Below are 72089 nucleotides of genomic sequence, written 5' to 3'. Positions count from 1 at the left end.
CATACCGGTGCCTACTTTCCAATCCTCCAATAGTCAATAATACCAATAAATCAAGTATATATCAACTAAATTCCAACATCCAACATTCAATGTTAGCAGTGATAAAATAAGCATTGATAAACAGGGTCACAACAACAACATATACATGCCCAATTTAAGTTGTTCCCTTTAGTCTGATATAAAGACAGAATTAATTAAAACTTCCATTTAACACCTTACAAATGACATACAGATATGTAGGGTATGTATCACAAAATCCTAACCTCCACAGTTGATACTAACTGTGATAATGTAAGCATCAAAACAATATTCACAGTATGTATGTAGACATGCTCAAATTATAGTGTTCCACAAAACCGATCTAGTGTTAAACTCAAATCCTCCTAGTATTTGAGTTCCAACAGTTGCTATTACAAAAGTTAAGATAGCTATCATCTAGACCCATCCTTCCAATAATTTATACTAGCAGTGGTAAGGAAAAACGTGAACCACAGAACCACAATGCATCCACAAACATGCTTAGTCTAGGTTGAACAAGCATACAACACTACTGTAACTACCAGTTTCATAACAAAACAGATATCATTTTAGTTTGGTATCATTTAAGAGTGCAAAGAGTATGAAGCCTAAGGGAAAGAGTAAGGATAGAATCTTGCCTCAGAAACTTTTGTTCAAAGTTTCAACATCGTCTTCTTAAAAAATCCCGGCGAGTTCCAAAACCCGGTTACTGTTCACGGGTACGAAACACTATTCCCGAACTCAAAATCGGATCTTCACCATTCAGATTGTGTGAAACTGAGTCATAAACCTATCCTCCAAATTTCAGCTCGATCGGACCACGGACAAAGCAGGATCGGATGTTTGATGAAATCTGGGCAGAATGGAAAAAACCTGTGCGACCCAGTTACTGTTCATGAGTACGAATCACTGTTTCCGAACTCAAAATCTGATGTCCACCGTTCAGATTGTGCGACACTGAGTCCTGAACCTATCCTCCAAATTTCAGCTCGATCGGACCACGGACGAAGCAGGATCGGATGTTTGATGAAATCTAGGCAGAATGGAAAAAACCTGTGCGACCCAGTTACTGTTCACGAGTACGAATCACTGTTCCTGAGGTCAAACTCTGATCTCCACCGTTCAGATTGTGCGTCACTGAGTCGTGAACCTCTCCTCCAAAATTTAGCTTGATCGGACCACGGACGAAGCTGGATCGGAGCTTTGATCAAACCTTGGCAGAATGTAAAAAACTGCGTTTTTCCTTCTCCACTTCCACAAAACGTGTGCTTTATTTAAAAAAACCCTACACAGACGTCTACCTTATAGTTATAGAGTTTTCCTAAACCCTAGGTTCATTTAAGTCCAACTCACAATCCTAACCGGCCCATCCAATTAACGTAGAAATTTACGACGGCTATAATATAAAACCCTAATTTATACTGTAATTAAAACCCTAGTTAGATGTATTTATCTAATTACCCTATTCACCATTAAGTACTTAACAAATAATCTAATTGAACAAAATAATAATTAGCAAACCCAATTAAACCAAATAAGACACACATAAAATAAGACACACATAGAATAATTAAACCAATTACACTTAAACCATTAATGCCAATTAAATAATTAAAACACTAATAAGTAATTCCAATCAAACAACTAAACCAATTACACTTAAACCATTAATGCCAATTAAATAATTAAAACACTAACAAGTAATTCCAATCAAATAACTAAAAATAAATATCATTTAAATAAATTAAATCACCACAAAAGAAAACAATTAAGCACCTAATAAAAAAAATAATGACACATAATCAAATAAAATGCACTTAAATAATAAATTAAATACCATTAAATATCAGGAATATCCTTTTTAAAATTAGGGGTATTACAATTAGCGTACATAACTGATGGGAATATGCACTTTTATAAAGGTAGAGAGAAGACCAGTTTTCCTTTTAATAATTTTAATTTCACTTTCCATCAAAATAAGGAATAAATAGAAAAACACTTCTCCAATAATTAATTACCAAAAAGGTAATTTATAAGTTGACCAAATAATATAATATTAATCTAATATCTATTTTATTTAACCATCAAATAATATAAGTAAATTACGAGTCCAAATTATGTAGGGCACAAATATAAGAAAATATCTTACACTCTCCCACTTGGCCATATGATAACTTTTGTAGCTGTTTAGTAAAATAGTCATTAGTGTGCACTATAAATCAGAATGACTCATTAAGTTAGTCATCATAAATACCATAGTAAATAAACTACCAATGCGAGTCATGGCAATTATATGTCACTAAATGACACAGTCCCTTCCATATACCATAACATTAGTAACCTATTCAACATAATCTATAAATGAGAAGTATCAATAATGATCTAATAATAATGTCTTTTCCAAGACTATTTGTAATACCCCCCGGATTTCCGAATACGGGTTGGCCAGGCCCACGCCCGAATACCCGAGGATATCAAAATAAATTAATAATAAATGAACACAAAATACAAAAGAATAAAGAAGAATAAATAAAATGTTGACAAGAAACTAAAATGATAATCTAATAATAAACCTCAGAATATATTTCCATTAATTAATAAACTCTTCTGATACAACTGATCCTCCAAAATACAACTCGGGAATCCGTACTGTGTGGACCCCTAGAAAATCCAAACTAAAGAAATGACAGCAATAACTGTCTAAATCAGGAAACTGAATCATAAAAGAACTCCTATGTAGCATCGGAAGAATGAAGTAGACTGATCCTTGCTCAGCACGAACAACCTCGACTCCTGACGAACACTTGAAAAATAATGGTGGGTCAGGCCCACAAACAAGTTCTACTCTACTACAGTCCAAGCAGAGATCCGATACACGTATACATCCTAGTCAATCCAACAGTAACTAGTAGTCCGTATATATATATATACACACACTAAAGGAACCTCACTAGACTATAGGGTTGTCTCAACCTGATTAGTAGGCAACATGCAAAACGCACATATAGTGGGCATGAATACCTAGACCTACCAGGGTACACAACTACACTATATCTAACTACACATCCCTGGCAATATACGCACCCTAACCACTGATCCTGAGACTCAAGCTCATATCATGGCACCATACTTATATATATATAATCTAGTAACCATCCTATCCGGTATAAATTAATCCTCCATAAGTCATTCAACTTGTTCAGCTGACCTGACTTGAATATAAGTAGGACTTAACATTTTAGTTAATCCATTCCCTTATATAATAAATTAATCATCCATAAGTCATTCAACTTGTTCAGCTGACCTGACTTGAATATAAGTAGGACTTAACATTTTAGTTAATCCATTCCCCTATATAAAATAGGTAGGACTTTACTGATAAGTTAATCCGTCCCTAGAATGCCACCGTCCCATACCGGTGCATTAAACCACACAATCCAACAATTAATGTAACGATTAAGGAAATACATCAAACAATCCAGAAATAACTATGATAATATGATATCAAGTTATCACAAAATAGGAATGACTTATTATTTATTTAAGCTTCCTATATCATATGTCCTACATAAACTGAATCTTATACATATGATGATATTTATTATACCGTCAAATAAGCATTCTCCATATCCAATTCATCCTACACATTTAATCTCAATTGCTAAAACATATTAAAAGATTAAATTCATTCATTTGTTTAAAACATTCAAATAGCAAGCATCATTAAGATTGAGTCTATTTAAATTTATTTAAACCCAAACCTAGTTTCTATTTAATGTTCAGGAATCCTAGACATGTTTTTACGTTCCATCGTTCCACAGATATGAAAAATACATAATTTAAACATGTAAAAATTCACACCGAAAATCAAATCAAAATCATGCATTTATCAATTCATAACACAAGAACAGATATGAACCAAATTCATAAAACCTATGTTCCAATCCAATTAAACATGCATAATTATTTAATTTTATGTGTTTAATAAATTCTGGAATTTCCTAGACATGTACAGAAACACGAATCAAAGGGAAAGAGATAGAAGAAGAACTTGCCTTAAACTTTCGAATCGAAAGTTAAACTTCTTCTTCCTTGATCTTCTCTCTACAGGGTTTTCTCCTCCTTCCTTCCTCTTTCTCCTTCTCTCTCTAACTCTTTCTCTATAGAATATATTACGTGATATATTTTCACTCCTTTTTCAACCTATAGTTGTGTATTTATAGGCTAAATAATAACCCTATTCCTTTTCCCAATCCAAGTCAACTTAATAAAGAAAAATAAAAAATGAAAATATTAAAAAGGTAACTTAAAATATGTTACGTATATAATCTATGTATATCCTTATTAATTATATAAAATATATACATTAGATTATTTATTAATACTAAAGTTACCATAATATTAAAAGGTAACTTAAAACATGTTACGTATATAATCTATCTATATCCTCATTAAATAAATAAAATATATACATCAGATTATTTATTTATACTAAAGTTACCATAATATTAAAAAGTAACTTAAAACATGTTACGTATATAATCTATCTGTATCTTCATTAAATAAATAAAATATATACATCAGATTATTTATTTATACTAAAGTTACCATAATATTAAAAAGGTAACTTAAAACATGTTACGTATAACATATATGTATATCCTTATTATATAAATATATAAAATATATACATCAGATTATTTATTAATACTAAAGTTACTATAATATTAATAAATTACTTTCCTTTTTGGATATATGTATATACATATATATCTATATATATACATATACAACTATCCATGGGTAATTATCCATACCCATCCAACCTCCTATCCAAGTAGTTCATGAAACCCAATTAGTTAGCCCATTACCACTAACCATAACCATAAAATAAAATAAAATAAAACATTTAATCATTTAATTTACAATTAATTACAATTAATCAAATACATCATTTAAGCACCCAATCTAATTAAACAAATAATACAAATAACACCTAGACAAAATACAAATAACACATAGATAAGTAACTAATTAATCAAGTAACACTTAATTCAATTAAACACATAAACAATTAGTCAAATAATCAATTAAACAATTAAAAAAATACAATAAAAATAAATAAATAAATATCGAGACTATCATTTTAAAATTAGGGGTATTACACTATTCTTATTACCACTTATTAAAGCAATACGTACATGTACATTAATTAATAAGAAATATCAGAAACACATTTAATAAGCCCAAAATGTCAAATATATATAAGCACTGTTAAGCAATCCACAATAAAAAAAATAATCATCATTGACTACATTCAAGACCCATTCTTTCAACATGTTCCATAAATATCTTAGGTGATAGTCCATTCGTTAATGGATTGCAATCATAAGTTATGTGCTTATATGTTTGATAGATATTCGTTGTTTCTAAACATCTTCGTTGTTTCTAAACATCTTCTTTAATGATAAAGTATTTCAACTTTATAATACCTATCATTTTTAATACAAGAAGATCAACAATTGTAGCATAAATCTTCAGTAATCTGAAAAATGGTACCCATGACTTCATATCCTGAAATAAATTCTGCAACCATAAATTGTATCCTCAAAGCATGCTACAAATTAAAAATTCACAATTAACAAAGTAATAATAAATTACTTTACACTTTTTCATAATATTATTCCTCCAGCCAAAAGGAACAAATAACCAATTAAAAAATGTCTTCCTAAATGAGCATATAATATTTTATTCCCTATCAACTTGTATGTACAAACTCCACAATATATGCATAAGGAATATTTTTCATTTCTTTACCTTTTAGCTAACTCATTCTTTGGGATTGCATTAGGCTGAATTTATCCCCTTTTATGTATGGAGCAATACTGGTTGAACAATGTTTCATACCAAATCTTTCTAGAACTATTTCAATATATGCTTTCTGAGATAATATTAAAAAGTCACGTGGTCTAATCCTATCACGTAAGATACCTCATCCATATATTTCATTTCAAAGTTCTTAGAGATAACTTCTAGTTTCATATAATAAACTAAGATCATTACTACCAAACAAAATATCATCAATATATATAGAATCAGAAATATAAACTTACTTCCACTAAACTTATAGTATATACACTGATCAATAGTGTTTTACTTAAAACCAAAAGAAATAATGATATCATTGAACTTAATATACTATTGTCGGGAAACTTGTTTAAGTTCATATAATGACATCTTAAGTTTACAGACCATAAATTCTTTACTCTCTAATGTAAAGCCTTCAGGTTGTTCCATATAGACTTCCTCTTTTTAAACTCCATTCAGAAAATCAATCAAAATCAAATTCTTGCAGATATACCACGTAGTTATCCGGAATAGCAGATCTCCTTTTTGAGACTGTCTCAATGTTATTCCTTGTGATTCTTTTACAATATATTCATTGATGACAATCTCATCATGGAGTTGTTGATCATTTAATTATTTTTCGTTGTTATACGGTTCAACAACTGAAGGAACAATTATTTCTTTAGAAGTTATAGGTAAACAAATTTGTACCCTAACTTCTGGAATGATCACATTCTTATTTTTATCACTCCCATTGATTTCACCATTCTCAATGAATCTGACATTACATTTTTTAATAATTATTGTTTAGGATAATAAAACTTGTACCCTTTAGATTACTTAACATCCACAACATTATGGGTAACGAGGAATTACTTAACATACTCCTAACCATATCTATAAGAGTACGATTACGCCTTTCAGTTACACGCTTCTGCTATGGCATATCTGGCATAATGTATTGAGCACAAATACTATGCATTTCAAGGAGTTTAGCAAACGGTTAAAGTATTAACCCATTTCATCATACTTTCCATAATATTCACCAACTCTATATGACCTTATGATTTTTCACTTTTCTATCTAATTATTTTTCAACTTCATTTATGTATACTTCAAGAGTACCCACTGCTTGAGATTTTTTATGCAACAAATAGATATATCCATAACGTGAAAAAATCAATTATAAAGGCGATAAAATACTTTTCTCCGCCAAAAGGTGGAACATCAGAAGGTCTACACGTCTGTATGAATAATTTCAAGAAACTCTATACTTTTTGTGGCTCATTTCTTTATGTGTTTGGTTTGTTTACGCTTAATACAATCTACACACACACCAAAATTAGTAAAGTTTAGATACAGAAGAATCACATCCTTTACTAATTTTCCTAACCTTTCACTGAATATTATCCAGTCTTTTATGCCACAAGATAAATGAATTTTCATCAAGTGAGCTACGCTTAATTCTAACATTATGATGCAAGGTCAAAAGGGTTTTAATAAATAAACTATCAAGTTTGAATTTATAGAAATCATCAACAATAATACCATAACTCACAAATTAGAATTTCTTGAATAAACATCATTATCAAATTTAAAGGAAAAATCATTAACATAAAGTTTTGAAATAAAATTAAATTGAGAGAAATTGAAGAAATATAAAGAGTTTAAAACAATTTAAATAAAATACATTGTCTAAGACTAAACAAAATGTCTCAATAGTTTCAACAAACTTTTTCTTAATTCTCATAAATAAGAAATTCTCATTTGAATTTGTGATTTAGGCCATAAGAAATCCTTACATCTATTAGAAACATAAACATTAGTACTTAAGTCAACCTATCATGTATTAGAAGGAATATCAATAAGTGATTCGAAATATATAAAAGTTAAAAGACTTATTTTTCTTTTCGAATCATTCTTTATGTTTCATGTAAAGCTTCTAAAAGTGTTCAATACATAAATAACACTTTTACATTATTACATTCCTTTTTTTTTTTTCTTTTTCTTTTTTTTGTAGATTAACCTAAATCTTTTAATTTGGGGGGTTACTCACTTAATGCCCTTTCAGATTTATTCCCAAATTTCTTTCTAACTTCTTGAGTCATGAGATGAACATAATGATTACGTGCTACTTAAGCCTTATCTCCTCATAAATTAACATAATGGTCAATTTTTTTACTTTCCACTTGTCTTAATAATGTTAATTCGAATTGACCCATACTGAATAGATAAAAAATTGAGAATAAATTGAATAAGAAAATTTTCATCCACAATCATCCATAAGGTTCTCAATTTTGTAGCAATATTAGTCATCTTAAGAACATACCCATACATGGTAAGAGTATCAACAAAAATTCATAGTAGTAATATAAATTAATAATTTTTGTTTTAGATATTTATCTACAATACGAAAACATTCTTATAGTCAAATATTCCTTAGCACTATCACTATGGGAAACAATTATTCGCATAACCATAATGCTTAATCTACTCAATCTCTCCCAAGCTTTATGGAGTATCTTTTCTTCCTCACTGTCTTTATTAGTAACAACAGTAAGCTTCTCAATTTAAAATGCTAAATCAAGATTTACCACACCTAAATTTTAAACTTAACTTACTCATTCTATTATAAGAAATTAGTCATATTGAGAATCAGAACAAACGTAGCATGCGAATTAAAAGATGTAATAAAACAAACATAACAAGATAAAATACTTACAACAATAATGCTTTGCGTTAACAACACGTATGTATAACTTAAAAATATAAATACAATGTATAACTATAATACCCTTTGGATGACAACTAGAAAATACTAATAATGATGCTTACATGTATTTATTTATATACCTTCATTGATGATGCATTATTTAATTAAAAAATAAGTTACCTTTGGATATCTTATATCTATCTAATTAAAAAAATACATACAACCCCTTAATTTTTATTTAATCATTTGAAAATCAATTCCCTTTGGAGAATTATTTCTCATAATAAAATAAACTCAATATTCATGAATATCACAAAAAATCATAAGCATCATAATTCATGAAATATTGCAATTATGTTTACCACTAGAATTAATATTCATCAACCATTATGGTGAGGCCACTTTGGTAGCTACCAAACTTTACATAATATGAATATTAAATTAGCTAGTAACTAATTTATCATTAATTATGTCTACTACAAAATTAATATTCATCAATCATTATGATTGGGCCACTTTGGTAACTACCAACCATCACATAATATGAATATTAAATTAGACAGTGATTAATTCATCATTTAGTTACCCATTTAATATAATACACACATATTCATACTGATCAATCCAAAATAAACAGGTTCGATCTAAGAAACTTAATAGTCCAAAAATTTAATAAAAATATTATTTTACTTTATATACATAATAAAACATATTATTTTTATTTTCAGACTTAAAGATCATAATTGAATCAATTTAAAATTGATTCTCCATCATATATATATGTTTGGGTTCTAAACAATAATTTATTTGCATGTCCAATAAAGTCAAATTTCTAGACTCACACATTATTCTAGAAATTCTAATTTCTAATTATAGAAATCAATCTATAAAACTATTTAATCATGCAAATCACAAACTTAACTTACATAACCATTAACTTGACATATATGATTATTCTATAATTTCATGTCAAGTACTAAATGTGACTCTGTCATTAACTTATATTAGACCATGGACGAAAATCAAGAATTAAACACATATATATAATTCAACTATCAGGCAATTCAACGAGGCTAAGAAATCAATTTATGGAAATCAAAATACAGGCTCAGAAATCGATGCATGTAAACCAAAATAAATTCACCGATCCATCATACTAATCCATCATGCACCCACACTGATCATGAATCAATACCTATATTTATGCATCTGTTTTACATATATGGAAACTATCATGTAAACTATGTATCATTATTCAACTTTCAGTAATTCATTTAAGTTTTGAAATCGAGGCACACAATTTTGATTAATTGGTTGATGCCAACAAATTGATCAAAACATATCATGCACAAATAGTTACATGAGAACACTACTGTATATGTATATATAGATGACAAATCTAATAAATTAAATTATTTAATTTTAATTTAAACTTATGCAATATTAATGAAAAATAATGAGTTCATAAGCTGTAAGCTCTGATACCACATGTAAATTATAATTATTCGTGCAAACCATTAATCACATATACAAATCAATCCTAAGATCTTAGAACTTCATTATTTTCACATAGTCTATAATGCATAAATAAATAGTTAGATATAAATATCTCGATCTGTAATTGCAAATATCGTAGATATCAAGGCAAACGCCGAGATCATTTTTGCAGAACAAACAACGTGATAGACTACAAGTCAATGTGGGGAAACTGATTTCTCTCTCTTGACCTTTTGTACACATAAACATTATACGTGTTATTTCATTAGCGTACATAACTGATGGGAATATGCATTTTTATAAAGGCAGAGAGAGGACCAGTTTTCCTTTTGGTAACTTTAATTGCACTTTCCATCAAAGTAAAGAATAAATAGGAAAACACTTCTCCAATAATTAATTACCAAAAAGGTAATTTATATGTTGACCAAATAATATAATATTAATCTTATATCTATTTTATTTAACCAAGAAGTAAATCACGTGTCCAAATCATGTGGGCCACAAATATAAGAAAATATCTTACAAATAAATCATTTTCACCCTCAAAATAAGGTATGCACATAATGCAAACTAAGTAATTGCACATAATGCAGACTAAGCAATGTTACATGTAAACGTAACTCAATTCAAATATCATTTATGTTATTATTTGAAATTAAAGTATTTTAAAAACACTTTAACCATATTAATTTAAAGAATTTAAACCAAAATTAAAGTTACTTAGATTAACTTTAGACAACAAACAAAACACTTGATGTTTCCAAAAATAATGAAAAGAGTAACAACTTTTTTTTTTCTTCCAAATATTAAAAAAAACATGCGCTAAATTATTTAACATATCTTTGAAAAAAATTTAGCAAAGTTTAATATTAATTGCCACACTCACCACCTTCACTATCAAAAAAAGGTATTTACATAATGCTGAAAAACTAATAGTCACACATAAATCTAACTCAATTCAACATGGTGATGTTATATATACTTGTATATATTCAGTACCTTGAGCTCAAAGCGTTCTTGTATATGTATATATATATATATTTACATATTACTTAAATATTTATATATTACCTAAGTGGTGATGTTCCCTTTTACAAATGATGATGTTACTTTTTAGATTCCTATGATATTACTTATAAATGGCGGTAAAATGTTACTTATAAATGGTAGTGTAATTGCCAAACGCGGACTTAGTGTCTATTTTATGAAGAAATACGTGGCCAAACCAAGGCCACTGGACAATGGACAGCAAAAAACTGCTGGAATAATTACATCAGAGGATTTGCGTCCATGATTTCTGGGCGTGAGGAAGTTGTTGTTTGGAGCGCGAGTCCGAATCCGAATTGTTAGTTGGAATCTATGATTCGGAATTGGAGTCAAAAGAAGTGAAGGTGACAAAATTGATAAAGTGGATATCTTCAAAACTAAATTTGACAAGTCTTATATATGATTATTAATCGATGATGTTCTATTCAAGGAATGCCTTATACAAAAGCTAAAAATATATATATTGAAAAAATAAAAAAAAAATTTAAAAATTTAAAAAAAAATATTGAATTCATACCTTCAATCCAAGAGGGTGCTCAATTTATTTGCATTTTTCCATTACGAGCCATGAGTAGTTGACCAAAAATGCATATATGTGTGTGTGTGTGTGTGTGTGTGTGTGTATATATATATATATAGTTAAGTGCAAAACATCCCTTCATAATAATCAACAGGTCAGTGGCCAGTACCAGACCCCTACTTTCCAAGGGAGATTAGGGGTTCGAGTCTCAGTGAAGACGTGTGTGTGAGAACTAGGAAAAAAAAAAAATCCCTTCATAATATGTAAGATGTGCAATATATAATATAAGGATTACAAATCAATGTCCCAATATTTAAAACAAAATTAGAATGTGGGTATCTAGTTACCTTTTAGGCTTTTACCAAATTCAACCATTGTCCTTCTAATACATTCAAGAATATCTATATATAAATCTATAATTGCTAAAAAAAAAAAAAAAAATTATAGACATACGCCACTAACTACACGTTAATCTCACCTATCAATTATAATTTTTTTTTAACTGCATTTTATCCTACTTATTAATGATTTTTGAGAAAAACGTGCTTGAAAAGTTAAAGGTAAACCGACTTGGAAAAAAAAAAAAAAAAAAAAATGTTAATGATAAAAATAGACATTAATAAAATAAACAATTTTTTTAAATAAATAAAAAAAATATATATATGTTGCTTGAGTTTGTGTTCAGCCAAAAAGTAACTAGATCAAAATTTTAATTTTATAAAAATCTGAAGTTCATCTGATAACAATTTGCATCAAAGCAAATCCATTTATTTAATAATATTATTATTATATATATATGTGTGTGTATAATTAAGGGAGGCTCATTCATTTACAATAAAAGATAGTGCATCTATCATTTGAAGAGGAGATAATATAGGCACAAAAAAAAATAATAAATTAAATAAAATAAAAAAATAAATTAAATTAAGAAAAAAAATAGAAATAGAGATAATATCGGCGGCAAAAAAAATTAAAAATAGAGATAATATCGGCGGCCACAAAAAATATTTTAGAGAGAGAATATATTTTTAAAGAGATAGACTTTTTAAAGAGATAACTATGACAACAGATAGAGAGTTTTCCTTAGACAAGTCTTGAAACACACCCAAATATTTTTAGAGAGAATATATTTTTAGAAAGATAGACTTTGACAACATATAAAGAGTTTTCATTGGACAGGTCTTGAAACACATCCAAACAAAACCATTTAGTGTTCAAATATATACAGAATTAGTAGGGACATTCTTGTCAAACAAAAATGGCACTTTTGAAAAAAAAAATTAAAAAAATAGCATCACTAAACCGCCTTTTTTTCAACGAACCCATTCAAATAAGGGACAAATTGCTCAAAAGACTAATAACACGAGTTATATTCAATTTTTTTTTTTTTTTTTTTTTCTTCTTCTAATAAGGGTGTTTCTTGCATATTTTTTATTTAGTAAGGGAATTTTCTGTACCAAACCCTCTATATATAGCTATCATATCTAAGGAACCGTGTATAACGTGATTGAATTTCTTGCTCATTAGCAAACAAGAAATCATTTTCGATATATATAAGGTATAAAATTAAAATTGTACAGGAAAAGAAAGACATCCAAACATGATAAGATACAAACAAATAATTAGCCTATTATTCATGCTGGATGACACCTAATATGATAATTGTTATGCAAATTTACATTGGGACGTTCCACATTTAAGTTTTATGGAACGAGAATTATTACTTTCAAAATGGATACAGAACTGATGCTAATTGCTAATAATGAAATAAAGACAACCTCGTTGTTTGTGGATACAAGTAATAAAAAATTGGAGAAAACATTCCTAAAGTTCTGGAAACCCAGCCGACTTTTCAAGAAACTTTGACTCTTTCAGGAAACTTTGTCACTGCATTTTTAAAATATTACATACTTGAAAGTGATCATGATTGTCAGGATCCAACTCTTAAAAACGTTTGTACTACTGGCCCAATTCTTGCAATCCTCATCATGGTCAAGAGCGTCACATTCCAATTTTCCAAATAATTAAGAAGGCATTTTGTAGGGCTAAAATCTTTTTTGCAATATGATTTCCAGCACGATACATACCAGTCCACCGACAGCAAATACCATGGTGCCCCTAAAACCTGGAAGAACAAAATTGAATCATCAGTTCCAACACAATTACGTAACTCTCGAGAGCGGAGAAAAAATAGGGAGAAAAGGAATATTAAAGTGATAAAAATGAGCACAAATGGCATAACATTGGTATAAGTTTTAAACTAAATTGGTTAAAAGCATAAAGTGACAAATAAATAACATAAATTGATTTAATTTAAAGTTACATGGTAAGCAAACATGTACAATATCAGATTATATGCATTCCTTGCTAAAAACTGGTTTTGTGACGACACCAGTTGCTTTAATAAGTAGTTAACTTAATAGGAAAATCAAATATAGTGCGGGCACAAACTGGAGTAGAACAATCAGTGAAAGGGCATTGTTATTGTGATCAGCTCATAAGCTACTCGTTGCTAGCATAATGAACCAGATAACAATCTGCAGAAAATATATTCAGCTAACAATTCTTTTCTCCTAGATAACTTTATAACTTACTTGAATAAAGGTAAAGAAAATTGTAGAAGTAAAAATAGGCTTATAGGAGCAGAAATAAGTGTGATTGTCATGATGGAGTCTAGAATATATAGAAAACACGAACTTACTAGGATTACTTTAATAATGATGAAATAGAGAAATTTAAATTTCCCCTTATTATTTATTTTTGTTTCTAATGCCGGGTGAGCAACACAAGATCACAGTAATTACTTTCTCATTTCAGGAATTTAAAATACTATAAGAAAAGTAAAAGTACCTGACTTCAAATTCCTCATTGGACGATTCCTCATCGGATGATTCCTCCTCAGACGATTCTTCAACTTCAATCCTTTCTTTCGGGACGATCTCATATCGTGGAATATTCAATCGATCATACCTGACTTCTGTTTCAAAACCTCTATCGCCTATGGGAAAACTCTGTCCCACGGTCAGATGCGAAGCTATATACGCAACTCTATTAGCTACCGTGTTTCCTTGAGAATATTGAAACAATATATCATGTTTATCAAATTCTAACAAACCAAAAATTTTGCTGCATCACAATAGTTTTATATCAATATAATTGGAAACTTGAATATAAATTTTAAGAATAAACTCGAACTTTATACAAAAAACTTACTGATAAAGTCCAAGACATTCAATTGGTCTATCCTTCTCACGATTTAGCACCTTGACAATTTTTTTATGGTTAATCTCCAATAATATATACTTTGCTTCCGATCTCCTTTTAAGAATTTCATCTATCCCATGAAGCACTCCAAGTAAGAATACTTCATCTCTAGATGTTGCATCTGGAAATGGCTTATAGAAAATTTCCAAAATCCTTCCCCTACAATCTCTTAATACTTCTCCACAAAAAGCTTCCTTGGTCCCACCAAGATTTTTCTTAAAAAACACAGAAACATTTAACTTGTATTGTCCATCGACTGGTGCTCTCCAAGAACAGAGTACTGAGTATTTTAATAGTGTCATTGGAGAACTCTCCAAAACATAAATTTGCTGATTAAACAGGTAATTATAAATCCTTTTTTTGTACTTTTTAGGAATCCATAGAATTAACGACATGAAGTCATCTATTGAGATATATCTCGTCTTGGAAACCCCAGCCACATGCCAATCAGTGTTGCCCTTTTTGAACAACCCATAATTTTCTAATATAATGTTGTGCTTCTGTTCGAAAAAAAGTTGTTGGGGTCCACAAAAAACCTGTTGTTTAATGATCAAACAATATATTTGTTAAAAAAATAATCTGAATTAGATAAAAAAAAAAAAAAAAAATTAAAGTTACGTATATATTGAACTTACGACTAAATTGGGGATGCAATTGTGGATGCTTTTAAAATTTCCTTCGTTGATATAAGATACAGAACTTGCAATAAAATTGTCAATGTTTGGAAAATTTCCTTCCTTGATGTAAATGGCACGCACCATACGATTAAGGATTCCTAAGGAGGCAAAATATAAAAACAGCATTAAAGGCAAAAATATAGTAACAAATAACAACGAAAAGATAAACATTTTAATCACATGAAGCCAAAATCTTTCTTGATTGTTTTTAAGAATCAGGTACAAAAATAGAAATGACAATCCTGGAAGTAAATTCACAAATTAGAGTACGTACGATGCTTTGGGAAATACTCCCGCTTGAAATTGAAGTTTGAAAGATACGGTTTTCACTATTAACCCAAATGAAACGATTTTATATGTTTAGCCCTTTAATTCATTTATTTATTTATCTATTTTATGTTTCCTGATAACCCAATTATTTTTTATTTACATTTCAATTTTAATTCTATATTTTTCTCAAGCACTATTTCTCAAACAGCTGCATTATTAGCAACCGGTGGTCTGAACCAAAAAAAAAAGTTAAGACTACATTACTTCAACTGATGTTGAACAAAGTACACTTGTTAAATTTCCCCCCTCATCTTCAAAGGGTTCACATCAAATCTACCATGCCAGAAATAATTAAGAAAATAAATAGGAGTGAGGTAAATAAAAAAATTGCTAAGCATATTATTTCGAATGATATTCAATTCAATGTGGTTTAGACTCGATCTTTTATTGATTTCGTGAAGAGTGTATTTGTAGTTGAGTCCTAGAACTTACGTTGTATGCCTCAATCATACAAATTACCAACTTACTCAACTTTATGCACGAAGCTAATACCAGATTCTACGATGGAAGTTGAGGCATACGGTGTAAATTTGCATAAAATGGGATTTATTTTATTAATTGTAACATTTTCTTTTATTGTCTTTACAAGTATATGATATAGAAGAAAATAACTAAGATGTGTATAGCTTAATTTTTTGTCCCGAATTTTCAGCTCATACGTGTTATACATGTATGTATCCGTATTCGTATTTTTCTTTTCCGTTTATTTGGCCGAATTTTGCAATGTATCAAAAAAAAATCGAATTATACTCATACGTTCCCGAATCCTTCTTCTCCTCTTTTTCCTTAGCGTAATTTACTAACTATGATAATAATAAAATTCCCTAGAAGAGGGAAGTTATAGCTAAACACAATGCAAAAATTCAGAATGAATTAGATATTCGAAACATTTCATGCTGTGAACAATATGCTCTCATTACGGGCTTTTGTCTTCATTTTTTAAAACTAGCAATGACAAGCATGGAATTGATGTTCTGGAACGATAGAAATAAAAGACTGCAATTTGACCTTCGCAACTGGGCAATAGTACTCCAAGTCCAAGGCATGGATTAGAAGTAATGAAACAAAATTCTGTTGATAGACGATGTAATGTTACTTATAAAGACTGAGCATCAGCATTTCAAGATATCTTCAGCAATAGAGAGTTGCATTATATTCTTTGTGCGATAGAGAGGTCAAGGATAAGCGTCGACCTGTCTTTAGCGTGATCTTATGTTTGTGACAAGTCGGTATGAAGAGGAGAAGCTTTTTGGAGGTAGTAAGACTACCTCGCATTCTCACTTTCGGGCTATTGTCGTCAAACGGAGGGCACATATTCAAAGTGGATGTGGGAGTGCCGAGAGAAGGAAAGAGACTTAATAAATGTGCCTTTTTGGTTTTTTCTACAAAGAAATCGCAAGCCTCGAGAAGACAGAAGAGTGGACTATGAAGTCTTGAATGGTGATGACTGGGGTGTGTGACTTCATTGCCGGGGACCCAATACTTCTATTCAAGCTACATTCTCGCAATGAGGCAAATAAGGTTTTAAAAAAGGGAAAACCATAATGGGGAGATGCTTTTTTAAATACAGAGTGGGATTCTCTGGAATTATGAGGAAGAGCAAGGAATGGCGAATTCTATTGTATGGTGTGCAGCTCCATCTATGGTGCCATCCACAATTCGTTGCAATTGGGGATCTATGTGGTGATTTTAAGGGCGTAAAAGCAAATGAAATGGTAAACATGAAAAGAATAAAGTTTTAGGCCTGGACAGAGAGGAGATACCCGCTTTTGTGATGGCGGGGGACGGGAAGGTGTTTTATCAGGTGGCTGTGTTGGAAGAACCATGTCAGAATTGACTTTGACAGTAGCATCGCTCAGAGATCAACATGAGAAGTTGTTAACTCAAGAGAAGGATTGGTGGTGAGAGAAGGACGAAGCCAAGTGTGCATCGGAAGTATGCCGGAAAGTGAAATATGAGAAGTAGAGGTAAAAGGGACAAGAGAGGTTGGGGACAAGGGTCTTTGCAAGCGCCTGAAGCACGTAAAAAGAAGAGGCGAACAAAAGGAGAGGGTCTTCTTAACAACCAAAAAGGGGTGGGAGGCAGCTCGGTTGCAACATGGCATATAGGGGATGGCAATGGGAGAGAAGTCACACGACATGTGCCGCAAACCTATGGGCCTGCTATTAATGATCCAATCATAAATGCAAGCATTCGGTCTAGGTTTTAAAATTTTGAAAACATAGACCACCACCTCAAACAAGAATGAACCTGCTATTACTGATCCAACCCGAAATAAAAATACTAGGTAGGAGTGACAATAACTGATACGACATGAAATAAGCGTGTTTACATTTGACTAATCGTGCTTGGATTGCAATAGTGTCATCCCATACCATAGTTGTTAAGGGCACACCTAGGCTCTAAAAAAGCCCCAAGCTTGTCGAGGCTCATCTAGAGAGCCTTGACCTAGTAAAGGCCAAGCCCCTTCAGTCAGGCTCACTGGCATGCACTTTTTAGTATGTCCCAAGCCAAAAAAAAAAGTGTCTTTTAATTTTTAGGTAAATTCCACTTACCTCTCTTGATTCCCCCTACCGTTGGGACACCTGACAGAGATGAACAGAATATTTTAAGGTAAGTGAAATTTGTTCTCTATTTTTCAATAATTTATTCATATCATTGTTCTTTTATCAAATGACTACTAAATTAGAATGTCACTATAGGCAATTTCACCCCACTAGGGGCGATTTCAAGGCAAATGTGATTTTGTTTTTCAGTTTCAGTTTGCGATGAAATCTTCTTTAGAAATTGCAAGGATTCCAAGAATTTCACTGAGAAGGGATGTGAAGTCAGCAGTTCCACATCGAGGGCCGTCTTTGTACATCGACGAGGAGCCCGTCGGAGGGAGGAAATCAATTCTCTCACCTTGCTTGGTCGGTCGTTTTGACAAGGAAGTTGGGGGATGTGATCGGGTGGAGGAAGGAGCAGCGTGAGCATGGAATACGTCCTGTGGAGTGGGGATTACTCCCTTATCCGATTCGTTGCTCCTATTCAGGTTTCCTTCTCAGGCAGAAGCTCAACGTGTGTTGAAGGAAGGCCGGCGTCAATGGGGATCTGCAACCTTGCGGATCGATGTGTGGTCTTTTAGGGTTGGTTGTTGCGGCGTCCTTAGAGACAAAGGTCTCAAACAGATCCGGATGTTTGGACTGCCCCTTCACCTATGGTGTCATGCTTTATTTGTTGAAGTAAGGGAGTTGTGCGGCGGATTTATGGGAGTTGTTGCTGATGAAACAAGGGACGCCGAAAGCGTTCGGATTACAGTGAGAATAGGATCGACCTGTCCACAATTCGTGTTTATTAATGATGACACCTTCTGTTACAAGGTGGCGATCTGGGAAGAAGTCGCGCCGGAGTTGGTTCCCTCGACAAAGAGTCTTGAAGGCAGTGATGGGTCTCATCTTATGACTGAGGAAGGATGGAATTCGCTTCTTAACAAAGGGAAGGAAGGGGTGCAACAGATCCAACAATGGCTGAAAGATAGAGAACTTCAAAGGGCGGTGAAATTTGTGCGAGGAATCAAGTAGCCGAGACGCGCCGGTTACGCGCGTTGCAGCTGACAAGAATAAAATTACACGTGGCGCTCGTAGAGGCTCACTTCCAGATTCATCCCTATCCTTATCTACAAGGGTTGGTGAAGAGCTTGGGCTGGGCCGCACAAATTGGCCTAAGGTTGATTTGGGTCGGAGGGGTTCAGGGCAAGCTAAAGTGTTAAGTTTTGGGTCTGGGAGGAATGGGCTCAAGTTCAAGCCTGACTTTGGGCCTAAGACAGCCCACACTAAAAGACGGGTATTTAGAGGACCCAACTCCCTTTCTGTTTCCTTTCTTAACGAACCAGATCCATCTAAAAGACAAGCCCAGGTTCAAGCTCAAATCCAAAACCAAACTCTCTCCTCTTCTTCATTTTAGCGTCGGACTGAGAAAGAAAAGTGGAGACGGCCAGTTGCTTCAGCTAGTCACCAAGGCACTCGATGGACTCGTACTGAAAAACATAAATGGGTAGCATGCTCTCCTTCTCCTTCTCCTTCTCCTTCGCCAGGTTTGACCTCTGTTTCTCATTCTAAGAGCTCATTTTCTACCCCTTCTTGTGAGGTGATGGGAAATGGTGGCGATGGTGTGGAGGATCGTTTGGATCATAAGAGGGGTTTTTCTGAGGCCATTGTTCCACGGGCTGAAGAGTCATTGTCTTCAATGATCACGTCCGGAAGTGTTGGTTGTTCCAATAAGGTCACAGTATGTGTAGGACGGGACCTTCATTTCAAGCTGACAGATGATTAGCCATGACTTTACTTAACGAACTTAAGCTCTTTGTTGCTCTAAAAGGCTTAAATGGTCTACCCTCTGTGACTAGGACGAATTACACCCATGATTTGATGACAAATTTTACGGATGACCATGGAACATAGCTGAATCTGCAATTAAACTTGTATCAGAACAGTGTTGAAAGCAAAGGGGAGGAGTTTGAAGATCAATTTTCTTCTCAACAAATCTGTCCTCTTGCCTGGGATATTGATCAATCTGACGTGGACATTATGGAACCCTTAGCAACTGTGCACCCTAATTGTCTAGAGACGACAAACGATTTGGGTATGGACTAGGTGTTTGATAATATTGGCAAGGTCAGTGAAGCTTTGGGTGTCTCCTCAGAAGGTGATGATGACCGAACACAATCCATTCTTCAAGCTATTGTGGCAGGAAATAACAATACAGGGACCTTTAAAAGCACAAAAGTTGATAAAGATAGGAAACATGCACATCGGAAAGGAGATCAGGAGGTTAAGAACCTTATTTCCAATGTTAATTACGAAGGGAAGGATGGAGTGAATAAAGAAAGGGGAAGGACCAGGAGTGGGAAGCAGGGAGGAAGGGCATTGATTATTTTTGGTTCTCAATGAAGATACGAATTATTACATGGAACGTCCGTGAATTAAAGTTGCTGTGAGGAAGTGGAATGCCCATGTTATATGTTTGCAAGAAACCAAGTTGGCTTCTATTACTACTGATGTGGTTAGAAGCCTTTGGGGAATTAGGTTCGTGGATTGGGAAGCGTTGAACGCCTCCAGCACATCGGGCGGCATTCTTATTATGTGGGATCGCAAATGGATGTCCGGAACGAATTTCTGGAAAGGGCTATTTCTTCGTCATGAGTATTTCAGACGGAAGATGATAATTTCAGTTAGGTCTTTTCTGGAGTTTATAGACCCGTTATTGATTGTGAAAGACCTGTTTTTTTGGCAAGAACTCAGTTACATTAAGGAATTGTCGTCCTTGCCTTGGTGCTTAGGCGGGGACTTCAATTCTGTTCGATCTCCATTTAAGAGATCCACAGGGGGGAGGTGGTCTCCGGAGATGACCCAGTTCTCTGACTTTATTGATGGTCACCTTCTTATTGATTTGCCATTGGAAGGGGCAACTTTCACTTGGTCTAGCGGCAGAGACCCAGTTACTCTATCGAGGCTAGATAGATTCCTAATTTTTGGAGATTGGGAGGAGAAGTTCCCGGATGTCACTCAGGTTGTGGAGGTATGACATCTAGACGCACACCATTTCGCTTCGAAAATATGTGGTTGAGAGCTGAGGACTTCCAAGGGAAGGTCCAGTCCTGGTGGGTAAAAGCAACGTTTACAGGCTCCACCAGTTATGTGCTTGCTAAGAAGTTTCAGATTCTCAAATATGAGCTTAAGAAGTGGAACAAAGAGGTGTTTGGGAATCTTGAATGGAAGAAAAATAGAGTCCTGGCTGATATTGCTGAACTTGATCGTCTTGATGAGCTAGGGCAAGGCTCGGAGTCTCTGCGCTCTAAAAGAGCATCTTGTCTGGCGACTTTTGCTGAGATTGCTGTTATGGAGGAGATTTCGTGGCGTCATAAATCTCGAGCTCTGTGGCTCAAAGAAGACGACCGCAATACTAAATTCTTTCACAGGCTTGCTAACGCTCATAGAAGATACAATAACATTGGGCACATTCGTGTGAATGGTTCAGAATTGTGGAAAAAAGATGAGGTGCGTGGGTGAATTGTTTCTTTTTATCAGCAGCTCTATACCGAGACTTTGGGATGGAGACCTAAACTTGACGGTTTGCATTTCGATGCTATTTCTATGCTGGATAGTGATAGGCTTGAGGTTCCGTTCTCTGAAGAGGAAGTTCTTAAGGCGTTATCCAATTGTAATGGTGATAAAGCCCTGGGCGCGCGCCTAGGCACTAGGCACTTACAAGCGCATGAATTGCGCCTCATAATAGCCTAGGCGCAGTGACTTTCATTAGGCGCACGCCTAGGATGCGCTTCGTGCTTTTATTCAGGAGCGCCTAGGCGCGCCTAATTACTTATCCATGTGTTATTCAGCTTTTTCCATGTGCTGTTCACTTTTCCATGTGTTGTTCAGCTTTTTCCATGTGCTGTAAATTTGTCTTCTTATGCAATAAAAGAATAAAATAAAGAAAAGCAACATAGAAATGTGAGACAGTGGAACAAGTAAAGGAAGACCAAAAGCAGAGAAAGAAAGAAAAAGGGTGTAGTTTGTTGTAGTCAACTTTGTCTTCTTGTGTAATAAAAGAATTCTGTTCAGCACACATGTGCTGGAATAAAAAGAAGCTTTTGTAAATTTGTCTTCTTGTGCAATAAAAGAATAAAATAAAGAAAAGAAATGCAATGATCAAATAAAAATGGATACAACATAGAAACGTGAGAGAGTGGAACAAATAAAGAAAGACCAAAAAGAGAAAGAAATAAAGGGGAGTAGTTTGTTGCAATGAACTTTGTCTTCTTGTGCAATAAAAGAATAAAATAAATTTACCATTCCTGCTTTTTTTTTTTTCTTTTTTCTTTTTCTGTTCTGTTTTTTTCTTCTTCCTTTAAGATTGTTTGGTTTTATGACTCAAAACTGAAACTAAATACCTTCTATTTGCAGTTTTTCTTAATGGAGCTTTATTGTTTCAATTGGGCTATTTTGCTGGTTACTTTATTGGTTTAATTGTGATATAGTTAGTGTTTTTATTACTGGATGTTTATTGTTTAATTGTGTTCTTTTTGCTAAGAATTATTGTTTTAAATTTTTACTAGTGCGCCTCATATCACTCGGGCGTGCGCCTCGCTGTGCATCTCGCGCCTAGGCTCCAAGGGAACTCTAGCGCCTCAGTGGTCCTAATGCCTTTAATAACTATGGTAATGGGCACGTTTCAGGATTTTTATTCTCATGGCACATTTGAAAAATAATTGAATGCATCTTTCATTGCTCTTATTCCTAAGAAGGGCGACGCCTCTGACATTAAGGTCTTCCGGCCAATCAGTCTAGTGGGATGTATGTATAAGCTTAGTGCCGAGGTCCTTGTTCTTAGAATGCGAAATGTTTTGGATGGAATTATTTCAGAGTCACAAAATGCTTTTGTTGGTGCAGATTTTAGATTTCGTTATTATCGCAGGAGAATGTGTTGAACCTAGGTTGAAGAGTGAAATTCCTGGTGTCTAATGCAAACTTGATATCGAGAAAGTCTATGATCACGTGACTTGGAAATTTCTTCTTTACTTGCTTCGAAGAATGGGGTTCGGGGATCGATGGATAAAATGGATTGAATCTTGCATCTCGTCCATTATGTTCTCTGTGCTTGTGAACGGCTCTCCTGCTGGTTTTTTCTCGAGTTCGCGTGGTTTGAGACAAGGAGATCCTTTGTCGTCTTTTCTATTCCTTATTGTTATGGAGGGATTGAGCAGATTAATGAAAAAAGCAGAGGATCTGGGTTACATAGGGGGATTCACAGTTGGTAGAGATGTTGCTAATCAGATTGAGATATCCCATTTGTTGTCTGCAGATGATACCTTGGTTTTTTGTGATGCTGATGTTTCCCAACTCAGGTATTTGAGGTGCATTCTTACATGCTTCCAAGCGGTGTCTGGTCTTAAGATTAATGTTGGAACGAGTGTGCTTGTCCCAGTGGGGGATGTTTTTGATATTTCCACCTTAGCTGCAGTTCTTGAGTGTGGAGTGGGTGCTTTTCCACTCCCTTATCTGGGATTACCTTTGGGAGTCTCCTCTAGAAGAGTGGGGACTTGGGATCCGATAATTAACACGTATGAAAAAAGATTGACAGGATGGAAAAAACAATATCTTTCGAAAGGGAGGAAGGTCACTCTTATTAAGAGCACCCTCTTGTCCCTTCCCACATATTTTTTATCCTTGTTTCAAATCCCGTGCTCTGCTGCTGAACGGATTGAAAAAATTCAGAGAGATTTTCTTTGGGGTGGAAAAGGAGAGGAGTTTAAGTATCATCTTGTTAATTGGGAGCAAGTTTACAAACCTTTGAAGTTTGGCGGTTTAGGCATTCGGAAGTTGGTCTCTTTTAATAGAGCCTTATTGGGGAAGTGGTTATGGAGGTTCGGTAAAGAGCGTCATCGACAATGGAGAAGAGTTATCTCGTGTCGTTTTGGGGAGGAGAGTGGAGTTTGGTCCTCTCGTCCTGTATCTATCAATGGAGGCGTTGGCGTTTGGAAGTTCATTCGAAAAGGTTGGGATGTGTTTTCCACCCATATTCAGTTCAAGGTTCGTAATGGTACGAATGTTAGATTTGGGGAAGACTTATAGTGTGGTGATTAGTTGTTGTCACTTTCCTTTCCTCGTCTCTTTTGTATAACCAATAATAAGCATGCTTACGTAATTGACTGTTATCATCTTGATAACAGTGGAGTTACGTGGGATGTGCGTTTTAGGCATTCTTTTCAGGATTGGGAGATAGCAGAAGTATGCGTCTTTTTGAACCTATTGTATAGACAAAAGGATGTTGGCAGAGGTTGTGATGACATTTTGTGGACCCCCTCTCTTCATGGTAGATACGGAGTTCGATCCATGTTCTTGTGTTTGTCTAATTTTATTGGACATAATTTCCCATGGAAGTGTATTTGGCGCTCTAAAGCTCCTCTTAGAGTCGCCTTCTTTGTTTGGACTGCAACCTGGGGAAAAATTCTAACATTGGATAATCTACACAAGAGAGGTAATACCATTGTTAACTGGTGTTGTCTCTGTAAAACTGATGGTGAGTCCGTGGACCATTTTCTTATGCATTGTCCTGTTGTGTCTAATTGTTGGAATCTCATATTCAGTATTTTTGGCATTCAGTGGGTAATGCCTAAGCATTCTTTTCAATTAATGAATGCTTGGAGAAGATGCCCTGTTACTTGTCATGCTCGTGATTTTTGGAGGGTCGCCCCACACTGTGTTTGGTGGTGCATTTGGAGAGAGAGAAATAACAGAAATTTTAAAGGAATGGAATCGTCTTTAGCAAACCTAAAGTCTCATATTCTTCGCTTTCTTTTCTGTTATGTTAGACGCAACGCTTGCTCCTCGATTGATGATTTTTTTGTTCTCTTGGACTCTATTGGTCCGTAGGTTTGACTTTTGCTTTTTCGTTTTTGCGAATTAGGGACGCGTTCCCCTTTTGAACGTTTTTGTAATATATTTTTTACTTATCAAAAAAAGAAAAAAAGAATGTTTGATATCATATCATGACGATATTTTTCAACATTATGAAATATTTGACAAAATCCATAACTTTATAGTTGCATTTAGTGCTTCATTATGAATACTTATGATAATATATGTTTAAACTAGTGCATAATGAAAATTATAATTATTTCAGATTCATAATCACATTTAATTTGGTTAATACATATGCATATGAAATTATTTATCAGCATTAATTAACCTAATCCTCTCTTAGTTGATATATCCCATTTGTAAAGAATTTTTTTATTTTTTGGGCACATAGCTCAAATTGTTCTTATTACACATTGATTTTATTGAATTCATCGTCAATTGGTGTTGTGATGTGCAAAAGAGATGAGGAAACAGTGGTTCATCTGCTCCTGCATTGCCCTGTGACTTAGGATTGTTGGGGTTTACTTTTAAGGTTCTTTAGGTCATGCCAAGGTCCCCTAATGCTTTGGTGGAGGCTTGGAGAGGGTGTATAGTGGGGGCCAAGATCAGGATTATTGGAGGGTTGCGCCCTTATGCGTCTGGTGGTGCTTATGGCTAAAAAGGAATAGAAGATTTTTTTAAGGAAAGAAGACTCCTATAGGGACTCTTAAGTTCTCTATTATTAGCACTCTTTTTTGTTCTCTATTTAATGAGCTCGGGATTATTGGAGGGTTGCACCCTTATGCATCTATGCATCTGGTGGTGCTTATGGCTAGAAAGGAATAGGAGATCTTTTGAAGGAAAGGAGACTCCTATAGGGACTCTTTAAGTTCTCTATTATTAGGACTCTTTTCTGTTAGGTTCTAGGGAGAAATTGTAATTCTATAGAGGAAATTGTTGATATTTTGGGCTCTTTGAGTATTTAGAGGCCCCATTTGGTCTTGTGTTTGTTTTGTGGGATGCATCCCCTTTTGGGCACTTTAATACAATCTTACTTATCAAAAAATATATATATTTATTGAATTCATATGCAAATAGAAAAGATATATGTATGTTGATTTAACTAATTTATTGAAGGGTTAATTTCACAAACCACCCCTCAGGTTTGGCCAAATATCACTCTCAAACATCTTTCGAAAATAACTATCACTTGGGTCTATTTCTATTTTTCCGTTAAAATCTCCGTTAATAATGTAAAAAAGACAACTATACCCCCTTATTTTTTAATCCTATTTATTCCAAAATATACATTATACCTTCAACTATATAAATAGAAATAGACCTAGTTTAAAATATATATATTATAATCGCAAATATATATTGTAGGTGGCGACATCTCTGTGCCATCAACGGAGAACGGCTGTAAATTGCAGCGTTGTTTTTTTTAACAAACTAACAAATTGGCAGTGGTTAGCGGTAAGGACGGTGGTGGTTTGGTGGGAGGGACGCCGAACCAAAGATTGCAGGTGGAGTCGATGGTCTTGACGCCTTAGATGGGCTTGGAAATTTTGAATTCGGTAGAGCTTTGGCGTGGAGGATCTGTACCACCAACCATCACCGTTCACAGCGGGTGGAGCTCTTTTGCAACGTATTTGTCAAGGCACCTTCCAGGCCGGCCGGCATGAACTCTCCGCCGCAGCCGTACACGGTGTCGCCACCAAGTCCGACGACGTGGATTTTCAGCCACCCTGGGACCTAGTTTCCTGGGTGCCGCTTCATACGGCAGCGCGTTAGCTCCATCTTGGGTCGAGACGAGTTACCTAACTCGGTAGCAACTCAATCTCCTCGTCTTGCTCCTCTTCCTCTTGATCCTCAAACTCCATTAACATTTCTTTCACTAATACAATAACTAATTATATATAATCAATATATATATAGCTAACTATATGACATATATATTGTCAATTTTTGTGTAATTTGATTTGGGGGTGTTACAATAACAGTTAAAAATAATTAAATACAAATTCAATTCAATACAATTAAAAATAAGTTACAGATTTAATAAGAGTTCCAAAATAATATATACATTATAATAGGAAACTAATGATGTGAAGACTGTATATAGTATGAACCCATTATTGAAAAAAAAAAAAAAAGGAAGAAGAAGAAAGAGGGTGTTATGTGTATGTCCATATCTAAAACTAATTATGTATATGTATATATATATTTATATATATATAGTATAAACCTATTATGGGTTTAAACAAAATGGGTATCTATAGATATGTGTGTGTGTGTGTGTGTGTTGAAACAAAATGGGTATGTATATATATGTATGTATATATAGTTTTAGGGATATTTTTGTCTTTTTATCATTTTTTAGGCTAAAGAGTTGTTTTGATAAAGTCAAAGGATATTTAAGTCATTTTACATTGCGTCATAACTGTGCAATTAACGATTGGGGTGTGAGTGAAAAACGGAGCAAAAGTTTCTAATGTAAGTGATAGTTATTTTCGAAAGATGTTTCAAGGTGATATTTGGCCAAACCTGAAGTAGTGTCAGTGAAATTAACCCTTTATTGAATTGATAAGTTAAAAATATTTCTTTTCTTTTTTTTCCCCTTAATTGGAACTCACACACACTTGTCTGTTCTGAGACTTGAACCCCTGACCTCCCTTTGAGAAGTAAGAAGCCGATACCGCTAGGCCACTGGTTATTTCTTATTTTAATATTGACAAGTATGTGTTGAATAGTTTAATTAAATTTTATAAACTTATAATGTGTGCCAAAATTCTTAGGGTGTGTAGGGAATCCAACTTTTTATGGTAGTGGGTTTTTAATACTTTCTTATTGCATTGATAATACTGAATTTCCAAATTTATCATTGTTAAAAGAAAAAATAGTACTCCGTAATTAGTGCACTCCTTTAATTAAATCAATGTCAGAAGGATAGTTTGGGAATGTTATAAAAAATAGTACAACCATTTTTGGAATGGGAAATGTATTTTGGGACAATCCAAAATAGAAAAATGGACAAGAATTTTGGGATGGAAGAAGTAACTAATATATATGACGATCAAATACGCACCTTCCTTTGATCAGCCATGCACATATGTTGCACCTTGTGTTTAGGATCCAAAAGACCTTTGGCACCATAGTGCACATTGAACCTTCAACAACTATGACCCGAATTGACATGGTAACTAAATGTGTCATGTTCATGTTTGACTTGCAAATCCATTTATAACTAACCTGTGTAATTAAACGTGTCGGATAAATATGTTGTGTTCGTGTTAGAAATGACCCATTTAGCTCAATGTGTCGTGTTCGTATTACAAATGACCTGTTTAACACAGTGTCTCATGTTCGTGTTAGAAATGGCCCTAATAGTATGAAATACTAATTAAAAATAACAGTATACATAATCTAGACTACAAAGACGACCAAGAAAAGCGATTAGTTTCTTTAGCAGATTTGTCCATACTATTTATTCTAGTTGTGTTTTTCTTTTTTAATAAATAAAATGTATTAGAAAGCGTTCAAACGGAGAACACATCCCAAGAGATAAACAAGGAACCAAACAAAAACCCTACGGAGCCAAAGAACCCAAAAAGTCCACAATCTCATCTAAAGATATACAATTTATTGTAGCATGGCGCTTTCTCGTGCTTTGTGCTTTCTGGGTTTTGTGCTGTTACCACGTTCTATAGGAATGAAGTCCTACTCGACAAGGACATTTAATGTAAGAATTTATAGCACACAAGATTTTATTTCGATGGAGTGGGAGAAGATGTTTCCGACACTGTTTAGGTGGCATTAGCTAGACCAGTCTCAGGTCACACCCCTTTGTTGCGGGACTGTGGTGGATTGTGGCAGAAAAAAAATAAATAAATAAACACATTCAGATTTGAAAACATGTGGCCTCAGGCGAAGGCTTCAAGGAGATAGTGAAGCATTGGTAAGAAAGGTATGAAGTAGAAGGTAGATAGAGCTTTTTCCTTGTTAGCAAGGTTCACCTTTTAAAAGAGGATTTTCTTTTTTCTCAAAAGTTCAAGCAAACACACACACCCACTATATATATTATGCCTCCACCGAGACTTGAACACTCAGCTTTCCCCATTCCGGTTTGGGAAGGAGAGCTTATAGCACCTAGGCTAGTGACCATTCGTAAATATAAGATTTTTTAAATGTGCATGTTAAGAAAAGGAATAAGGAGGTGTTTGGGAACCCTAATTGGAGGAAGGACAGAATATTGAAAGCGATTGTTGTGTTTGATCGTACAGAGGGAGCGGGGGTTTAGACAAGTTAGTGAGGTGCAGGGGAGAGGAATGCAACCTTAGTGCTCAGGAAGATTGCTATATTATAAGAGATTTCGTGGCGGCAAAAGTCCAAGGATTTTTTTGTAAGGACCCGCCCAAAACCAGTGTAGATATTGGCTATTTTGCACTCTCTCCCACATCACCGGAGGGGAGAAGTTCCTGGCATTTATATGTGTGAATTACCCCCTAACCATGTAGATGCGTTTTGAGCAAAATCATGAGTACCAAGAGGAGAATGTGCAAAGCGGACAATATCTACATGGGTTTTAATTAGGTCATGACAAATGGTATCAGAGCCCATCCCCAGCTGAAAATGGGAGAGCGTGCATAAGCGCACGGGTTGGCCAACAATGATGCTAGGTCCTAAGAGGGAGTGATTGTAACTTCCCACATTGTCGTGGGAGGAGAAGTTGTCGATGCTTGTATGTGTGGACGCCCTTAACCATGTAAGCACATTTTGAGCATCGGAGGACAGTGTGAAAAGTAGCAATATCTACACAGGTTTTGGGTGGATTGTGACATTTGTGGCTCAAGGAAGGGGATTGAAACACGAAATATTTCATAGGTTTTTTTTCCCGAATGGTTAAACAACTGAAATGTATGATGAAATAATTACATATTGGGCCTTTGGCCAGTACAAGCCCAACTAAGTGGAGCAAAAGAAGCCCAGTGAAGGGAAACAAGGGACAAGCCCAATCCGAGGGAGTACCCATATTGGAGAAATCCCAATGAATGTTTTTGTGTGGATCAAGGAGGATGATGTTAGTACGGAGATTATGTCAATTGAACAGTACTTGCATATGGAGAGCATCAAGCAACAACCACTGCTGGATGGTTTGGAGTTTGATGTGATCTCAGCAGAGGATAGAGAGAAGATACAAAGACCATTCACGGAAAAGGCGGTGGTTTGTACCTTGAAGAGTTGTGACAAAGATGAGGCACTGGAAGGTGGTAAGGAAAGAGTTAATGGGGGTGGTCCACTCTTTCCAGGTATGAGAAATGCATAAACGCCAATTTTCTAACACTTATCCCAAAGAAGGGGGCCGAATGACATCAAGGACATTAGACCAATCAGTTCAATTGGTAGTGTTTACAAACTAATAGCTAAAGTCCTACCCATGAGGTTAAATAAAGCGGTGAATGATGTAATTGGGAGACCCGGAATGATTTTGCTAGAGGGAGGCAAATATTGGATTCTGCTCTAATAGCCAGCATGTGGCTCCATGCTGAGGAGCAACGTGCCCGTATGATGTGTAAGCGTGATGTAGAGAAGTTTAAAGATGTAGGACTTTCCTGCTTTGTATGCTAAAGAGGATGGGTTTCAAAGAGAGGTGGAGGAGGTGGATTTAATTTTGCATCTCTATAGTGAGGTTTTCAATTTTGGTGAATGGGGCCCCATTTGGGTTCTTTGGCAGCTCTAGAGGGTTGAGGTAGGGGGTTCCCCTTGTCCCCTTTGTTGTTTATTAATGTGAGGGAGGCATTCAGTAAGCTGACAAGGAGAGCAGTGGATCTGGGCAATATTAGAGGTTTTAGAGTGGGCAGGGATACGTCTTTGCAGTTGGAGATAATCCCATGTTTTGTTTGTTGATGAAATAGTTGTTTTCTGTGAGGCTCAATTCAGGTATCTTCAAGTGCTTTGGTGTGCTTTGTGGTTGTGTCTGGCCTAAAGGTCAATATAGGGAAAAGTGTGTCGGTGCGAAGGTGGGGGAAATGAGACTTTCTGGCTGATATTCTAGGGTGTGCAGTGGGACATTCTGGTTAACGTATTTGGGTTTACCATTGGTAGATCCACTGACAAGGGTGGCTTCGTGGGATCCACTCATTAGATTGGTTCAAGAGGAAACTTACAAGGTGGAAAAAGTAATACGTATCAAAGGGGGGCGACTTATACTCTTGAAGAATACCCTAGTTTCTCTCCCTCTTTTAAACTCCAGCATCGTTGTTCATAAGATGGAGAGATTCCAAAGGAACTTCTTGTGGGGCAGTAAGGAGGACAAGTTCAAGTATCAACTTTTTAATTGGGAGGAGGCCCATTCAAGTACATGGTCTCGGGATTCAAAGGTTGGACTTGTTCAACAAAACCTTGTTGGGGAAGTTGCTTTGGAGATGCGTGATAAAATGTTATGGAGGAGGGTCATTAGTTATAATTCAGGAAAGGGAGGGGTGGTTGGTGCTCCTTGGAGGTGCGTGCGCTGGCAGGGGTGGGTGAGGAAGTTATCAGGAAGGGTTGGATGAATTCTCAACACGTTAGGTTTCGAGTGAATAATGGGAGGAGTATATGGTTTTGGGTAGATGACTGGTGTGGAGAAAGATTACTTTTTTTTTTTGATAAGTAAAACAGAAAGACCAATAAATAAGGTACTCGTGGGTGCCCGGGCCAGCTTGCGCGCACCTCAACTAATCCCATGAGGCCCTGAAGTTAACGATCGGACAAGCAACAAGCCTCCAATGGCCTTGCGGAGTCTCGAACTAGTGACCATTGGGGAACCCAAGGCCTGACTAGCTGAGCTACCCTGCAAGGTTAACTAGTGTGGAAAGAGATTATTACTCGTGGTTTTTCAGAGACTGTTTCGGATTGCAGCACACAGACTTCCTACCATAACCGATTGTTATCCCCTTAAAACAGGAGGCTGATTTGATATATACAATTCATAAGACCATCTCAAGATTGGAAGGTGGAGGACTTTGTTGAGCTATTGGGGCTGTTGTATAATTTGTAGATCGGTGAGGAGGAGAAGGATGAATTTGAGGTCCTCCCTTTTATAAGTGATTAGTGAATGTGGAAGGGCTGCATTTTTCCTTGTAAGGCTATTTGGGCACACAAAAACCCCTTTAGAGGTAGCTGTCTTAGGCAAGGTTGTTAGAATCGGGATTCTACGTATAATCGTTTTGGGCTCCGCAGAATTGGAATCGTAGAATCGGATCGTGAATAGTAAGATTCTACCAAACTAATAAAAATACAACTCAAACAAACTTTCTAAACAAAAACTATCCTTAAACGATTGTCTAAGGGGTATGTTCATATAAAAATATTCAAACAGATTCTTTTAATTTTTAAATTTTAAATTTTCTATTTCCCTTCTCTTTTTTTTTGGGAGGTAAGACAAAATTTATATAAATGCAAATATTACATTGGGCTTCAAAAACCTGAAGTTTGCAAAGCCCATCAGCCCGAACTGTACAATAGAACAAAGAAAGCAAAAGAAAAGAACAAGGCACAAGACCAATCTGGTTGGATAAAACCATAGCAACAGATGAGAGAGAGCAAATTTCCCTGTTCCCCTGTTGCAATTTCCCAAATACAGCAGCAGCCGGCAGCTCCTCTCGTGTTTCTCAGGTAAGCCCTCTTAATCTCTTGTTCTCTCTCTCTCCTCCTCCTCCTCCGCTTCTTCTTCTTCTTCACCGAAACCCCAGTGACTCTTTTTTTTTCCTCAAGCATCTTATCTCTTCGTCGGAGCTGCTTTGTCAACCGCGAAAGAGAAGGAATTGTGGCACTATGCTAATCGATCTAGGGCTTCTTCTAATTCTGACAACTCTTAAACCCAAAACAAGACCACAAACATGGAGTAATTTAGAATCACTGGGATCATATAGAATCGTACGATCCCACGATTCTACCCACACTCCCAGCGATTCTACACAAGCAACGATTTTTAGGCGATTCGGATCGATTTGGGCGTGTTGGATCGTAAAATCATGCGATTATACGAGTTAGAAACGCGATTTTAACAACCATGGTCTTAGGGCGGACAACCTTAGAGAGGATTCTGGCCATTAATAAACCTCAGGAGAAGGAAGAGTCAGCATAGCTGATCGTCAACTCGTGTTGTATGTGTAAGAAGGATGAGAAGTCGGTGAACAATCTACTCTTGCATTGCCCAGTGACTAGGGACGGATAGGGCTTTATTCTTGCCTGCTTTGGTGTTTCTTTGGACATGCCTCATTCTACAAACAGCATGCTTACAGCTTGAAGAGAAAGTACAATGGAAGCAAGTTCAAGATGCTTGGAAAATTGCTCCTCTTTGCTCGTGGTCAGGTATTTGGTAGAGAGAGTAATAGGAGATCTCTTGATGGGAAGGAGACTCCTACTTGGGCACTCAAATTCTCTATTCTTTCTATATTCTTATTTTTGTTAGTTGTTATGGTAAACGGTTGAAATTGTAAATTTGTAGAAGATACGATAATTTTAGGGATAGTTTGAGGATATAGCATATTGTTTTGGCTGTGAGCTTTCTATTTGGGTTATGCTCCCTGTTCAGGCGCTATTTTATGATATGTTACTTATAAATAATACTCCCTCCGTCCCAATATAAATGTCACTTTTGGGGAGTAGTTATTTTTAAGGGGACATGTGGGACATGCATTGTCCCCCTGGAAAATTACTAACTTGCCCTTTTTTTTAATATTCAAGTTTGAAATTTTAAATTCCAAGGACATATATGGAAATTTGTGAAATATGTTGTTTGAAAAAGGAAAGTAGACAATTCCTTTGGGACAACCCAAAAAGGAATGGTGGACAATTACTTTGGGACAACCCAAAAAGGAAAGATGGACACTTTTTTTTGGGGACGGAAAGAGTAAATAAATAAAGCATTAGCACTTCAATAATGGATAAAAAATGTAACTTCAACTAATATTTACATTGCCTTCTATTTATCAAAAATATATATATATTTCCACTGCCTTCTATTTATCAATGTAAAAAAAAAAAATATATATATATATATATATATATATATATATTTACATTGCCTTCTGATTCAAAACTGAATGAATTAATACTTGTAAACTGCAACCTCAATTTCATGCTCCCATATCATAACCACGACTTGAGTTCTGTACTCAGTCCAGGTTTGGTAGTAGACAATTAAGAATCCAAGTAAAAATGATTTTTATGAAGAAAAAAAAATCAGTAATATTATGCAACAACTATTGAACATACCAAATCTCTGAATAAATAGTATATTTCTAGGAAACACGGGCACGCCTAAAAGGGCAAAGAATCCGTGTCGGAGAGGAGTCTGAATACTACATTTATTGCTCTCATTCCGAAGAAGGGGGGGGGGGGGGGGGGGGGGGGGGGGGGGTTTAGAAATTAGGATTTTAGACCTATCAGTTTGGTGGGAAGCATTTACAAATTAATTGCCAAGGTCCTTGCTTTCAGATTGAGGAGGGTTTTGGATGGGTTCATTTCCGATTCTCAAAATGCCTTAGTGGGAGGTGTCAGATTTAAGACTCGTCCCTTATTGCTAGTGAGTGTGTGGACTCCAGAATGTGAGTGGGTTCCTGGTGGTTTCTGTAAGTTGGACATTGAGAAAGCATATGATCACGTGAGTTGGAGCTTTTTTCTCTATTTGTTGGAGAGGATGAGAAATGGAGGAGATGGATAGAGTTATGTATTTCGAGTGCTCAATTCTCAGTTCTCGTGAATGGAGCTCCAATGGGTTTCTTTCCCAGTTCGAAGGGCTTGAGGTAGGGGGACCCGCTTTCTCCCTTTTTGTTCCTTATTGTGATGGAGGCTCTGAGTAGATTGTTGAGGAGGAATGTTGACTTGGGATTCCTGAGAGGCTTCGAGGTGGGTAAGGACACAAATAGTCAGCTCGAGATTTCTCACTTGATGTTTGCTAATGACACTTTAGCGTTTTGTGTTGCAGATGTGCCCCACTTCAGATATTTGATATTTATCCTGATTTGGTTCCAAGCTGTCTCGGGTCTGAATGTGAATGGAGGGAAGAGTGTTTTGGTGCTGGTTGGGGAAGTTCCTGAGATTGCTACGTTAGTTGATATTCTTGGGCGCAGCATTGATTCCTTTCCTATTTCCTATTTGGGTTTACCCTTTGGTTCGCCTTGGAGGAGTGTGGGGAGATGGGATCCTATGGTGTGGTGGAAAGATTCAAGAGGAGGTTGGCGGGTTGGAAAAAGCAGTATCTTTCTAAGGGTGGAAGGGTTACTCTGATAAAGAGCACTCTTTCAAGCCTCCCTACATATTTACTCTCACTTTTCCAGATTCCCTCCTCTGAGAGGATTGAGAGGTTGCAGAGGAATTTCCTATGGGGGGGCTTGGGGGAGGAGTTGAAATATCATCTGGTTAGCTAGGAGAAGGTTTGCTGCCAGATCCGGGTTGGAGGTTTGGGAATCAGAAGATTGGTGCCATTCAATAAGGCTCTCCTCGGGAAGTGGTAGTGGAGATTTGGGGTAGAGAGGCATAAGCTATGGAGGAGGGGTGATTGCGAGTCGATTTGGGGAGGGGAGAGGAGGGTGGACCTCCGTTGAGGTGCGTATTCCGGGGGGAGTTGGGGTTTGCAAATCCATTCGGAAGGGGTGGGATGAATTTTCAGAACACATCAGATTTCGACTCAGGGATGGTAGGAGAATTCGTTTTGGGGAGGATGTTTGGTGCACTGATCGTTCTCTTGATCTTACTTTTTCTTGGCTCTTCAGGATTGCCATGGATAGACATGCCATGGTGGTTGACTGCTATTGCCTTGATAGTGGGAGATCGTTTTAGGATGTTCGTTTCACGAGGCACTTCCAAGACTGAGAGATTGAGGATGTCGTTGGTTTTCTGGAGCTATTGTATCATCAAGAGATTGGGGGCGGCGTTTCTGATGATTGGGTGTGGGATCGTGTTACTCAGGGCCGCTTTGATGTTCGGTCCTTCTATAGATGTCTTATGAGGGGACAGGGGTTCCTTTTCCATGGAAGGCTATTTGGAGCTCAAAAGCCCCTTTAAAGGTGGCTTTCTTTGCATGGACCTCTGTTCGAGGGAAGATATTGACCCAAGATAATTTGAAGAGAAAACAAGAAGTTGTGGTCAATTTTTGTTGCATGTGTCTTAGAAATGAGGAGACGGTGGACCACCTTCTTTTGCACTGCCATATGGCTAGGGATTGTTGGGACTTGATGCTAGGTTTGTTTGGGGTTCAGTGGGTTATGCCCAACACTACCAGAGGGTTAAGTGAGGCTTAGAGAGGTTTTACAGTGGGGCCCAAGCCTGGGATGTTTGGAGGGTTTCGCCTTTGTGCGTTTGGTGGTGTCTGTGGATTGAAAGAAATAGGAGATCTTTTGAAGGAAAAGTGACTACTATCTCTGCACTTAAGTTCTCCATTATTACTACTCTTTTTTGTTAGGTCGTAGGGAGAAATTATAAATCCTTAAAGAAGATTGTTGATTTTTTGGACTCTTTGAGAGTGTAGAGGCCCTATTTGGCCTTGTGTGGTTCTCTTGGGATGCCCTCCCCTTTTGAGTGCTTTTTATACCATTTTTACTTATTAAAAAAATAATAATAATACTTAAAAGTTGTTTTATAAAAAAGTGTTATATTAAACAATCAAATATATATGCTTATATTTTAGTTCAAAGGTTGAAACTCTTGCTCAATCATCTTTGACTCTCTCTTGTTCTCCCACCAACCAAGCTTCGCTCTCAGTGGATGCTCTCTCTCTCTCTCTCTCTTATTTTCTCTCTTCTTCTTTCTCCTCCTCTATTCTTTCTTTCTTCTTTTTTTTTCTTTTTTTTTTTTTTTTTTGATAATTAAGCAAATTCAATAAAAGGCATTCAAAAGGGGAATGTGTCCCATAAACAACAAAAGGATCCTATGGACCCAAGGAAGAAATAAAGTCAGTTATCTCCTCCGGAGAGGAACAATGCCTACCCAAACCCCAAACGCATAAAGATGTAATAAAAGTTGACTTAAGAACAACAATCGAGGATTCCTCTCCTTCAAAGGATCTATTTTTCTACTCCCTCCACAGACACCACCATAAAGCATAACGGCGCCATCCTCCAAAACCCACGAGCATGACCTCCCGCAAAGCATCCACTCCAAGCCTCCTTCAGTCCTCTCGCAGATCTAGGCATCACCCACGAAACCCGAAACATGCCTAACAAAAAATACCAACAGTCAAAATCCACTAGGCAGTGCAAAAGAAGATGATCCACCGATTCTCCACCTATTCTTTCTTTCTTCTTATTCAACACAAACCCTAGATACTTCACTCTTTCCTTTCACAACAAAATTCTTTTTGCATCTCTTTTTCCTTTTTCCTCTTCTTTCCATGAACTTTTTCTCTTCTATGAATTCTCACTAAGCCCTAATTCTGTTTTTAACAAAACCCCTATCCTCTTTATTTCTTTGTTTTTCTCTTTCTTCTTTCTATCATTCATTCTTTTCCCAGCAAAACACAATTTTTTTTTTTCATTATTAGACTGACAAAAAAATTATACTACTCTTAATTTCTTGAAGTACATATTGTATTTATTATTTGTAGTGTCCGTGTCCTAATTTTTTATAATTTGCCGTAACCGTGTCTTTTCGAATCCGTGTCCCGTAACCGTTTCCGTGCCTCTTAGGTATTTATGTTTTATGTATTCATCTGAAACCCACTAGGATACCTAGAGATAAGATTTACATATTTCCTCCCTCCATATTTTACTTTTTCTTTGTCTTTTTCTTTTTCTTTATTTTTATCTCTTTTAATATGAGATGCCAATCTATAGGATGCTCCCACCCAAATTCAAAATTGGATTTTTCTCAAATGACAAATAATAAAAAATAAAAAATTGTGCAACATATTATGAGGATAATGCAAATGAACAGAGTAGTACAGGTTAAAACAATGAAAACATACAACTGCATCAGGTTCTAAGCTCATAAGTACAGGTTAAAACAATGAAAATATACAGCTGCATCAGGCTCTAAACTCGTAAGGTATAAATAGAGCTTTTAAATCATGTAACTTATACTAAAATTATCATTCGAATGAAAAGAAATGAAAAATGAGGGCACATGCACCATAAACACACTTACCTGGGCCTTCACCGTGGATTGCATTACCAGATACATTAGTAGAAAAGGCATTACCAGCTGCATTAGTAGAAAAGGCATTACTCTCAACATTGGCTGCATCACTAACTGAATCAGTACGACTCGTAAACCATCGCCGGCTGTCACAAGTGTTCCTCATCATCATTTGCGGCTAACAATACAAAAATTCAGTCAGCCAAATTTGATATGACAGATGAAGAAGTAATTTTCATTTTAATTTGAACTCCTACAGAAGATCCAAATTCAAGTTCAAACCAAATTTAAAGGTGAACCAAAAGTCTTCAACAACAATAGGAATATATATATATATATATATATATATATATATATATATATATATATATGCTATATGAAGAACGAAGCAAAGGGCAATCTTATTCAATCCAAATAATCACATTGATCAAGTCGGGATCATCATCTTTTTTTTATAAGTTTGGAATCATGATCATTCAAGGGCGGATTCAAGATTTCTCGTTGGAGTGGGCTAATATTAAACATAAATTTAATAACAAAATTTCTTAAGCAAAATAAAATAAATAAAAATAACATAATATAGATAAATATTTGAATTCAATGATATATTAAAGTTTTATTCATTTGGTTTCACCACATTACATTTTGCATGCTGGGTTGGGGCCTTTATTTTAGTATGGTGGCCGAGTTGACTTGGGCTTCATTGAGTGGGCTAAATTTTGGGGTAGGCTAATACTATTAATTTTTTTCTTTTTTTTGGGCTGGGCTAACATTAGTATAGTAAAAAAAAAAAAAAAATTTTTTTTTTTTTTGGGGTGGGCTACAGACCACCTTTGCCTACCCGTGTACGCCTTTGTGATCATTATCCTTCTCTTTATCCCATATAAATGGAATCGAGCATATCTATTCTCTTATTTCATTCTTTACTATTGAAATTCTTTTCTCCCATTATATTTAATTTTTGAATGGTGTCTAATTATCTCACATCGAGCATAAGCTCAAACAGTTTATAAAACTTATATATTGTTAATTTCATTCAAGCTGCCTCAACAATACAAAGGTGAGCCTTATTTATAGCCTAATCTGAACTTGCTCACTAAGGAAAGGAATGCAACTTGCATTCACTTTCATAATGACGTGGACCCCACTTTCTCACATGTCACCTTACTCACTAAGTAAAACAATGCAAGTTGCACTTACTGTAATGATGCCCTCACGTGTCACTTCCTTGCTCACTAAGTAAAGAATACAACTTGCAACCTCCTTCCTCACAAAGTAAATGCAACTAGCACTCACTTTCATAATGACACTCTCACGTGTCAGCTTGCTCACTAAGTAAAAGAATACAGCTTGCACATTTTTATTTACCCATATAGAGATTATTATATATATTATATATCAAATCATGGATGCCCTGCATCAGACTCCTCCACTTTAGAAAAACTCATCCTCAAGTTAAGCTGAAAATAAAGCTGTTCACTAGGCAGGTAACACTAGACTAAATCAGCAGAAGGTAGGAGAAAGGACCATGCCCTCAGGAAGGTCGAATGCATAGGCATGTCCCTCTTTCGTCTTGAAAGCACACTTGTCTCCATAATCATCACGGATTTGATGATAATAAATCAAGTTAATATTCGAAAAGAATTTTGAGGCAACCACCATATCAATCTTATCATCAAAACACGGTATAGGAACCAACTCTTCAACTTGCCTCTGCAACACTTCATTCTCGACTGGGTTCATGCAGTATTGTTGCAGGTTTGGTAAACTCATGCCAAGAACCAAATCTTTGTGATGTTGAATTTCTCGCATGGGTGATAAACCAACTGGTAACTCGTCTGAGATCAACTACTGTTATTCAGCTCATAAAGGTTGCACTGGATCCAAAACGAGGTGACTCTTTGCTCTTAACAATGATTGTCATATCATCGGATTCATTTACTCCCTCTTCAAACTATGCCTCATCTCCAGCAAGAAAACAATGCCCCTCCACTTTAGAAGCTTTGGGCAGTTCTTCTTCAGTTGGATTCTGAATTTAATCATGTTCTACCACCCGCAATCTTCCAATATATCTCTCTATATGTTGGTTTACCGACTTTTAAGAGATTATTGCATTCATTCAAGCAGTAGTACTCATCAATATAGTGGTTAATAGGTGTAAGTACCTTTGCATGCAATTTTGATATTGGTGGTGCGAGATCTCTTCATACTCTTGTGGGAGAAATCTGGCCATCAATAATTTCTTCATCTTGTGCCACATTCGGGCAGGTTGCTTTCTGAGCCATCTCCGGTGTCTTTGACTTTGTTCCCAGCGGGCCACCAGGATGTAGCACCTCCTTGAAGCTTGTATTGTACAAGCTTAACCTACTTGTCTTCTCCATATACTCGTTAAAACGCTCAACATCGTTCAGCCAGTCTGAAAAATCCTCAATATGAAGATATCTACTGAAACTGGGAAGATCAATCTTCTTGTAACAATCATGAGTGTTCAGATAGTTTTTGTCTGGCCTAGCTCGGTCACACCAATCCATCCCGAATCTTCCTAACTCCTCATTATCGGAATAATTCGCATAGGCTGGAGGCCTCCGTGGATTTACACCAATGTTCAGTTGACCGCGAGAAAAATCTCTAGCACGAACCCGAACAGGATCACGAACCTGGTTGCCACAAATCCCAAGACTAGCTATTTGTCTAAACTGTTTTTCTTAAGTATGCATGACTGCCTTTGCAATCTTCGTCGGCAAAGCGGTTGCTGCCGAAACAATCATTTAACATCAAACCAGGGTAAATCAAGGCTCTGATACCACCTCACGTAACGGAAGCAGGAAAAGAGATATATATCTCACACCAAGCTCAAGCTCAAACAGATTATAAAACTGATATATTGTTAATTTCATTCAAGCTGCCTCAACAATACAAAGGTGAGCCTTATTTATGGCCTAATCTGAACTTCTTCACTGAGGAAAGGAATGTAACTTTCATTCACTTTCATAATGGCGTGGACCCCACTTTCTCACGTCACCTTACTCTCTAAGTAAAACAATGCAAGTTGCACTAACTATAATGATGCCCTCACATGTCACCTCCTTGCTCACTAAGTAAAGAATGCAACTTGCAACCTCCTTACTCACTAAGTAAATGCAACTTGCACTCACTTTCATAATGACACTCTCACATGTCACCTTGCTCACTAAGTAAAAGAATACAACCTGCACCTTTTTATTTACCCATATATAGATTATTATATATTATATATTAAATCATTGATGTCATGCATCTTTATTCTATCCCATATTGGTTGTCCTATTTTTCTTAAAACTAATCTTATATTTCATAACAAGTGTATCCACGGGTCTAAATTATACATGTCTAGACCACTTAAGTTGGCCTTCCTTATAATTTATTAGCAACAAGTGTAACTCTTGATTGTGTCACACGTTAATCATTTACCATATTACTTCTAATTACTCGTATCATCTATTTAAGCATTCTTATTTCTGCCTCACAAATGTGTTTCATACTTCTCATCTAGCTAACCATTCTTATTTCACCTACACAAATGCATTTCATACTTCTCATCTAGCTAAGCATTCTTATTTCACCTAGACAAATGCATTTCATACATCTCTTTTATAACCTGGCAAGCCTGCTCCCTTAGTTGGCAACTTCATCTTAATATAATTAGACCCCAAATTATTTGATTATACATCTGCTCGCATCACTTGTTGTAATTAGGGGTGCACAAAAAATCAGTGGAACCGGTGAATCGATCCGAACCGAACCAGACCGTATGGTTCAATCTAGTTTTGTTATGATTTGGACTGGTCCAATTCCAAAAACAGAGAACCGCTAACTCACAATTCAGTTCTGGTTTGGGGTCCAATGTCCATTAGGATTGAACTGTTAATGATATATATATATATATATATATATATATGATGTTGTGGCTTTTTGCTTAATCATATAATTTCTTCACATTTATTAAGTTTGTTCATAGTTTTTTAATACATGCACCCAACAGAGATTTTGCCACTACTTTACATCATTTGAGTCTCAATCTCACGCTTGCTGAAAAAGAAGTGAAAGTAGGAGATGAATTGACAAAATCTCTGAGAGGTATGGAATCACATGTTACAATGGTGGCACAGGTTCCTACTACTAAAGTCCAGAACTGTGGATATAACTGGACCAAACTGATCTCTTATGGTTCCGTTTGATTTTACAGTTGCTATGGTCCGCTTCTGGTTCTGGTTCTAATTTTCTAGGAACTGTTGGGATAAGTTTGGTTCTCATTTAGCCCAGGGATGGTACCGAACCGTGTGCACCGCTAGTTGTACTATACACTCGACCTTTTTTTGGAGAAGTGAACCAAGAAAAGGCCCCAACATAGAGGTGAAAGTCAGTAAATGGAATTGAAAAATTAGCCTAATGCTGCATAAAGTTTACTTGGGTTTCTATGTAGTAAGTGAAAATAATCTCATCTACCAGTTTATTAACCACTATTTTTAAAATCAATGGAAGTGTTCTACCAAAGAAAAACAGCCAAGGGAGCACTGTCAGTGTCACTAAGTGGGCTCTCGATTTTTCGTACTTCCTAATTGTTATCCACCATCTCATGAGTTTGTTTTTGAAAACATGAGAGAGAGAGAGAAGAAAAGGAGGGGGGGGGGGGGGGGGGGGGTGTTTGGTGAGGGAGGGTTTCTGATGTTATTTGTTAACCTTGCATGAAGATCCTGTATGGAAGTGCCCCTAGCTATTTCTACCAAAAGCTCACTCCGGATGCTTCATATTCCACCTATAACAACAGTATTCATTCTAAGGGATGGAGAATACCAGAAATACACAAGAAAGTGGTCTACATGGCACATAATCTTGTTCAATGGAACTGACAAATTAATTGAATAATTACTATGGGGGTCATAATAAAAGGTTCCTGACAAACAATCTAGCCTGATGCTACAATTCCCCTTCCAGAAATGTTGAGCTTAATTGAAATACTGCAAAAATAAACCACCTATTCTGCTATAATCTCCAATATTTAAAAAGAACATGAAGCAAAAACAGAAGTAAGGTAATTGACATGTAAAAATAGGCAGAGACTACAAATCATAGTTTCCTATTACGCCCATGAATCCCACCGCTGGCAAAATTCCATCTTTTGCGAATCAGTGTCTCCCAGAAACTAAAGGCTCCCTCACATGGATTAGTCCTTAGAAGTATTCAGCAGGAGAGGACTCCTCTATTTAATTTACTCTATATGAAAATAGGACCTCACTGCAGAAAGAGCCCTCTCTGTCATTGTAACCTTCAATGCCTCTTTCCTTCAGAAAAATGTAAACACAGCATATCATCACCTCTTTACAGGGGCACGCTATAAACCAAGTCTAGTTCAAATGGACAACTTTTCAAATGAGCTTGAGTTTGCAACAATCTCGGAAGGTGATAGAGACGGGCTTGAAATGCCGTTTGGGGAAGATGAGGAGTTGGCGGCTCTAAGAAGCTGTGATGGGGATAAAGCTCTAGGGCCAGAGGGGTTTACTTTAGCTTTCTTTCATCAGAATTAGGAGGTGGTGAAGGCTGAGGTGATGGGGGCATTGGATTCTTTTTTTCTGCATGGTTCTTTTGAGAAGAGCCTCAACGCTTCCTTCATCACTCTTATTCCCAAAGAGGGTGGAGCATGTGAGGCGAAGGACTTAGTGTTGTTGGGGTGGTGTATAAAATTATTGCAAAAGTCTTCAGTTGTGGAGAGTTCTCAAAGGGGTGATTTCAAACTCCCAGAATGCATTTGGTGGAGGGCGTCAAATTCTGGATTCAATTTTGATTGCTAGTGAATGCATTGAGGCTAGGGAGAGAAGTGGTATTCCGGGGGTTGTTTGCAAGCTGGATATCGAAAAGGCTTATGATCATATTTGCTGGAATTTTTTGATGTACCTAAGGAAGAGAATGGGCTTTGGGCAAAAGTGGAGGTCATGGATTTTTTTCTGTATTTCGACTGCTCGATTCTCTGTTTTAGTGAATGGATCCCCAGCTGGTTTTTTTGCTAGTTCTCTTGGATTGAGGCAGGGGGACCCTCTTTCCCCATTCTTATTTATTATCGTCATGGAGGCCTTTAGCCATCTGATGGGGAGGGCGGGTGATCTTGGGTTCATTCATGGATTCTCGGTGGGCAAAGCTCCAAATCAGTTGGTCATCTCCCACCTGCTTTTTGTGAATGACACCATTGTCTTTTGTGATGCTATCCACCTTCAGTTGAGGTATTTACAGTGCGTACTGGCCTACTTCCAAGTTGTTTCAGGGTTGAAGATTAACACTGTGAAAAGCGAGATTGTACCAGTTGGAGAGGTGGATGATATTCATGCCTTGGCATACTCTGGGGTGTGGTGTTGGCTCTTTTCCGATCTCCTACTTGGGACTCCCTTTGGGAGCCTCATCAAGGAGAGTTTCTGTGTGGGATCCGATTGTTGAGCGGTTTGGGAAGAGGCTTGCAGGTTGGAAAAAGCAATACTTGTCCAAAGGGGGGAGGGTTACACTTATGAAAAGCACACTTCAAATCTTCCGACCTACTATATGTCGCTATTTCCGATGCCTAAGACAGTTGTTCGAAGACTTGATAATATTCAAAGGAAGTTTCTGTGAGGGGTGTAGGAGGTGAGTTCAAGTACCACTTGGTTAACTGGGAGAGGGTGTGCTCTCCAATTAATAAAGGGGGTTTGGGGATTCGAAGGCTAGATGTGTTTAATGAGGCATTGTTGGGCAAGTGGTTGTGGAGGTTCGGGAGAGAAAGGTTCAAGCTTTGGAGGCGTGTTATAGCTTGTCATTACGGGGAGGGCGATGAAGGGTGGATTTCTAGGGAGGCTAGGAGCCTAGAACCCTAGCAGGTATGGGCTCTTGGAAAATTATCCGTAAAGGTAGGGATGAATTCTCCAAACGTATTCGGTTCAAAGTTAGAAGCGGAAGTAATGTCAAGTTTTGGGAAAACAAATGGTGTGGGGATTCGGATTTAGCCAGTAGATTCTCTCGCATTTACCGGATTGCTATGGCTAGAGATGCGGTGGTCGCTAACTATTATCGACTCGATAATGGGAAGGTGACTTGGGATGTGTAGTTCCGCAGACAGTTTCACGATTGGGAACTTTTGGAGGTTACAGACTTCCTAGCATTCATCTATAAACAGGTGGTGGTTAGGGTGGGAATGGACGAGATGTTGTGGGTGGGTACCCCGAGAGGAGTGTTCGAGGTCAATTCTTTCTACAAATGCATGTTGGAGCGCCCTGGCCCTATGTTTCCTTGGAAAGCCATTTGGAGGACAAAAGCTCCTCTGAAGGTGGCATTCTTCTCGTGGACTGTCGCTTTGGGAAGTATCCTTACTATTGATAACCTTAGAGAAAGAAGTCATATTGTGGTTGACATGTGTTACATGTGCAAGAAGATGGGGGAATTTGTCAACCATCTCCTTATTCATTGCTCAATAGCTAGGGATGTTTGGGCAATGTTTTGGGTTGCGTTTGGTCTTCCATGGGTGTTCCCAGAATCCACGGTCGACTTGTCAAAGACTTAGAAAGGATGGACAGTGGAAAGTCAAGTCAGAGATGCTTGGAGGGCCACTCCCCTTTGTATTTGGTAAGGTCTGTGGTGCGAAAGAAATAGGAGATTCTTTAAAGGAGAGGAGTCTCCCATTTGGGCTATTAAATACAATATTCTTACTTCTTTATTTTTTTGCGTATATGGGCGGGATTGTAATTCAATGGATAGTCTTTTGAATTTTATGGATAGCTTAAAGCTATAGAGCCGATTGTGGGTCCGCCGTTGTCTTCTTTGGGATCGCTCCCCTTTTGAGGGCCTTTTATAAAACCTTACTTATCCAAAAAAAGTTCCTTTTGGGATTTGAATTTGAAAAAGGAGTTGGAATTGGGATTAGATAGGAATTAAAATGAAATTCCATTTGTATGTTTGGAACAATTGGATTCGAAAGAAAGAAATTCAGTTTTTAGTTTGGATGTAAGATGGGATTTGAAGTGAAAATATTATTATATATAGATATAAAATTGTAAAATGAGTATATAAAAAAAATGAACTTAACTTCTCAAAATGTTCTAAACTAGAAATTTGTCTGATTGCTCGTAAATATCTTTAAAATATGTTTTTTAATAATTCTAGAACCAATTTTATAATATAAATAAGAGTAGGCGCAAATTCATTGAGCGTGATATAATAGTTTAGTGTTTAAACTTGAGTGCAGTTGGAAGATGTGATATGGAATGGAATATAGATATAAAAGAAAAACTACAGGGTAGGAAGACATTATACATACGGAAAGTACTCAAGAGTCTAGAGATAAATATAAACTAGAGAGTAAGAAGATCTTAGACATTTGTTTCCTTATAGACGGTGTGGGTTTGCATGGATTTGGTGCTTTGGAATTAATTAAAGAAAAATTAGTTCAAAGGATTAAATTTTTCTTCTCCAATCTACCCGGTATTTGAAATCCCATCAATTGTAGTCCCAAATTGATAAAGCAAATTCTTTTATAAAAATAAAAAATAAAAAAACCTATTAGTTACAAGCACAACTTAAATATCCGATTCTACTAAAGTAATACTTACTTTCAAGCTAAACGCAATGTCCTTGAGCTCGGTTACGATATTTCCCATCTTGTAGAGGCTCTGAGGAAGATCGATGTTGCCGAAGTAACTCATTCGGTACTCCTCCACGGACAGAGGATCATCATCCACCTCTTCCAAGGCATTCAGAGAGTTGTCTGCAACCAACAGTTTCAGCCCTTGCTTCCGGGTCACCGGCATGTCCATCCTCGCATATTTCTCGTCGTCGTTCAACACCTTGCGGGGGAATGTTGACCCGTCTTTCATAAATCGATTGAATGCTCTGTTTTTCTTACCTTCGGCATGAGGAAGTTGTTTTGAACGTAAGTCCGAATCCGAATTATTAGTTGGAATATCTGATTCGGAATTGGAGTTGATGGGAGCGAATGTGCGGAGGGAACAAACAGCCATTCGAGAGAGGAGCTTCGAGTAGATTGTGTTGAGAGCTCTTAATGCCATTGTTGCATCTAGGGTTTTTCGGTGTGAGAGGGAGTAGCTTAATGCCATTGTTGCATCTAGGGTTTTTCGGTGTGAGAGGGAGTAGCTTAATGCCATTGTTGCATCTAGGGCTTTCGGGTGTGAGAGAAAATGGGTATAGAGCTTTTGTTGCAAGTTTTTGGGTGAGAGAGATGGGAAGGGTGTAGGTTTTTCTTTTCCTTTTTTGGTTGGGGTGGGAGGCATACAAAACTCCAACGCGCCTTGTGACTTACAAACGCCGCCCTTCCTTTCTCCTTTTTTTTCCCTATAACTGTGGAACTCGAGCGAGTTGTAAGTATAATAACTTAGCCTAATCTGCGCCGCCCCTTCCCCATTTTTTTCTCGAAAATTGTTAGACCCGGTAGATTTAAATTAGGCTGCAACTCAAGCGAACTGGAGCAACTCAATATATAAAATGTTCAATCGAGTCCAATCCTAACCTTACATTCAATCCGATCTTAAACTTAACTCTATATTCAACCCTAGCTATTAAACCCAAGTTCATCTCTTTTTTTTTTTTCTTTTTTTTTTTTGAACTCGGGTTTACAATTCGAACTTAAATTTCGGGTTAGAAAGTCAGACTAATTCAAGTTATCCATATGACCAATCTCCACGGTGCAAATTTAATGTGGGCTTGAATTACTTTATGATTAAATTACTCTTAAAAAAAAGTTTTAAAAACTTATTGCAAATTTATAAATAAATTACCAACAAACTCTTAGAAAATTAATTCTACTAAATGTTAACATAAAATAAATTACGATTTACCAAATGAAGTTAGAAAGAAAAAAGGTGATCGTAATTTGAATAGTATATATAATGCATTTCAAATAAAAATATATATGGAAAAAAATATATATAGAATCCGGGTTCAGGTTCGACCCGGGTTTATAGCACCTCAACCCAAACTCAACCCTAATTAAGTTTGGGTTAGAATTTTTCATCCAAAACCCAAACTTAATCATAAAAATGATTGTCTAAGCCCATAAAAAATCAAGCTGGGCTTGGGTGGGTTCGGGTTACGTAACCCAAGTTGCACCTCTAATTTTAATATATAATCCGTAATCTCTTATGTTGCGATTTTAGGGCCAATTTGGCACAATGGAAATGAAAGGAAAAAAATAATAATAATGGTAATAAAGATGATAGATTGTTTCTAGTATGAAATGTTGGAAGGAAAATAAAGGATTCAGTGGAATGCAATAAGGCATGAATAGTAACTTTTGTTATCATTTCAAAATGGGATGAAAGACAAATATTTCTAATGCAACTTTGTTAATATCAAATTTGTCATTATTTTATAAAAAATTAAATCTATAAAAAGGGTATAGTTGTAAATTCAATAAAATGGTTCCTTTCATTTCCTTCCGCAAATATGATTGCTATTATGTCGCATTTGTTTTGCAGGAATGGAATGAAATGCAAGTATGTAATGAGCATGGGAATATAATGGAATAGTCATTCTAATTTCATTATTTGGTTGCAAATATGATATGTATATGAATAATCATTCTAGTGTTTGGTTGGACAAATTTAAAATTTAGAATATAATGAATTTGAATTGAATTCTCCAAAATACCCCTCTTAATGACAATAAATTAAGTTAACAAAATAACATTCTTTTATAATTTTTATAAAAGAAATGGTGGTGGTGTTGGATGGAGATGAAGATGATAGTGGAGGTGGAAAATATACAGTAGTGGTATAGGTGGTGGTGTTGGATGGAGATGAAGATGATAGTGGAGGTGGAAAATATACAGTAGTGGTATAGGTGGTGGTTTGGAAGGCGGCGGGTGGTCGCAGTGGTGGAAGGTGGCGGTGGACGACAGATGATGAACGCTCAAATGTGACACATTTTAGCACCTAATCGAGGGTATTTTAGTCCATTCATCTATCTTTATTTTTCCGTTTTAGTACTTATTTGTGTTTTTGTCTATTTCAGGTTAATAAGGTTCAAACGGGCTAAAAATGGTCTATTACAGCCTTTTTGGAATTAAGCAAAAGTTCCAGAAATATTTCAGAAAAATCCAGAAAAAAAGTAAAAAATGCTGAAAATTTGGATCGATTGAAGATTTATTCTATCGATCGAAGATATTTTGGATCGATCGATCGAAGATTTCTTTAATCGATCAAAAATGTGCTGGGAGCGAACTGTTTTATTCCTATGCTCCCGAACTCTACCTACCACATAGTTGCGGGATTAGATATTTTAAGGGTTTATTTTCTGACTTGTTCACTACTCCAAGGACATTTTATAAAGGGGGAATTTGTAATACCCCCTAGTTTTAAAAAGAATAAAATTGGAATTTCAATTATCTTTATTTATTTATTTATTTTTTTTATGTGGCTAGTTGCTTAAATGTTTAATTGGTTTATTTGTTTTAAACTGTTAGTTTTGTATTTGAATTGCCTTATTTAGTTAAGTATATTTTAATTAAATTAATTGTATTTTTGGTTGTTATGCTTACTTTAATTGTATTATTAATTATTTTCTTGCATGGACGTAACTGTTTAATTAAATTAAGTGTATGAATTATCTTTTAGGGTTTTAGTATTTTTATGGACTTGCCGACATAATTAATTAGGATTTACGTCTAGGGTTTTTATTGACTTAGGATTTTGAGTTAGTTATAAATATATAACTTATACGTCCCTAGGGTTTGATAACCCTATTCACGACACAGTGAAAATACAGAGAGTTTGGAGAGAATTGAACGAGAGTAAAAACAGAACAAAACTTAGAAGGAGAACAAAGAGGGCCAAGGGAGAGTTGTGGTGGATTAAACCAAAACCATAGGAGGCTTGAAGGTGGTCAGTGGTTGCCGGAAATTAGGAAGACGACAACACAGTTTTGAGACCAAAGCTACAGGCAAGTTCTTCTACTTTCTCCTTCCCTTTGGCTTGTGTTCTGTGCACCTAGGTAGTCTCTAGGGTTAAATAAATTATAAACTAAAACTTACATGTTAATTGTATGTTATATTGATAATCTGTTTGGGTTGTAATCGAATCTATTACAGAATTCGTACACATCTGTTTTCAGTTTTATTGGAAAAGCTTGTTAGTCCGGTTGTAATTTTAGACTCTAGGGAATTTGTTGAGTCTTAAATGGATCTTGCATGATTATTATATGTCAAATTTCATTATATGTTGTCTGAGAAAGTGGTCTGAAATAAATTCGTTATTGTCTGTTCCAGTTTTGCTCTTTAAGCATGCTAGTAAATTGCTTAGTTAAATCTCTGTATTTGATTTCAAATTGTTGTTCTAAAACCATTGGGAGTCTGTTTTGGTATTAATAAGACCCTAGGATAAGTTTCAGAAATCAACTGAAGGGTGGACATAGGCCGGAGAAGAAGCAGAAGGACGAGGACGGAGCAAACGGGGACTGGAAGCTCTCAAAGGAGGTGAGAGCCGGCTCCATGGATGTGGGAGCCGGCTCCCACACTCATTGAGCCGGCTCTACATTCTTAGAGCCGGCTCCAGGCTCAAAAAAGGGCGTGCTCTTGGAATTTAGAGCAGGCTCTTTCAAATAGTAATTTTCTGAAAAAAATTCTACGAACTGTTTGGATATTATTGGAGCATGGGAACATTTCTATTGACTCTGGGGTTTTACAGAGGGATTAGAAGGTTGGATTTGAGAGTTATTAAGTCCTTAAATTGAGTAAGCTTGACCTCTAAGTGAATGAAATTAACAGTGTGCTAATTTAACAATTGTGCGTACGGGTAACGGCTGGAAGGAAATTTATTGTCTAATTTTAATTTGACAATTTAAGGGGCTATAATATAGTTCTAAATTAAAGTTTAAATGTGTGATGGAGTCTTTTGAATAACAATTAGACTTGTAGCTTATTGGGGCTCTGTGCTAACAGATTAAACAGAATATCAGTATACAACTTAGCATGCAACCTGATGGAGAAAATTAAGTTGCTCAAATTAATCTAGCAATTTATGGGACTATAATGTGATTTAAAAACTTATTTTTAATGCATTATAGAGTCATTGATATATTAGATGTGATCTACGCATGCTATGGATGCTAGTTGTTGAACCTTTAAACCGTTTCCTGCAAATACATGGTTTAACTCTTGGATTTAAATTGCTGAAACTATAAATAGTCTTCTGTAATTATTTGGGATGGTTCTGGATTGTAAATTGCTATACTGTTATTTATAGGTTATAATTTACATGGTTTGGATGTTAATTGTGGGATCTTAGATATTATCTTACAAGTAATTGGATTATGGTTTTGAACTGTAATTGCTGTAGTGTTGTATAAACTATTCTGCAATTACCTGGCTTTTGGTTTTAGTTATTAAATTGCTATACTGTTATTGATAGTCTGTAATTTTATTCTGAGGTTTTGGATTATTATTCTAGTTTCTCTTCAACAATTTATTTATTCTTGTTTTTCTTATTTGTATTCTGTGTTCGATTATTGCTAATTGATTTGATATCCTCGGGTTATCGGGCGTGGGCCTGGCCAACCCACATCCGGAAATTCGGGGGTATCACTGTTGGTATCAGAGCACTCCAGGTTCTAGTATCCTTAGGAGTGTTTTCGTTATAGGACTTCCGCGTTGCGTCTCTTAAAAACTTAGAGCCATATTAGGATTTGTTGTACTTTTGTGCTACACTTAGTTTATTTATCGGTTAGGTAGACAATTCATACATGAATTTGATGGTCCATGCTTAATATTGCAATAGTAAACGTATTTTGTTTACAATAATGTTTTCCCCAAATTATTTGAAAGTGTGTGGTTTGGTGAACAAGTTTGGTGGCAATTTCAATAGACCCCAAGACCTCACTTCTCATCTCTTAAATCCCTAACTCAACTTAGTTTATTTTAATTGCATTTTAATTTCCTTGCATCTTAGTTTAATCAACCGATCTCTCTCTTTGCAATCAATTGGTACATTAGAGTCGAAGTTAAATTCCAATACGTATAATCTATGTGGATGATCCCTACTCACTATACTTCAGTAGTTATAGTGGTGGTTTTATAAATGTAAATTTGACTAGAAAGACTTCTGAAACCACATTCATATTTTGACCTTGCGAAGCGACCTCTCACATTACAAAGTCCGTTTTCTAAACACATAGAAGAAAGGCTCGTCAAATTTTGGTGCCTTTGCCAGGGATTAACGGTTTTGTTGGAATTAAACTAGACAATAGTGTTCATTAGACTGCTTCTATTTTTATTTTATTTTCCATTGCATATTCGTTTCTCATTCTTGATATTATTTATCAATTAGGTACTTGTAATACCCCTGATTTTGTAAGGGTCATAATTGGAATTTTAATATTTATTTTATTGTTTTCATTATTTATTTTAATTATTTTTTGGTATTTATGTGGCTAGGTGCTTAATTGTTTTATTTTTATTTTTGTTTCCATTTGATTTAAATTTAAATTTTGTATTTGAAGTTGCCTTATTGGATTAATTATTCTATTTAGTTTGATTGTGTTTTATTTTTCTGTGATTGCGTTAGGTTCGGTTTAAATGTTGTGTGATTTTATTTATGGAATTAAAGGAGCTAATTAGGTTTAAATTATAAATGAATTAAATTGTAATGTTAATTAGGGTTTGAGTTTGGTACATCTCACGCCGACTAGAATTTAGTTTTCCATCGTGGATTAGGATTTGGGTTTAGGGTTTCTTGGGGCTTATATATATATATATATATATACTGCTATGGTCTTCAAAGGGTGGAAACCTTATACACGTACAATATAATGGAGAGAGAACAGAGAGGGAACAGAGAGAGATGGTGAGGAAATGTAATACCCCTAATTTCAAAAGAGACAAAAATAGAATTTAAATTTTATTTTTGTGCATTTTAAATTGATTTTGTATCTATATGCTTATGTGTCCAATTGTTTGTTTATTTTAATTCATTGTGTTATTTTTTTTTATTGTTTGTTTATTTTAATTAAGGGTGTAATTCTTTATTTGTTTGTTTATTTTAATTAATTGTTTTATTTATTTTATGTGTTTTAAGTGATTCGTTGCTTGCTTATTTGATTTAATTAATGGGTTTTATTAAATTAATTATTTATTAAGTATTTAATTTTTGAACAGGGTAATTATGTAATTCCCATTAACTGGGGTTTTAGATACGTTTTAGTTAGGGTTTTTGGAGCCGTCTCATAAGCATCTGATATGTAACTAAACTAGGTTACTTTGTGGGCCGACGAAGTTAGGGCTCTGTAGATTAGGGTTTTAATCTAGCAATTATAAATACCTCAGTATATGTTAAACCTAGGGTTACATATTGTCGTAGCTTTTACACGGAAAAGTCTGCCAAATAGAGAGAGTTACAGAGGGAGTTTTGGTGATAACAGAGCAGTTTGTGAGAATTTCGACTGGGGTTCCAAGGTTTAACCAAGGAGAAGGAATGAGCAGAGGTTCTAGAAGGTTAGACAAGTTTCAGTGGATGTTGAAAAAACTGAGACCAACGGCAACAAGGGTTTGTTTGCAAACCTATTCAGGCAAGTTCTATCTTCCTCTTTCCCTTTGGGCCGTGTTCTGTGCACCTAGATAATCTCTAGGGTTTAATCAAGCAGAAACTGGAATTGATATGTTTATTATGTGTTATATTGTTGGTATGTATATGTTGAAATCAATATCTGTTACAGTGTATGTAAGTGTTGTTTCAGTTTTCTGTACTTTAAGCATATGGTTTCTATCGTAGCCTTAGTTTCTGTATTTGATTGCAACTCTTGTAGACACAATATAGGAACTCTACTGGGGTTATACAAAACTCATAGGGATGTTATTATTCTGTTTTAAATACGTGTGCAATCTGTTCCGTTTCTATTTCTGCATATAGTTTCAGTTTTGATACTAAAAGCTTGGTAAGTTCAATAGCAACCTTAAGCTTTGTAATTGATTTAAATTACTGTAATCAAACCTTGGAGATGTTAATAGAGTGATAATAAACCCTTAAGATCAGTTTAAGAAATAAATAGAAGGGTAGGGACTGACCAGAGAACGAGCAGATAGGTAAAAACGGAGCAGAGATGAACTGGAGGCTCTCAAGAGGGAGAGAGCCGGCTCTAGAAAGTCAAGAGCCGGCTCCCCTTCAGCAAGAGCCAGCTCCTAGGGAATTGGAGCCGGCTCCAATAGGGGAAGAGCCGGCTCTTCCATTCCAAGAGCCGGCTCCAATTTGTTTTACGTCCAGAAAGTGTTTTCTAGGGCTCTGTTTGGTGTTTTGAGCACTGTTTGAGCTTCTAAGTGATTCTAATGAACTGTAGGGACTTAACAGAGGATCTAAGTAGTTAATTCTGAGTGTTATTAAACTTATTGTTGTATGGTTTAAGTCTCTAAGACAAAGGATGAAGCAGTGTAAAAATATACAACGGTGTATGCTACTAACAGAGAAAGGAACTAAATGGCTTGATTAAATTTTAGAAATTTAATGAGACTTCACGGAGGGATTAAATAGTTAATTTTTGGGTGTTATTAAGACCCTAAATTGATTTAAGGTTAATTCTAAATTAACGGATCAAACTGTATAACACTTATGTACATTGTATACGGTTAGTGGATAGAAGAAGTTTTAAATACTTAAGCTTATTTTTAGGCATTCCAGTGGGATTTAATATATTTATAAAATGGTTTTAAATTTATTATAGGGTCATTGATGTGTTAGATGTGATTTATGCAGGCTCTGGATGTTAGTTGTTGATTTATTAAATCATCTCCTGCAACTATATGGTTAATTGTTTGGATTTAAATTGCTGAAATATTTAAAAATCTTCTGTAATTATTTGGATATTGGTTTTGGATTTTAAATTATTAACTATTATTTATAGCCTGTAATTTACATGGTTTTGGATTTAAGTTAATGGAATACTAAATGCTATTCTGCAATGATATGGATAGTTGGTTTTGGACTATAAATTACGTGCTTATTATTTATGCCTTGTAATTTACTTGGAATTATGTATTGGAACATAATTGCTGAATTCTTATACTTAATTCGGTCAATTATTTGGAATCATATATTGGATTATAATTGCTGAATTCTTATATTAAATTTGGCCAACTATTTAGAATTATGTATTGGATTTTAATTGCTGAATTCTCAAATTAAAATTCTGTCAATTATCTGGGTTTGGTTTTGCATTGTAAAATACTTGCTTATCATTTGAATGTTGTAATTTACATGGATATGGAGGATTGTATGCACCGGTATGGGACGGTGGCATACTAGGTATGGTTTAGCTCAAAATGTTACTTCCTACCTTATGGATTTTAATTGGTGAGCAGATTTGCCTGTTCTATCAATTATATGGATTTTGTGGATTGTATGTACCGGTATGGGACGGTGACATACTAGGGACAGACTGATTCAAAATACTCAGTCCTACCTATTTTGGGAAGAAGGGTACGAATTATAAAAACATAATTCTCCTTATATTTAAGTTTGTGCAGTTGAATAAACTGAACGACTTACTGGATCTCTTATATAAGTCTGTGCAGCTGAATAAGCTGAACGATTTATTGGAGTTCCTATGGATGGATTTGAATGGACTTTAAATATATGGTTATGGTACCACGAGATGAGCTTGAGTCTCAGACTCGTTGGTTAGGACGCGTATATGCAGTGGATGCGTAGCTAGCTATAGTAGGTTGAGGTGTACCCTGTTAGGTCTAGTTACTCATGCCCACCTTTGGGTGCGTTTTCGCATGTTACCTTTTATTCAGGTTGAGACCCCTATTGTAGTTCAGTGAATGTCCCATAGTGTGGATATATATATGTATGGATTAAATAGATATTGTGAGGTATCTACGGTGTATCTGCGTATCGGGTCACTGTATGGATTGCAGTTAGATTAGAACTTGCTCGTGGGCCTGACCCACTCTTCTATTATTCTTTACAGGTGTTCGTTAGTTCCAGGCTGCAGAGCTTGATCGTGCTGAGCAGATACAGTTGTTCACTCCACCGATGACATAGGAGTATATTTTGTGTGTAGACTTGGGTTTTGTTTCCCGTCTTTTGAGTTCAGTGGGTTATTTTAGGGGTCCACTAGATGGATTCCAGAGTTGTATTGGAGAACGATATGTGTTCGTGGTGAATCAGTTGTATCTGAAATATCTTATTTATCAATGGAGTTATTTTTCTGAGGTTTTCAAATATTGGATTACTCTTTTAGTTTTCATTTCAGCAAATTTTATTTATCTCTTTTGATATAATTATTCTGTGTTCGTTAATTGCTAATTTGTTTGATATCCTCAGGTAATCGGGCGTGGGCCTGGTCAACCCGCATCCGGAAATCTGGGGGTATCACAGGAAAACAGAGGAGGAGACGAGGGTTTTGGCCAAGAATTAAGGCTGAACCAAGGAGAGGAGGAAGGGATGCTACTCATGGGTTGAACCTATGACAACAATGGAGTGGATGATAGTCAAGAGGTCACCGGAAAGTCTGGACAGAGGACGGCAAACTAAAGTTACAGAGGCAAGTTCTATTCTGTCTCTCTCCCTTTGGCTTGTGTTCTGTGCATTCATAGCTGTTCTCTAGGATATTAAACGGATTATGCATGCTTAGTATATGATAAATTAATTATCTATAGGGGTTGAAATTAAACTGAAATCATTTTATTTTTAAGTTTGGTTTCACTATTAAATCTGTACGCATGCTAAATCGGTAGCACGTTTAATCTCTGTATTTGTTTGCAACCATTGAATATAAAATAGGGGAGTGCTACTGGGGTTATATAAAACTCATGGGGTCAGTTTTATCCTATTTAATTATGTGTTGCAATTTAATCTGTTTCAGTTTGTGCTTATTGAGTTTCAGTGTTAGTCTTTAAGCATATTCTATTTGGTAAGTATTCTAAGATTTTTCAATGATGCCCACTAGTGTAACTAATGTTTAAGATGTTACTGGATACTCCTAGAACCCTTAGAATCAGTTTTATAAATCAACTGAATGCCAGAGATGAAGCAGAGGGTCAATGCCGGAGCAAAAAGGGGAACGAAGCTCTCAAATAAGGTGAGAGCCGGCTCCAGGAAGTTGGGAGCCGGCTCCCCCTTCATTGAGCCGGCTCCAAGAGTATAGGAGCCAGCTCCAAAGTGTTTTGGAGCCTGCTCAACTTGTCTAGAGCCGGCTCCACTTTTCTCCGACGTTCGATGGTTAGTTTTAAGGCACTGTTTGATATTTTTGGCACTGTTTGAGTTCAAATTAGACTTTCTGAACTGTGTTGAGTTAGGGAAAGGTTTTTAAAAATTAATTCATGAAGTGTTTAAGCCTTAGGGTGCATTAATTTAACTATATGCTAATGTTTTAAACCGTAGGAAAATCTAAGGCAAGTCGCAGGCAGTTTACGAATTTAGCGGATCGAAAGGATTTAACTGTGCAAACTGTGTCTAAAAATTAAAAAGAGTTGGAACATGGATTCCAAACATTATACCATACTATCTTTAATAAATTAAGGTCTTAGTACTCATGAGTTTAACCGTAGAAAAGTATATAACAGTACAGGCGATTAACGGATGGAATGAGCTTAATTGCTTAAGTAAACTTTAGCAATTTAACGAAATATTATTATAATTATAAATCTTAATTTTTGGTGGCATGCTAGGACCATTTAATTAACAAGTTTGGTCTGTGTATAGTTTGGACATTATTGGTTAAAATATTAAATTCTTTTCTACAATACATGGATGTAAGATTTGAATTACAATTGCTGTAATATTAAGCATTACACTGCAATTATTTGGGTTAGGATTTGGATTTAAATTGTTGAACCAGTACTTAGGCTTTATAAATCTAATTCAATGCTTGGCCTGGAATTAATTGAGGAATTATATTTATATTTTCTGTCAATTAACGGGATGGATGCTGGATTTTAACTTAATGAGTTACTAAACTTTGTCTCGTTTAATTACATGGATTGATTTGTTTTTGGATATTAATTGCTGAACTATTATTAATAGTCTGTAATTGTTACATGATCGTGGATTTAATTGCTGAATTATTATATGTTCAGTCAATTACATGGATATGGAGGATTGTATGAACCGGTATGGGACGGTGTCATACTAGGTTTGGACAGCACCAGTTGCTAAAGTCCTACCTATACTGGAATAAGGGTTCGGATGATTAAAACAGAATCCACCCTAAATACTTAAGTTTGTGCAGTTGAATAAGCTGAACGACTTACTGAATTTTTTATGGATGAATGTGAATGGATTTTAAATATATCATTATGTTACCGTGACAAAAGCTTGAGTCTCGTAGTCGACGGTTAGGGTGCGTATATGCAGTAGGATGCGTAGCTAGCTATGTTGGTTGAGGTATATCCTGTTAGGCTTAGGTAGTCATGCCCACTCAGGTGCGTATTGCATGTTACCTTCTATTCAGGTTGAGACCTTCAGCATAGTTGGTGAGAGTCCTGTAGTATGGATATATATTTATCTATTACGGACTATATAGATATGTTTGAGACGTCTAGGATGTATCTGCGTATCGAGTCTCTGTTTGGATTATAGTTAGGATAGAATTTGTTCGTGGGCCTGACCCACTATTATTTTTCAGGTAACGGACGGTTCCAGGTCTTAGAGCTTGTTCGTGCCGAGCAGAGATGACTACTCATTCTATCGACGATGTAGGGGGTTCTTCATGGTTTAGCAGTGGACTTCTTTTTAGTTGTTCGCTTTCCAGTATTGGCTTTTGATTAGGGGTCCACCAGATGGATTCCCGAGTTGTATTATAATTGGAGGAGTTGGATGTAACAGACTAGTTCTTATTTATAAGATTTATTCTGAAGTTTTCAGTAAAGGATTTGCATTTAGTTTATTTCCAGCGAATTATATTTACTCATGTTTATCTTAATTATATTCTGTGTTCGATTATTGCTAATTGTTTTGATATCCTCGGGTAATCGGGCGTGGGCCTGGCCAACCCGCATTCGGAAATCCGGGGGTATCACAGTACTTGAATACAAGAAAGACAAACTTTGGAACTTGAAGCAATCATTTGAGCTTAAAGCTAATATTAAAATTTGAAATTGCTTAAGGACCATTGTGAGCAATTTTGGGAACTCTTGTATTTTAATTGTGCACTTCTTTGCATGCTTGTGATAGCCCTTGTTGAGGCTCATTATATTGCTTAAATTTTTTGTCCAAGCATCGACCCGCGTGGAGGCCAATATTTTATTACATTTAGATTTTTAATTGTGAATAGAGGACTTGTTTGATCCAAGTTTGGGGGGAAATTATATCCCTTCACCTTACACTCCTCTGTCATATTTTAATCCTTATGAGATTGAGTTCAATGTTCAACATGCATCATTTTATCATGGACTTAATCACTCTTTTAATCCTTCTTATGACTACTACCCTCCCCCACCATTTTATGAAGAACCACCTCCATCACCTTGTTCACCCGAGTTTCAAGAAAAAGTGTTAGCTCTACTTAATGGGCTTAATTCACACACTCAAGATATTAATTCTCATTTTCCAATCTTAGCCAAGATTGAAGCTCAAATTGAGCAAATTGCAAGTACTCTTTCTCGTTAAGAGAAGGAGAAAGAGGCAACTGAAAAAATGGCAAGAACTTCAATTTATATAAATGAGGATAAGGAGATCGAGGAGGATAAGACAAATGATCTAATGCCTAGCACTCTATCTTGTATAGAGGATGAAGTGGCAAGTGAGTTAGTGGCTACTCCAATAGAGCACAACATGATTAATGAGGACTTCCCTTGTTTTGATCATGATTTTATCCCGGCCATTGTTACTTTAGAGAGTGAGGAAATGTTGACCACTATAGAGGTAGAAGAGATGGAGGAGGAACTTGTTGAAGAAGGCCTTCCTTCTATTATCTCCAAAAATCCTCTCGAGACATGCCATTTTGAAATGTATAAAAATTATGATTTTGACCTTGAAAGCTCCAAAAATGAAGTGAACTCTCTAATGGACTCCTTAGCTAACTTAAAAGGTGAGTAGATGGTGATTTTTAAGGAAGGGAAAAAGAATGAAGAGAATGTAACTTCTATTAATCCAATTGAGTCTTTGAAATACTTTGCATTGCTAAGTGTAAGGCCGCCCATCGTTGATTTTATTTTCAAGACCGTGGATGAAAAGAAACAAATTGCATCTTCCATAATTTCTTTTCAAGTCATTCTTTTGGAAGATGATTTCTTTGTTGTAAGTGAGGCATTAATGAGAAAATGGAAAAGAGGGTCAATAAAGATGTTTCATATCCGGTTTTGGATACATTTGACTAGTAAGTTGAACCAACGTCTTGCTAAAGACGTTAAACACTAATATTCGTAAAGTTTCACAACTTTATTCCTTCCCCCTTTTTTATTTTTTTTTTCTTGCGGCGCCTAGATACGTTTCATTGTACTTCATTGTCAAAAATCAGGTTTTTAGACCATATTCATGCATTTTGGGCCCTTAGAAAATTTCTGCATTTGAAATTTTTTCGAAATTCAGCAATTTGTGCCTAGGTAGTTCGATCGATCGAAGACTTTTTCGATCGATCAACACTTATTCCGATCGATCGAATATGGTCTCAATCGATCAAAAATAATTTCGAACAATCGAAATTGCGTCGAAATTTTTTATATTTCAAGGCAATACTGTTCATGTTTTCGATCGATCATGGCCAGCTCGATCAATTGAAGTAAATTTCGATCAATCGAGCACTGTTCAAAAAAAAGAAAAAAATTGTATCCCTTATTTCCTTGCATGTTTATTTGTTTTATTTTTGTGTGTGTGTACATACTTGTTATGTCTAATAAAATAAAAAATAAAAAATAAAAAAAAAATTTATTTTCATTTTTCATTATTTTGTTCTTGCATTTTTTTTTTTTTCTTTTTGTTTTTCATTTCTTGCATTGTACATATTATTTCATTACATTTTACCTTCTTTATTTTTCTTTTTGTATTTTGTTCATACATTTTATTCTCTATTTTTCTTATATTTTGTCTATACTTGCTTTCATAAAATGAAAAATATAAAAATTTATTTCACCATTGTGCCCTTATGTGTAGTCATGCTACTTTCATATTTTCTATTGGGCTTGATCTTATATCTCTCATTCATATTATGCTATATTGCCTTAGAATGATTGATTTGGTTATCTTTATCCCATTTGATATTTGATGCGAGTTTGCTAGCGTGGTTATTCAAGTAGGTTATTTATTCCAAGTTTGGAGTTGCACTATTTCCCAATGGATTACTACTAGGCTTCATGTCTTTGCCACCATGGTATATTCTTTCCATATTTTCCATTGTTCTCATTGCACGTTGAGGACAATGTGCGGTTTAAGTTCGGGGTAAGGTGATTTTGTTGTATTCTACTTAAGTTTGAGACTTAATTGCATGATTGAGATTTGAGATCCATTTGAGTTATGATTTTGATCTTTTGAGGACCATCATATTTAGAATTTAAAAATTGCTTGACTTGAGAGTTCAATACTCCTTGTATGCCTTGTGGATGCCATTTAAGAGTAAATTTTTTGAAAGATTGATATCATGCTTGCATTTGTGATTCACATCATCTTGACTTTATGATTGCTTTGAGATTCTCTCTAGGATTCTACACTAGCACATGCGCACACTAGTATTCATTTATGGAGTACATCATTTGTTGATTATTGATTTGGTTATATCCCAATTGGGCTAGTAGTGCATTAAAAGCTTTCATCTTGACAAAAGTGGATAACAAACCCTTTTCATTGAGTAGCCAGAATTCTAGCCTCATCAAGCATTGAATTCTAGCCTCATCAAGCATTAGAGGGTTCAAACTCTAGGTTAATAACTTGATTAAAAAAAAAAAAGTAAGTTTGCAAAAAATAAATTAAAAGTGAGGACTTCTCCCAAAAGGTGAGAAGTGGGAAATGATTAGATGGAGGTTGTTTTGATTTGTAACCTAGTCAATTTGAGCTTGTAAATCCTTAGGGATGTTTGAACACCTAATGCCCTAAAGCCATCCTGTTTGGGAGTCATTGACCTAACGCTCGACCTCATGGTTCGCTAAAAAGCTTAATAAATCACTATATTACGCCATACTTCCATCTTTGATCCTCTAGGATAAATAAAAAAAATAAAATAAAAAATCGAGTGAAAAGAATAAGCGCACCTAGATCAATAAAACTTTAATAAAAGGTTCACTCTTTGTTTTGATGATCGGGATTAGATTTGTGTGTTAGTTTGAGGGAAAGTATGTGATTATTTTTTTAGTTGGCTTAGATAGCAACATATTTGATATCGGTTCACTCAAAAAGGATTCTAGTGTTATTTTGATTTACATAATCATTGTCTTGATGTGTGGAAAACCATATTTGTTTGCTTGATGCTAAATTTTTGGGAGATTGCTTGGAAAAGGTTGAAAAATTGAATACTTGAGTTAGTTTTCTCTCAATGCTTGTTTTGTATATTGGTATCCCTCTTTAATGAGAAAGAGCTCAATGTTTGTGAGTATCATTTCTGGAAACCTTCACGAGACTTTACTCGTCCACTAGGGGTAAACTAGAGGTTTAAAAGGCTTGTTGTATACGCTAAATGCAATCGCGTTCCTTACGAAAATGGCGTTTTCCTTTTATTGATTTCTAGTTTATAGATGTATAGTTGTTTGTTTCTTTCTTTTCATTGTAGTTCATTCCTAGGGACTAGCAATATCTAAGTTTAGGGATGTGATGAGCACTCAAATGTGACGCATTTTAGTACCTAAGTGAGGGTATTTTAGTCTATTCATCTATCTTTATTTTCCCGTTTTAGTACTTATTTGTGTTTTTGTCCATTTCAGGTCAATAAGGTTCAAACGGGCTAAAAATGGTCTATTACAGCCTTTTTGGAGTCAAGCAAAAGTTCCAGAAATATTTCAGAAAAATCCAGAAAAAGGTCAAAAATGCTAAAAATTTGGATCGATCGAAGATTTATTCAATCGATCGAAGATATTTTGGATCGATCGAAAATATGCTGGCAGCGAGCTGTTTTATTCCCGCGCGCCCGAATTCCACCTACCACATAGTTGCGGGATTATATATTTTAAGGGTTTATTTTATGACTTGTTCACTACTCCAAGGACCTTTTATAAAGGGGAAATTGAACCATTTTGTAATATATCAATATCTTTAGTCTTCAATTTTATTTTTCATTATAATTTTATCTTCTCTTTCTAGAAAAGTTAAAGATTAGGGTTAGAAGAAAAGAGAAGAATGGAGGGTCCAAGAACACATCTCAATATTTACACACACTCTCTCTCTAGAATTCAACAAAGAAGAAGAGGAAGAAGATGGAGCCATGTTTGGGAATTGCCCTTGAGGGTTCCAAAATCACACCCACCTCCTCCATGATTGGCTAGACTTCTCTTTGGGGCTTGGATAAGCCCCAAGTTTGTAATATAAACTTCTATCTTTTTCATACTTTTTGGGGAATAATATCTTGTTATTAATGTTTTAGCATTGTGAATTTAATGAATCTTGGGTTCTTCTTTGATTTCTATGGATTAATTATTTATATTGATTTTCTATATGATTACATGTTGTCTTATATGTGATTATTTTGAAATTGATCTGTACACTAATTTTTCTATATTAATTACATGTCTATGTGTGGTTGATTGAGAATCTAGTGATGGCTAGACATGGTTTTTACTAGATGGGTTTGTCAATTAATTTGATGGATTATTCTTATGCTTGATGGGTTGTTCTACAATTTAATTCATGCTTGTATGTACGTAGACAATCTATACTTGAGTTGATATTCTATGGCTTATTATTGCAAATTCCATGATTCTCTAGAATGATGTGTGATACAATTGTGACTAGTTTGATGTTTCATGCTTAAAATTGATAGGTTGTGTTACACTTAGTTTATTTATTGATTAGGTAGACAATTCATACATGAATTTGATGGTCCGTGCTTAATATTGTAATGGTAATGGCATTTTGTTCACAAGAATGTTTTACCCAAATTAGTTGAAAGTGTGTGGTTTGGTGAATAAGTTTGGTGGCAATTCCAATAGACCCCAAGACCTCACTTCTCATCTCTTAAATCCTTAACTCAACTTAGTTTATTTTAATTGCGTTTTAATTTCCTTGTATCTTAGTTTAATCAATCAATCTCTCTCTTTGCAATCAATTGGTACATTAAAGTCGAAGTTAAATTCCAACACGTATAATCTCTATGGACGATCCCTACTCACTATACTTCATTAGTTGTAGTAGTGGTTTTTACAAATGTAAATTTGACTAGAAAAACTTCCGAAACCACATTCATATTTTGACCTTGCGAAGCGACCTCTCGCATTACAAAGTCCATTTTCTAAACACATAGAGAGGGGATCGTCAACAGTTGTGATGACCTTGTCATCTTTTTCTTTTTTTTTTGCATTTATCCTATTTTTATTTTATTTCTTTTGTCTTCAGGACATGTTGGCCCAAAATCGAGTCAAGTGATCAAGGATAATTCCAGACATTTCATTCATTCCATACTTGTATATTTTACCCTCATATCGTCATTGATGTATATTGTACTTGTTTACACTTTTGACTTTATTGCTCGGGGGTATTTGTGTAATTATTTTTTGCATATATTTTTATTTGGGGCAAGAGTGCAATTATGTTATGAAAATGTTTCCATTTTGGATTTTAGAGGCGTCACTTTGCGATTTTGGGATTCTTTTATGATATTTGTTATCCATCTTCTTTATTCTTCTTCCCCATTTCGTTTCTTTCGCTATCTCTTTCCTCCTTTTCCTCTATTTTTGTTTTTTTTTGTTTTTTTATTTTTTATTTTTATGGTTTCTCTCTTTGTGTTGGCTTGCATCCTGATATGTGTGAAATTTCCAATTATAAAATTACCACTCGTAATAGAACCTTTGCAAGATAGGGCTACTTAGAGGGTGTCAAACCTCACGGACTCTGGTGGATTATCAAGCCTTCAATTAATACTATTTTAATTTAGAGAAAAAGATTGTTTGATTTGGTGTGTGTCACTGGCATAAATAAAATTAAACTAAATAAAGGAATAAGATTAGAGAGAGAAGATCTTAGGGATTGACTTCACCACAAACCTTATATTATGGTCAACTGTTTAACCTTGGTATTTCAACACTTACGTATAATATAGAATTAAACTCAATTACATTCGCTTAATTCAGATTTAATAAAAGATGTTTTATGAATTTTAATTAATAATAATCTATCTTCGATTGGCACGAATTATCTACGTACCTACTTCTAACTAATGATGTAGTATAACTCGCATTCCCTATGCATAGGCTATGAAAATATTCATTAATGAAAAACATTTGAACACTGTTGCATGATCTCTATTCTTATTGTCCGAGAAGCCCTTAGTCGCCAATCTCGTATACTAAGAATAGGTTGAATATAATTAATGAACAATTAAATCTAAGACAAGGTACTAATCATTCAAAAATCGTGTACTTCATTAAAAACCAATTGATCTAAGTCAATTACCCACAATTATGCAATCAAAATACATAAAAAGTTAAATTCCCAAATTATAGAACAATCAAACCATAGTATTTGGATTCAGATTACATCAATGCCCTAAGAGGAGATTTAGCTACTCATGACGACATAAGATATCATCTGTATTATTGTGGTCTTCATCATCATGGACTGCACTTCTCTTTTGAGGATTTTCACCTTCAATGCTTCAGAACAACTAAAAGCCGCTATATAATGAAAACTAAAACTAGAGAACAAAATAGATTTTTTGTAGCCTCATGCATCCTTTTATATAAGCAACTGACTTCTAACAAGGATTGGATCTGAGACGAATTAGGACTTAATTATAATTAATCCTACAACTTTAAAGTCTGACTTAACAGCAAAGGCTCGAGCTTTTTGGCATCTGCTCGAGCCTTCTGACTTGTGCTCGAGCAGGAATTCCATACTTAGCCAATATTCTTCAAGTAATTTTCGAAACGTCTTTTTCACCAACACATAGAATATTTTGGGATAATTTCTTCACGATGCTCAATCACCTTGAGTTGGTGCTCGAGCCTTGGGACTTCTACTCGAGCGTTTTGAATTATACTCGAGCCTTTTGGTCTCTGCTGGAGGTCTGGCAACATGGATCTTCTGAAGCATTTTTTCATATTCCGATGGAGTTCGTGCTCGATCCCTTTTGTAAAGGCTCGAGCACCTTGAACCTCTGCTCGAACCTTTTGGACTTTGTTGCTTTTCTTGCTTCAGTTGACTTTGTGCTCAAGTTTTGGCACTTGAACTTTTTCAAAATCACCATTTTGACTCCAAACTTGATTCAGATGATCGGTGACAACTCTATAAGCTTCGATATCAGTCTTTTCATCATAAAATCTAGGTTTTGTCCATTTATTTGGGAAAGTACCTACAAAAGCAAAGTAAACTCAAATCAGTCTAAAACTAGATAGAAGTACTACTTAAGGTCTTAACATACGCACGTTTAGTGGCTTAAATATGCAATATTCAGTGCTCATCACTTCCTTTTGAAATTTGGTGTTGTCGTTATAGGGGAAAAGCTCGTGGACTCCATTGCTGACATAACCTTCCATTTTATTTTGGATTTGAAACATCTTTATTTTTGGATTTTCTAGGTTGCTGTCTTAGAGTGAAGTGGAGGGTGTAGTATAACTTTAAACTAGTGTTTTTTTTTTTTAGTATACTATATGTTGTGATTGTATAGTTTGAGTTGTGAGAGTTTTCATCATATTTTGTTATAATTAATATATACTTTAATGTTCTAAATCACGAATAGAAGTAACTTTATAAATGGTATACTCATTGATGTATCTTTGTGGTTATGAGATTAAATGTGTTTTTGGAATACTTGACATTTATACCTCCATTTATATATCTTATTTCATGAGATTAGTATATGGTTTATATTTAATCTTATGAAAGTGTTGTTTAATCTTGGGGTATGAATTCATATATGTGAATAGATGACTGTTTAAGTTGTAGTAGGTTGTAAATAATAAAATGTTAATATGAATAAGTTTTATTAGTCTTTATATCATGTATGTTCATTGATGCCATTTGTACCTATTTCCATGCCATTTTAGTACTGGGGACTATAGGGGTATTACGTGTGATGCCCTCAAATTTCCACGTGTAGGTTGGACAGGCTCACACCCGAAAATTCAGGGATATAAAAAAACAATTGGTAATTAACAAGCACATAATACAAGATAAAATAATAAAATAAATAATAACGTCGAAATAAAACTAACTGATGAATAATAAATCTCTAATACCAGTAGTTAATAAGTCTCCAAAATACAACTTGGGAACCCGTCTCATGGACCCCTGATGAAATGCCATAACTGAAATATAAATGTCTCAAGACTACTAAATAACCTACACAAGGATAATATCCTACGTCAATGACTCCGGAAGAATGAAGATGAATGCTCTCTGATCAGCACGAATCACCTCTAAGACTGAAACTGATAAACACCTGAAAAATAAGTATGGGTTAGACACAAGAACAAGTTATTTTCGCTGCATCCTTAATAGAGAACCGATAAACGATATATCCCTAATCAAACTCATGTTATAGCTACATAGTCGATACATATATATACACAATAAGATGTTCACTGCAATACGGGACAGTCTCAACCAGATAGTGGATATCTCATAATAAATCGCACACTGGGTGGTTAAGAGTCCCCCTCTATCAGGGCACACACATCTCCTATATTCAGCTACTCATCTTTTCGGCAATATACACCTCAGTCCTAACCACTGATCCCGAGGCCACGAATCAACTCGTATCAGGGCATATACAAAAATATATATAACATCATCAATAAGTAAAGCCATATCTAACAATGACACAAGTAGCGTGTCTTGACTTATTAGCCAGTCCACCTATAAATCGAATCATCAAAGGCATGTCTAACAATGGCATAAAATATCATGGTGCCTAATTTATTAACTATTAAGGGACGAAACCAGTATATGAACGGGAGGCACGTGCCCCCCCCTCCTGGATTTTTTCTTTCCCTTATTATATATATATATATATATATGTTGTAAAAATGCCCCCCTGAAATTTCTCCTTCATTTATATACTATATATGTTTCCTTAAATGTTTTTTTTTAAATTGTTTCATTATATTATATATATATGTAATTTATTAATTTATCTCATCCCAAAAATATCAATCTCTATATACATCCATCTATGTCTCTTTATGTATATATACTCCATAAATACTAATTTATATGTATTTAGTGTATAACGTGCCCTCTGTCCCTGTAGCTATCTCAATGATTCTGTCATATATAAGCCATATCTAACAATGAGTCTAGCTTATTAGTTATCTCAATGATCACATCACATACATCCATTAATCTCATCTACAAGGTATAATTTAGATATATAATGAATAATACAACCATAAATAATGTTTATAGATCACAAGGATATCAACACATATAATTAAACCATAAATTAGATTATGAAATTAATTGCACAATTAATGTATTAGCACAAAATAATTTGGAACTTATTACTTAATTTAACCATTTATTAATACTAATTACGTGTAACATTATATAGCGCGTATTTTTCACTAAAGTGGTAAAAATTGACCAACCACTACCGTATTGTACAAAAAAAAGTTATAACAAATATCTAAATAACACATTACACGTTATATAACTATCTAGAATTATTCACCCAACACCTAACCAACACAACATTATCCAAATTGGTTATAACAATTGGGATAATATATATAACTAACACGTTATTTAATGCATGATGTAGTTTAACCAATACATAACCAATGCAACGTTTTCCAAAAGGCGAATATCCACTTAAAGTGGTAAAACAATTTGGACACAATTAAATATGGATTCAGGGTTCCTTGTTTTACAGGATTCCGGAGATGTATGTTTGGAGATTTAAACATTTATCGATTTTATGGATGGTTGAAGATTATTATCATGTATTATAATTTCTTTTTGCTTTTAATTTTTTTTTTTTTTTTTATCATTTTGTACTCCGTGCTTGCTTATTATCTATTGCCTCTGAATCACTCGATTTTTTTGTATAAGCCTGATCAACTTATGTGTGAAAATTGGGGGTATCATAATTAAGGTGAGTAAGAATCTTTGCGTTGTTGAACAATATTGTGTGTGTGTCTATATACATATATATATATATATATGATAAATTACACTGACCTCCCCTGATGTTTGAACAAATTACAATTATGAAGAATATTTCAGCGTTTATTACTTTAGTCTCCCTTAAACTCGTTCACGGGTGGCCAAAAAGTGTGAAAGTCAGTAATGCCCTTATATTATAATATAGGACGAATTACATTGACCTCCTCGAAATTTACCATAATTACACGAATCTCCCCTACCATTTTTGAAATTACTTGAGCATCCCCTAAAAACTAAACCTTGTAACACACACCACCCTTGCAACAAATATTTTTTTTTCTTTCTTTTCTATAATTTCAACTTCATAAGTCACCTCTTTACAAACAACACCCATTATTTATGATTAATTATAACATTGTGTTGTAAGGTGGCAATATGGTGTTGGAGCAGGTATACTTGAATTTTAAGAGGTGATTTACATAGGTATATGGATGTATGTATAGATTAGGAGTGAGATAGAATTCAAAATGTTTGAAAGCAAATTGAATTTTCGTCATGGACTAGTGGTGATTGTTAAAAAGGGAGGCCCATGTCACAAGATTTGTTTTTAGAGGGTTAGAGTAATTTTTAAAATTTAAGGAAGGTTCGGTAATTATGACAAACTTTAAGAAAAATTAATATAATTTTTATTTTATAGAAGAAAAGGAAAAAATTATTTTTTTATAAAATCTGGTATCGAAAACAAAACAATATAAGTGTCTTTGAGCACAATATGAGGGAGTGGTAAAAGGAATAAATGCCAAATGGTCTTTCCAGAACCCAATGGAAGTCTGTGTAATTTGCCCATATGTATATATATACTAGTGTAATCCACGTGCGATGCACGTGATAAAATAAACATTTTATATTATAAATGAATTTTAGATAAATTTTTTTTAAAATAATAAAAAAATTAATTTGGATAATTCACAATATGTATATGTATCTGTATATTAACTCTATGAATCACAAGTAAATATTAACATCATAAATCTAGAGAAAATATGTTAAGTAATAAATAAAAAACTAGAAGAAAAAAAAAGAGTTGGAAAGAAAGAAAGAAACAAACACCTCAAAATATACCATTTATATTCTTGGTTGCTCTTAGCTCAAGATTAAGCATATATTCATTTGATTGGATTGGATGTAGATGATTTCCAAATCAAAAGAAGACATTTTGAGATAGAAGTACACACTTTCTCAATTATAATTTATAGCAAGAAATGACATTTAACAAAAATATATTTAAATGATGAGAAAATATATGTATGCAATCATATGTGGAAAAGAGCTGGTATAACAAGTTCATTATACTTTAGAACTAGAATAAAGAGATAGGAATTAAAAGTTTGACCTCAAAATTCCCACAAAATAGAAAAAATCTACAATGAAACAAACAAAAAACAAACAAAAATATTGAATTTGAAAACAAGAAATTTAGAATTATAATTACCTGATAAACTAAAGATGTTAAAAGGAAAGAAGCGATCGTGATAGAAAGAAAGTTGATTAGAACAAAGATTGAAGAATAAATTGCAAGTCTTGAGTTTCAAGTTAAAACATATAAACTCCATTTTTATGGTTTTCCTTTGCATGTTTAATATACTTATTTCAATGATATTCAAATGGCTATTTATAACTTTATTAAGTGCGTATTCCAAAAGCTTAAACTCAACTAATGAAATTATAACATATTTATAATTCATTAAAATTTTATTTTTGTATTTAAAAATAAAATAAAATAGTATATATATATATATATGCACACACACGATATGGTAATAGATTAATAGGAACCAATATCTCACCGTTTCTCCATAAAAAAAAAAAAGGGTTAATTACAATGACATCCCCTGAGATTTGCCTTAATTACAGCCATATACAAGTTAACCTCTTTTTGAACAATGAGACCCCTTCAGATTTCATAAACTTAACAAAGACACTCCTGCCAGGTCTGACACAAGTTAAAATGACGTTATTACCCTTTAGCTTTTGAATTACCCTAATTTTTTAATTAAAATAAGAAAATGTATCAAAAGGCCATTTTAGGACAAAAATACCCTCATCTTCCCTATCTCTCTCCACCCACAATCCAAAATCAATATCCAGTCAGTCCCTTTACAACTTCCATTGAATTTGAATTTATCTTCATTGATTCAAGACTCATCATTTCAGATACTAAATTCACCGGAACTGTCCTTGCCGAGCTCGGTGACTTACATTCACTCACTCTAAACAATTCATCCATATCAAACGATTAGTTAATAAAGTCTAAACTCTATCATTTCAACGAGAAACCCATATACTTCTGCAACTCTTTCTCTCTCGGGCTCCAGCAACGGTGACGATGCTCTGGCAACATTGAGTAGCAGTGGTGTTGGCATGATGGTGAAGCGATTTTGACGTCGACCAGATCTTGTTTGGCGACTAGCAGTGACGTGTGGTGATGCAATTCCAACGTAGACA

The 72089-nt window shown here is 35.1% G+C and overlaps 1 protein-coding gene across 2 annotated transcripts; it reads right to left on the bottom strand.

Moving 5' to 3' along the window:
• Nucleotides 1-13248: 13248 nt before the first annotated feature.
• Nucleotides 13249-48040, bottom strand: LOC132280214 (uncharacterized). Of its 2 annotated transcripts, XM_059782388.1 has the most exons (6): nt 47016-48039; nt 38422-38590; nt 15542-15681; nt 14856-15442; nt 14493-14768; nt 13249-13767 (listed from the first exon to the last, which is right to left on the bottom strand). In XM_059782388.1, exons 1-6 carry the CDS (start codon nt 47691-47693, stop codon nt 13761-13763), a joined length of 1857 nt encoding a protein of 618 aa, XP_059638371.1. In that variant the 5' UTR covers nt 47694-48039; the 3' UTR covers nt 13249-13760. The 2 variants fall into 2 exon arrangements, with proteins under 2 accessions (XP_059638371.1, XP_059638372.1); XM_059782389.1 differs by lacking the exon at nt 13249-13767 and having other exon boundaries at nt 14551-14709; nt 47016-48040.
• Between the last annotated feature and the right edge of the window lie 24049 nt (nt 48041-72089).

The sequence above is a fragment of the Cornus florida genome, unplaced genomic scaffold (assembly GCF_030987335.1).
Source record: "Cornus florida cultivar Cherokee Brave unplaced genomic scaffold, ASM3098733v1 CherokeeBrave_3.0.0_Hap2_Chr10, whole genome shotgun sequence".
Lineage (NCBI taxonomy): Eukaryota > Viridiplantae > Streptophyta > Magnoliopsida > Cornales > Cornaceae > Cornus > Cornus florida.
The sequence above is the reverse complement of the archived record's forward strand: the minus strand, read 5'-3'. Positions and strand labels throughout refer to the sequence as shown.

Bases quoted from the DNA above. Each gene is read 5' to 3' on its own strand.
- LOC132280214 (XM_059782388.1), bottom strand. From the start codon at position 47,693: ATGCCTCCCACCCCAACCAAAAAAGGAAAAGAAAAACCTACACCCTTC. The intron at 38,591-47,015 runs GTAAGTATTACT...TTGTATTGTTAG, and splicing joins ACATTGCGTTTAGCTTGAAA to CCGCAAATGATGATGAGGAA. The intron at 15,682-38,421 runs GTAAGTGTGTTT...TTGCCTCCTTAG, and splicing joins AATCCACGGTGAAGGCCCAG to GAATCCTTAATCGTATGGTG.